This window comes from Lytechinus variegatus, chromosome 2 (assembly GCF_018143015.1).
Source record: "Lytechinus variegatus isolate NC3 chromosome 2, Lvar_3.0, whole genome shotgun sequence".
In the NCBI taxonomy this organism is placed as follows: domain Eukaryota; kingdom Metazoa; phylum Echinodermata; class Echinoidea; order Temnopleuroida; family Toxopneustidae; genus Lytechinus; species Lytechinus variegatus.
The window spans coordinates 10,915,824-10,987,912 of record NC_054741.1 but is presented as its reverse complement, the minus strand read 5'-3'; the positions used below and the strand labels follow the sequence as shown (position 1 = coordinate 10,987,912).

The 72,089-nt window shown below is 34.8% G+C and overlaps 4 protein-coding genes across 4 annotated transcripts in view; 2 read left to right on the top strand and 2 right to left on the bottom strand.

Moving 5' to 3' along the window:
* The window catches only part of LOC121407307 (DNA-directed RNA polymerase II subunit RPB3-like), a 22,142-nt gene extending 18,165 nt beyond the window's left edge, over positions 1-3,977 (top strand). Inside the window, exons 4-7 of the mRNA XM_041598295.1 lie at positions 915-1,043; positions 1,529-1,574; positions 2,144-2,350; positions 3,474-3,977. Coding sequence (XP_041454229.1) covers positions 915-1,043; positions 1,529-1,574; positions 2,144-2,350; positions 3,474-3,661 — 570 coding nt within the window. The 3' untranslated portion in view covers positions 3,662-3,977. The remainder of the gene's footprint in view (positions 1-914; positions 1,044-1,528; positions 1,575-2,143; positions 2,351-3,473) is intronic.
* Positions 3,978-9,269: 5,292 nt separating this feature from the next.
* LOC121407305 (deubiquitinase OTUD6B-like) lies at positions 9,270-17,793 on the bottom strand. The gene is made up of 9 exons (XM_041598294.1): positions 17,686-17,793; positions 15,923-16,089; positions 14,853-14,945; positions 14,054-14,191; positions 13,601-13,666; positions 12,638-12,746; positions 11,743-11,804; positions 11,204-11,310; positions 9,270-9,829 (listed from the first exon to the last, which is right to left on the bottom strand). Exons 1-9 carry the CDS (start codon positions 17,762-17,764, stop codon positions 9,745-9,747), a joined length of 906 nt encoding a protein of 301 aa, XP_041454228.1. The 5' UTR covers positions 17,765-17,793; the 3' UTR covers positions 9,270-9,744.
* Positions 17,794-20,921: 3,128 nt separating this feature from the next.
* Positions 20,922-67,008, top strand: LOC121407304. Its single transcript, XM_041598293.1, has 8 exons — positions 20,922-21,011; positions 38,590-39,326; positions 44,606-44,692; positions 45,157-45,305; positions 52,390-52,459; positions 58,195-58,340; positions 59,258-59,410; positions 62,491-67,008. The coding sequence occupies exons 2-8, from the start codon at positions 38,634-38,636 to the stop codon at positions 62,603-62,605; spliced, it is 1,413 nt and encodes a 470-aa protein (XP_041454227.1). The 5' UTR covers positions 20,922-21,011; positions 38,590-38,633; the 3' UTR covers positions 62,606-67,008.
* Positions 67,009-69,376: 2,368 nt separating this feature from the next.
* The window catches only part of LOC121407303 (centrosomal protein of 89 kDa-like), a 21,842-nt gene continuing 19,129 nt past the window's right edge, over positions 69,377-72,089 (bottom strand). The window contains exon 18 of the mRNA XM_041598292.1: positions 69,377-72,089. This exon is cut by the window's right edge and continues 830 nt beyond it. The gene's annotated coding sequence lies outside the window, so the exon portion shown is untranslated.

Below are 72,089 nucleotides of genomic sequence, written 5' to 3'. Positions count from 1 at the left end.
TTAACAAAATGATGTATGGTTATTTGGCAAATGTAGAGGACATGTTTAAAAGTGCATACGTGTTATAGATGATGGTATTGCTTTTCCATATTAACCCTAACTAGGCCGGGCTTGTTAGGCTGTTCTGTGGCTGGGGGGGGTGGGGGGTTGAATCAACCCCCCAGCCACAGAACAGATCTCGGCCGCCGATCGCGCAAGCGCCGCAAAAATTTCCACGCTGGTAGTGTACGATGTAATCTACAAGGCTGTATGGTAAAATTTTCCCCAAAAAATGAGTCTATTTTATATGAATTAATTATGCTAATTTATGCATAAATCATACTCTTTGCTCTTATTCACTAAATAAGGCTCCTAGAATGCTAATTTTTGGTAAAAATATTCTTTGTAGCATTCTTAACAATCGCAATTGAAAAAAAACTTCGGTTTGGAAATCAATTTCTTATGTGTTTTATTGTTTTATGAATTTCTTTGTTTTTCAACCTTTTGATTTTTCTTTGTTTTTTCACCAGATTTATTGCACAACCTTTTTGAAGCATAATTATGCTAAAATCAATTGATTTCAGCTGTTTAAAGTAAAAATCATATCTTTATGAATAAGATGAGAAAACTCAATTTGCATTGACTTTGTACACAAAATCACGTTTTGGAACAATTTTTGGTCTGATATGCACTTACGAAATGTTGCGTAATTTCTGAACTGCGTACTTGGGCGTCGTAAATTTGGTCTCAAAAGATGCGCGAGACTTGAAAGTATTTACGCGGCAAGTGGCGCGGTCAAAAAATTTCGCGCGGCAGAATGATCGCAGAAAATGTTGAGGGGGGTTGATTCAACCCCCCCCCTGGCCATTTTAGGGTTAAATCATTCCCTCTACTTTGTAAACAAAGGCACTAAACTTATCTCTATCTATAAACAGGACTGTGGATGTGAGGAGTTTTGTTCAGAATGCTCAGTGGAGCTGTCATTGGACGTGAAGTGTACAGATGATCAGACACGTCATGTAACCTCCAGGGATCTACTCTCAAGTAATCAGAAAGTCGTCCCGGTAAGCCCATGCCGCTTTCTAATTTGTGCATAAAGTTGGGCCCTTATCATGACATCACTCGTTCAAATTAATCCTGAGGGATTGATTGACAACAGTGAACCGACACTGCATTTTCTTCCTATTCTATGTAATTAGAAACACCTCTTAGAATTTAGTTTTACTGAGACCTCACTCTAACATGTAGTTTTATTGATTATTCTATATTCATTCCTGCACTTGTATTCATCCTTCTGTTAAGTACTTCATGTAAATTTTCACCTGTGGCACGTTTTATGGAGGAAAAGTTGTTGACCCACAGGGAAAGTAGGCTTGTCATTGTAATAAGTGTTTATGGCACATGAATCGTGTAACCTTTGTATTTTCTGAATCTGATACATACATTCAGCATACCACATTAACAATTCATTCCTTAGCTTTATTTGTTTGAGAAAATGTCCATGATGTTGATCATGCGATCATTTTTTTTATTAAAAATTTCAATACAGGTTCCATCAAGAAATCAAGAGTCAAGTGACTATGGTGAAGTAGACGGTGAGTTGTGAAAAAAGGCTTTAATTTGTTTTACTCATTTGGTATTTCTTACACAGATATTATGGCCATTGCTGCAGTTAAAAACATCACCAATATCTTGGGCCTTTCATAATAAAATACCTCTTTGAGTTTGGATTTAAATCGTAGCCATGGCATTGATTTTGTCATCCAAGAGATATTCATCAACGTTGTGCTGCGCTCCGGTAAGGTTGATGCTGCGCTCCAACGTTGTGCTGCGCTCCAGTAAGGGTACTCTCTAACAAGTTTTTGTTGCGTATATGTATTGCTGGGAATGACAGTTTCAGTTACAACAAGGGGAATAAGAAATGTGTGCCTTGAGTTCTTGAAATATACACCTGATTATGCAACACATGAATTATATACTTTGATCAAATTCAAATGTCTCCGAAGTCTAACAGACTTCTCTGGACCCTGCAAATCTGAATTGGGTAAATTTACCTGTATTTTATTAAAAATACTCAACCACCAAAGGTATTGAAATTAAACTTGGAAGTGTTTTTGAGCATTTTTATTTAAGCTGACTTTCTATTTCTGCTCATTTTCATCAGACATCCTTATTGTAAAACTGAGGAAAGGCCAAGAGCTGAGGTTACGAGCGTATGCCAAGAAAGGTTTTGGTAAAGACCATGCCAAATGGATCCCCACTGCAGCCATCGCATTTGAATATGACCCAGACAACGTGATGAGGCATACAGTGTACCCAAAACCAGATGAGTGGCCTAAGAGTGAATTCACAGAAGTAGATGAAGACACACGTAAGTCTTAAAGGAAACCAAAACCCAAGAAGAGAAACAATCTTATTGGAAAGAGTAAAATGAGAGGAACAATTTAAAAAAAGTTTCATAAAAATCAGTTATGAAATAAGCAAGTTATGGACAATTAAAAAGTCTTGTTGTACTCACTATGTAGATCATCAAATTGGCTAACATGCTTCAAAATGGCTGATTTTGTGGACAACTCTCCATTTGTTTTGTACACATATTTTCAGATTTTCCCCTTTATTTAACATATTTCACATTATCTCCTCTTGACCTTGACATATATGGTGTGGATTATATTTTCCCATGACATATGTTGCGCTCAGAAGGAGGCAAGATGCAATTTGAAAGATAATGAGGAAAATCTGAAAATTTGTGTATAAAACAAATGGAAAGTTGTCCACAAAATCAGCCATTTTGAAGCATATTTGCCAATTTGAGGATGTCCATTAAAGTACAACAAGAGTTCAAACACCCATAACTTGCTTATTTCATAACCAATTTTGATGAAACTTTTTTAAATTGTTCCTCTCATTTTATTCTTTCCAATAAGATTACTTCTCTTCTTGGGTTTTGGTTTCCTTTAAAGAGGTGTAGCACAAAGAGTTCAGTTCAACTTTGAAAAAGACTTGCATGACTTCCCTTACATATAGGGTATTTTTCTTATTTGGGGCAATGCATTATTCGATCAGCATTTACTCTGCAAATTGGTAAAATTTTATTTCATTTATTGTTATCATTTTAAAGAGAATATATGTTGAAATTTAAGTTGCATGGAGAGCACAGGTAGAGAAATGGTATATTTAAACGATTATCAATGTTACAAACCTAGTACCTGTATTGATAAAGTCCAGAGCCTGTGGTCTAGTCTTTATTTTATTTTTGTATTAACAGTTCTTAATGGTGTCCCATGTGTTTAAACATTGAAAAGACATTCTAAAAGTTGATTCATTTTGAATGCATGAGTACAAGTTGAAGTTAAATAATTTGCTAAATCAGTATCATGGGTGGTTTTTTTTGGGGGGGGTATGGATTTATCCTTAAAAAACTACATGATATCATAGTTGTCCATGCATTGATGTATCTTTTCTTTTTGTTACCACTCCTTTTTTCCGAGCAGCGCAGGGCAAGTTTGATGGTGATGCAGTTCCTAACAAGTTCTTCTTCAACGTGGAGTCTATTGGTGCTTTAACACCTGAAAACATTGTTTTCTCTGGGTTATCTGTTCTGAAAAAGAAATTGAGTGATCTGCAGACCCAGCATAGCCACGAAGCCCAGGCACAGGCCGAGGGACTAGCCATTAATTGAGCTACATGTATGGTATTCACAGGACTTTAGAAATCTTCAAGAGACTCTATGTTTTGAGATTAACATCAGTGGAGTGGAATGGAAGGAGAGAGAGCAAGCAAGAAGGGAAAATCCACATTTTACTGCTAAAATGAATGGACATTGGCCGTATTCTGAAATCAGGTTTTATTTAAGCGCTGGTAAAATGTGGTGGTTTAACTATGGTTAATTCTGGAAGGTATCTCTATTAACAGTTCAAGCTCAATTTGTCAGCTCATATTGAATTCAAATTATTCATAACTGACTGGGAATGATTAATGAAGTAGTTCTCATCAAATCATGTAGAAAATGGCCAAGTAAAGATAACAAACATAAGGTGAATGCAATGTGGGAATTTTTGGATTCTCGTATTTTTAGCAGTTAGCAGATTTTGACCATGGGCCAAGGTTAGCTCAAGTTAACAAGACTTAACCCTAAATAGACTGGGCTATTTCGACGCCTAAAAAGACTGGGGGGCTGATTCAGCCCCCCCCCCTTATGATCTCGGCCGTTGATAGCGCGATCGCGACGAAAATTGGCACACGCGTTACCCATGGCATTATCTACAAAACTATAACATCAAATTCGGCAAAAAAATCTCATGTCTCATTAATTATGCTAATTTATGCGTAAAATCATAAGTTTGCTCTAATTAATAAAATATGCCCCTGAAATGCTAATTTTTTGTTTCACATACTCTAGATAGGCATCTGATCAAATTGATTTTTAAAAAATTTCAAAATCAAATTTATTTTCTTATGTATTCTATTGTTTTCTAAATTTCTTATGTATTTCTTTGTTTTTCGACTTTGTTTTTTATTGTTTTTTCAATGGAAATTGTCAGGGAATTTATTTTGACCATAAACAAGATAAAATTAATTGATTTTAAGCAGTAAAAGGAAAAATAATGAAACATTTATGAATTTTGGCTGAGAACACTATTTGCATTGGATTTGTACTCAAATTCACGTTTTTGAGTAATTTTGGGTCTGCATGCACTTACGAAATGTTGCGTAATTATGGAACCGCGTACCCGGGGGTCACAATTTTGGTCTCAAAAGTTGCGTGAGACTTGAAAGTAAAAAGTCAGCGAGCGACGCAGTCAAAAAATTTCGCGCAGCGGATTTATCGCGAAAAATGTCAAGGGGGGGGCTGAATCAGCCCCCCCCCAGTCTTTTTAGGGTTAAGAATACGGGCCATTATGTAGACGTATTATTAGCATATACTTGAATGATGCCTTTTGAAAGGGGAAATGAAATCCAGCTGTAGCACATAGTGAATATCATGCCATATGCCAAAATGCATTGGGCTAGTCTCGGTACTATACCTTTTCTTAAACAAATTCAGTTTTCAAAGGCACTGTTACTTTGTTCTATGCAAGCCTTGCATTTGAACTGTGGGTGACTATTTTTTGCTACCTGCTGGTCACCCACATAAAACAGTATCTCACATGCGTTTGCATGTATGAGTGCATGCAAATTATTCTGATAAGCCCAAAAAAATGTTTTGAACATACTGAAAACTTGTTTACAGGCAAGTTCAGGGTGATTGCCAGCAGCTCACCCGCAATGCTTGCATGGAATTATGTGACAGGGCCTTAAGACATGATGCTCTGTTTTCCCCCAAATAAATAGGAATTTTGAAGCATACTACTGAATTTGAATTTTATATATTGTATGAATTATGCAAAGAATAGTGGCAAAATTTCCCAACTTCCTATTTGGTATTTATTACAATATTACAGTACATGTCCAAAGTGTTGCTTCCTCGGTAAGTAATCCGGAACTGAGTGGTACAGTCTTCAGCTGGTGCTCTTATGTGGCAGACTGACTGTAATGTTTCACACCATTTGTTTTCAGTGATCTTATCTTGACTCACTAGGCCTATATTCATGATGGTCTGGTTACTCTGGTAATAATTTATCATGAATATGAAGCATCTCAATCAATTTGATCACCTGCTGTTCTTAGGTTTGGCTTCAGAGCCAAAGTGATACAGCCTCTTTGAAGAGCATCAGCTCAAGGCAGAAACCAAATAAAACAGAAATTCTTTAAAATGCAAAATCATCAGCCTTAGGGAAGTATCAAAATAATTGCCAAAAATAGAAATGCTTTCTAAAGTGAATTTCATGCTCGTGGATTTGTTTTTGCTTAGTGCACATTAAGCAGTGAGAGGAGATTCATTCATATACAGCGACTGCTTCTACATACAGAGTTTAAAGTCTAGTCTTAACTCTCGACATGGTATAATTTGAGTCTGTATTTGCAGACTACTTGGGTATAGTCACATAAGCATATTCTGTTGAAGAAACTTATGTCCATCGGCTTTGTGACTTTGAATGCCTGATTCTTTCCTTGTGGTATGCATACAAGGTCTGTACCTGGGTTGCAAAATATTGCGACCCAGCAATAGACTCAAAGCAAATGGTATACATTGCATCAAATTATAATAGCAAGTTTTCATAAAGCTCTTTTCCCAGAACAGCTCAAAGTGCTTTACAGCATATTAATACCCCGGTCATTGGATTCATTTCAATCCTGCACGAAAAGTGCACAATTTCCACTCCCTGGAAAGCATTCCTTACATTCATCGCAGACTCATGTAAACGGCACTGGCAAATTCACACATACAATAACTTTCACATCCTACCAGGTACCCATTTAGCACCTGTGTCGAGAGTGGCAAAGTGTAGATTATTGCCTTGCCAAAGGACACTAGACTGCGGTGGGATTTGAACACAATCTAAACTTGAATTTTGCGGGTCACCATAGCAGTGTTGATAAATGATGGTTGTAAATATATATTTCAAGCAAGTGCTTTGATATTTCTTTTGAATTCCATATTTTTGTCATTTTTCAGCAAGCACTGGTCGATGAAGGCCAGTGGTGAATATCTATGTTTCTGTCATGTAAATTTTTATCATGTGTATGATTTGTAAATAAATTGTTAGAAAATGATACAAAACTCTTCTGTATTGATTTAATGTTTTGATTTCAGAATCACATTGTTCTTTTGAAAGAAGCATGCAGATTCTCAGAATTGTGACCATTTGCCTCAACCCTCAAGACTAGCAAGGTCCTCTGTAATTAGCCAAAATAAACTCAAAAAAAGTTTGGAAATCTGACTTTGATTGATAATCCCTCCTCAATTTTAATAAATGTCAAAGTGCAATTGATATTAATGAATAAAGCATTTAATTTTCTTTAAAATGATACCCTACATGATATGATTATCATTCACATGGATGTGCAGTGCCTTGAAATGTGGGGTGAGGTCAAAATTCAAAAGTTTCAAAACGACACAATATTGAAAGTCACTGTTCTTATTTCCGTGGTGACAAGTGAGTTTCTCAGCGGTTTCTTTTGACTTTGATCGATAATTTCACATTGGTCTTTAGAAAATATCAATGTTTAATATCAATGAACAGATCATTTAATTTTTGTTAAAATGATACCCTACATGATGCGATTATGGTTCAGATGGAGGTATGTGGGGAAAGTCAACATTCAAAAGTTGCAAAAATGACACAATATTGAATGTCACTGTTCTTTTTTCAGTGGTGATGAATGAGTTTCTCAGCGGTTTCTCTTAATTATTCTCATGCACCTTATTAACATGAAATCAAACACACCTCTGCACAAGCAAACACATAACAAATACATGTATGCATGGGTATTTCAAACAATGACACAAACAATGTTATCTCACAGTATCATCACTACAGAAGCAGGGGCTTGATTTGAATGGATTTTCATCTGTATTGACACAGACAAAAGAATCATGTTCTGTATTGACCATTCATGACTATTTCTGCTCGTTTTGCAGTTTTTCAGTGCAGACCTTATCCCACACTATTGAATCCTGCTCTTTTTATGATGGCATGATCTTAACAAGCATGTTATCATTTTAAAGGAAATTAAATGATCTTTTAAATGATATAAAATATGCATTGCGTAAAATTGGGAGTTGGGAGAAATTAATGGCCAAACTCAAATTTCCAAACTTTTTTTGCTCGTTTGCAGCTTTTCAATTCAGACCTCATCCAACACTTTTGAATCATACTCTTTTTTGTGATGGCATGATCATAACAAGCGTATCATTTTAAAGAAAATTAAATTATCTTTTGAATGATGTCAAATAAGCATTGTGTAATTTGGGATTAGGGAGAAATTAATGGCCAAAATCGGATTTCCAAACTTTTTGAGGGGTTTAGTATTTTGATCTTTAAAATTTACAGAGTAGCTTCTCTTCTCCATAGTGGCCAAATTAAAAGAGAATATTTCTGGACTGCTGGAAGTTTCACTCAAAGTGCAATCATGCTGGAGTAACCCTGTAAATTCAAATCTTGTTTTCTTATTCTTTGTAGCTCTCAATTTTAATTTTCTTCATCGAATAAAATACTTGTGTAGGTTATTGATCAATTTTTACAAGCTATATGTTTAAATATTAAGATCTGCTTTTACAAACTTAATATCTTGTTATTCATTTTGGATGATTATTGTGGGTTATAAGGTGGAGAGTCGATAAAAATCCGAGAGTGATGCATGCTTAGGTGACTCAAACGTGAATATGCTAGCAATGAGAATATCTAGAATGAACGATTTTCCAGGACTTTCAAGAAGGATTTGACAAATTATGTGATTTAGTTGATCCTTGGGGATTGATTTCCTTGTGTTGCATTACAATATGCTATGCACATTGTCTGTGTTGCAAGTCTTCACATTTGACTGCTAAGCCGAACAACCTTTTAAAATTTCCTTACGTCCAAAATTGTTTATCAACACTGAAATCTAAAATTAATTCCCAAGATAAGCAGCACACAATGGATGCCTACCCTTTATTAATTTTTTACAAGAATTATCCAAAGGATGTAAAATAATAAAAGAAACAATACAAATATCAAATTACATGTACTACATTTATTGTACACTGATCACTGTGAATAGTAAATATACAATGTAAAATTGAATCAACATTTGAGCATAATAGCACAAATACATTATGCAATTATCACTTTTTATGTCCAATAAAATGCTTAGCGAATGATATAAAAGCATAAATCATAATTATCATGATTTACAAGACAAGTCCATGAATGCTAATCAAAACTTCTTTGTAAGTAACAAGATAGAGATGGGAAAGATGGATATGCATAAAAACTCCTTTCTTACCTAATTTACATGATATTATAGTCTTGTTCAATTGATGTGTGAATCTGGTATTTTAATATTTAAATTACAATTTCTTTAGACTGGCATGATCTCAATTTGATGAATATATATACCTATTGCTCAAACTCACTTTTTCAATATGCCTATTGGGAGAGAATACAAGAATTGAGAGTAAAATATCAAAATATGACCATTTAAAGGACAAGTCCACCCCAACAAAAAGTTGATTTGAATAAAAAGAGACTGACACTGAAAATTTCATTGAAATTAGATGTAAAATAAGAAAGTTTGATAGTTTGAAGTTTTGCATTATTTCACAAAATAGTTATGCACATCCTGGTCATCATTCATGTTCTGTAATAAGTCAGAGTTCCAATACATATGCAACATCAAACTGCCTCAGTTAACAACAAATTTCATGAACGGGGGTTTGGGAGCCATATAACGCAAACATCATCCCCACTTCCTGAATCGAACTCCTTGAAATGATTCATGAGGGCCAATATATCCCTTTGTGCCACAGCCAGTGGTGATGAAATACCCTTTATATGTAATGGTGTGTAGCTCTAAACCATTCATCCACCGACTAAATATGCAACAATCAACTATAGACTCAAGCTTTAATCTCCACAGGACTATCTTGCTCCAGGGTTTGAATCCTGACCTTGTAGAACCATAGTCTGAGAGTAGCTTACCACAAGACCTCTATAAGTATGGTTGGTTGTGTGTAATGTTTCATCTTCAGTTTATAGCTTCTTCTCCATCACGATCACTGCGTTGTAATGCTTTCCCAGACTATGCATGGCAAGAGAGCAGATCAGGTTGAATCCTGACCTTGCAGCCTTCTGGTCTGAGAGTAGTATACCACTAGACCTCTAGGTGTGTGGTTGTGTGTTATGTTTCATCTTCGGTTAGCTTCTTCTCTCTCACCATCACTGAGTTGTAATGCTCTCCCAGGCCATATGCATGATGGTGATACCTAATTAAAAGATAGAAGTTTGAAAACAATTTAGTTTACACAATAAAGCCATCTTCGTTTGTGCTAATCCCTTTTTGTCCATGTTTTAATTTGTCTATGTCACAGTTTGTCAAATTGCCAGAAGGTGTAACAAGTAATAACCACTTTGGTTATTCATAATTTAGTCAAATATATAACCATTTGTTGGATAAAGCTGAAGTGATAATGCCACATAGGTCATCTATATTAATTTGTAATCGGCCCTCAGCCATGTAATATGATAGGACCAATTGCACAATAAAGCGTACATGTAATACTATGTAAACAAAAGTAACAACACTAAATATTAAGCAAATCTCTTTATGTTACACGGTGCCAATCCGATGGGTTTTAGTTTTATTTATACCTTAAATATGGGAACCGGCTTGTCCAAATGTTCATTCCAAGATATTGAAATCTAAATTCCACACATACATGTACAAGCAGGATTATTCAACCTTGTGATATAATTAGTATAGATACTTTTCCCAAATTTCAAGTTTTGGCTCTTTATGAAATGAAATGCAATTGAAACATCATCCAAATAATAATATACCTAAAAATGTATCAGATTCAAGACAACAGACTTTGGGTTTATCAACATTTTTAATCTTGTTCATTCATCAATGAACAGATTCGGTCGGTGGGTCAGTGGGTTAACAACACTATAAACACAATGTGTCATTTAAGTGTCTGAATATTAATCTGTAAAGTTATGTTAAATGGTAGGATTTGTTTTTTATTGTCATTTATATGATCTTGGATTGAATTACAAAGTTAATGGAGTAAATAAATAATTGTTGATTGATCAACAATTTCTGGTAATGTCATTTTCATACCTTTCTATGATCACTGAAACATAATTTGTAATGCTTTGAAAATCCTGGCTTGTATATTCAGATTTTTTATCAAGGACATAATGTGATTTACCTTGATATATGATTTTATTTCAGTTGTCATTACTAATTTTTAAACGTGTTTCCAGAAATAAAATTCAAGATAAAATTTCCTCCACTGAATTCACACTAAGGTTGTCAAGATTCAATATTCAATTTCAATTCCTGACTTAGTCATCTATCTAAAGAAAAGATATCATTTTATCTATCAAAAATTTCAATTATCGAGTCATTATCATCAAACAAGAACAGATTATGCTTCGGTGATTACAGAAAGGTATCAACATGACATAATTTGCTAAAACAAACCATGAAAAAACATCTGTCCATGCATGGATTTTGTAAACATATACATAATCATTGTGCCACGGTGGGTGAATAATTCTGTATGCAACTGTATATTTAAATGGATATCAATCATATTTATGCTGGATATAAAAAGAAACCAAAATGTACTTACGATAACATGATAGGCTGGGTATCGAAATGTTCTCCTATTTTCAGAAGTGGACCTTCAGCTTGCAGCACTTCAATTGGTTTCTTGTATACTTCTGTAATTGCTTTCATCTGACAAAAAACATAAATAAATTCATTATACTGTAACAACATTACTGTCTTACAGCCGGAATATGCAGGATTTCTAAAATTATCTAACAAATCACACTGAAATTATGGTATCAGCAATCATCGACCAAAGCAAATTCTTGCATGTAAACAAATGGGATCTCAGTAAAATTAAAGTACAGTATGCCTGTCGCCCTTGGTAACAACAAACAGTGACATCAAATACTTGACTTTTGACAAATCAGATGAATGGAATATTCAATATTCTTAAACTAAAAACTTTTAATTTCTAACAGTAATCAAAGACAAAAATTCCCCCATCTTGGTACTGGCTAGATGAAACACACCGAAATAAATCATTTTCAGGTATACAAATATGGACTTGACATTTCAATTCTGAAAAATACACTACTGAAATGTATTTCCTGTACATACCTCATGATGACCACCCCAAGCAGCAGTATTAGCAACATCATCACAATATTTCTCATATTCATCTAATAACAAAGAAAAATAATAACATTAAGATGATGGTAATCTTAGACACCTCGGTCCTGTTTCATAAAGACTTGTTATGATAATTTCTATCACAAATTTACTATCAGCCAATCAGATTGAGAGATTTCATTAGCTTTATTATTGCACATGTATTATTATAAAAAGTTTCAAGAATCGACAATGTAATAGCAAAATGCTTCTCACTAAGAAATTTGCCTCAGTAAGGAAAAGTTATAAGTAATGAATTGAATATGAAATAGTTAAATTTCTTAGCTGAGTAAAATACAGTTGTGCTTAATCCAAAAACTGAATTGAATATCGGCCTTGTGACAGTAACATAATATAATAATATGGTCCACTTATACAGTGTAGATACTATTTAGCATGTAATCTCTTGCACTTGATACTTGGTATCATATTATTACCCCTGGCTGTAGCTGAGCCGCCATATAGGTGCGAAAGCATTCAAGGAATAAATCTAAACAGGTACCCATTTACCTCACCTGGGTCGAGTGCAGCACAATATGGGTAAATTTCTTGCTGAAGGAAAACATGCCATGGCATGGATTCGAACTCGCATCCATCTGATTGAAAGATGAGAGTCCTAACCAATCGACGGCGACGCCCCTTGAAAACGCCATTAGAAATTTTTTATTATGTTCTTTAAAAACTCACACACAATAAAGATGCCGCTCTTTCTCTCAATCATCTTGTGAAAAACATATGAATACCAACATAAATACTAGTCATAGTTACATATGATGGGTGGTCCTAAACGATGTCTTAGCATAGCAATTTTTACCAAGTGTGAAAGTGGATTAAGAAAGCTTACCTGCTGTTAACATGTCTCCTGTATCAGGCTTGGTCAAGAAGCACAAGAATTCATCAATATTGGTTTTCATGTAATCTGACACCTTTTGTCGAACCACCTCCATTTTCTCCTGAAATTAAATGAAAATTTAAACATATTTATTACACAAAAAATAAAGAAGTAATCAAACTTATTTACTGTACTTTGAACTTTTTTAACATCAACTTCAGTCATCTTAAGTCTTGAAGCAGGCATTCTGTTATTTGTCTTTCACCATAGCTATTCAGTGTTCTCCATTGTTTTATTTATGCTGCAATGGTAGGATATGATGCTGAGTGAGGATCCTGCCCAGTATCTTTCAGAGTGGATTTCATGCATTCTCAATTGTCTTGTCTACGTTAAAAATGGAGGATCAGCAACAAAAAGATTCTGGAATCACCTCAAGATGCCAGGGACCCATTTTATAAAGAGTTACGATTGATCCGTTCAACGTCAACTATATGGAAATCTATCTCTGTCGTAAATTTTTCTCACAGAAAATTTGCACAATGACCTGTGTAAACAACAAGGTTCACACTGAGTTTTCAAGAAAACTATTAATGTATATTACAACATATCTGGAAAACATGTGGAACATGCTTATAGGATGATGTTGCTGGCTTTCCACAGTTGATTGGATCAATCATAAATCTTTGTAAGATAGGGCCCTGGTCAGTATAGGAGATGAAATATATAGAAATTATCTGGCAGGAATAGAATTGGTTTAAGTCAAGTGCATACATGATCAGGATATCCGAATAGATAGGTCTTCAAATTCTGTTTCAATTGATCCAATGTACTTAGGTTAATGTGCCATAGGCCATTCAATGATTCCGTTGAGAAGTAGAATGATAACTTGTGCAGTGCTTAAGCAGTGGTAAGGTAATCTAGTTACATAGGTTCTATTTGGTGATTATTTTTAGGCTGGTTTACTAGAATACTCACCTCAATACCCTGTAATGATAGTTGATGAACAACTGCATTATACAGACAATGTCCATCAGATGGTATCTGCAAATCACAAACAAAACAAGAAATAATCGTTACTACACTCTTGGGTGGGTCATGAAAATATGGGCTCTATAGATTGCAGCTTTGTGACCATATCAAACATTGATTTGAATAAAAATTGATTAAAATGCCATCAGTTGTGATAATCAATGCTATAAACAATCGTTTACCTCTGTTGAATGGCCAAGAGAATTATACAATGAAGTGACTGGCATGAGGTGATTTTCAAAACTATTACAAGCAGCTAAAATCAATTTGCCATTAAGCATTCACAGAGCTCTGGAAAACAATGTATTTGTAAACACAACCTTGCCTCGGTTTGTTGGGTCAGTCAACCTCAAATGTTTTTTAACAAACCCTTTGAATGAAATATCATGATATACGCACCTGCTTTATTTGTAAATTCCTTTTTGACGTGATATCAGCAAACTGCCTGTTTTCAATATTTCTTGCACTATTTACATTGTCCTTCTCTGCTATGGCTATTCTTTCTGCTTTCTCCTTTTCTTCTTGAGCCTTCTTATTCTGGGATGGAATTAAAAATTACACAGATTGGGTAATATCCTTTAATACAGTACATACATATACCAAGGAGTTTTCATTCCTTTTTTTTACCAGTTTGAGGCAAGTATTGATCAGGATATTACCTCTTAGTTTTAACAAAATATTATATAATGAATTAACTCACTGTGAAATGATAGACCATAAAACATAATAAATTTTTTAGAAATGATATTAAACAAAATGACTCTGGCATAATTATATTTCACATTTCCTTGACACAAATGGATAGGTGTACGATTACAAACTCAATAATTCCAACATAAACAATACTGTTGACCTGCCCATTGGCAAGAATTTAGTTTAATGTAATAACTGATGGAGTTGCTCTAAAGATGCACTATCAACTCCTTTTATCATGCCTGTGTTGATTTTCTTGTTTTTGTTTCAGTAGCTCTTCATATAACTTGGCAACAAATTGGTCTTGATCCTCTTTCAAACAAATCAGATAATTTTGCTATGGGTAATTGCATGACAAAAAAAAATCATTAGTGATTCTTTTGCTTTGGATGGTATGGTAAGGGTCATCAGCAGGATCATAACTCTAACAGGTAGACATATTTACCTACCCAGCAAACATGAACATAATCTTTTCACTAAAAGTCATGGAAAATACTATACTCACTCTTCTTTTCTGTGCTTTCGAGAGCTTCTGTGGTTTATCATCAGGTTCTTCAGAGATGTCTAGTTTTTCAAGCATTTCTTCTGTTGATGCTTCCTTTACAAGTGAAGAAATTGGAAAATAAACAAATTTAATATTGAATAAAAAAAAAAATTACAGATTCATTTATCACTTTGACTTAAACCACCTCCCCCCTACTCTTACATTGCCATGTGCCTCTCTTGCTTCTCAGACATGCTGTCACATTCAGGGGTGTGAGTGGTCACAAATAAAAAGATCTGAGAAAAGCTGAAGAGCATTGAAAAGTCTGAAATAAAAAGAGCTCCCAATCTTTTTGTCCACAGGAAAGCAAAAAAAAAAAGCTGAAATTAAGCTGAAAATCAAAACAAAAAATCTGAAATTAGATAAATATCTGAACTCTCACACCCCTGCACATTTTCATCATTATAGCTGAACCCAATCTCACAAAGAGATTGATACAGAAAGTCAAACAAAAGCCAGTACCAGTAACACCATCATCTAGAACGCATATGCCCATTCAATGTTTCCCTGTGAAGGGAATGCTCACAATTGATTGTGCAATCATTGCAACAATTTGGTTACAACATACTTTGTACATGATTGCAATGGTTGCAAATAATCACAAGACCTCGCTGTGATAGACACAATGCATGCATACTTTATTGTTAATGTTATGGCTCATATAACAAAGGGGCGCCAATCACAAAAAAGAAATATGAGATAGCTGCTCAATTTCTTTTTGGAGTAAATTGATTGGATCAATTAAAATGCTTTGACAGACAGATCCTGCAATTATCTTTTCATCATGTTGCTAAAAAACATCAGTAGCAGGACATACATGCAATCTTATGTAAAACCTAGACAGCACAAGTGGTTGTTTCATAAAGCTCTTCGCAAGTTAACTTCACAAATGACTGGTGAACCTATCTTGAGAGCTAAAACCAACACCAATGAAAAGGGTCACCAGTTGCTTATTAAGTTGTGCATAACTTACGAACTGCTTTATGAAACTGCCCCCATCCAACATGATAAGAAAAAGACTATTTTCTTACATTCTGACATACTTCATGGGGAACAGCTGACTTGTTTTTGTTTGCCTCAAGCTCTGCCTGATGCCTCTGGTCAAGATCTGCTTCTAATCGAGCAATTTCCTCGGCTGCTTCTTTCTTCCTCTTCTTATCTCCTTTGGGCACAGCCTTCTTTATCCCTTGAATCTTTGCTGTGATACATTGAAAATCATTCCTTTTATTGTTAATATGTCTAAGTTTTTCTCCTCCTTTCTTCATATTTTATGTTAATGCCTTCAATAGTCTCCTCCCCACCTCCTCATTCTCCTTCTCCACTTTCATCTTATTCTCTCCTTCCTCCTCCTTTTTCCTTCTCTCTCCTCTTTTTTATTCCTCTCCTTAATACCTCATTCATTTTCCTCAGCCTTATCCTTTGTTATTCTCCTTTTCATTTTCCTTCTTTGACATGTCTTTTTTTTTTACTTTACTAGTTTGAGCACAATCCTTTTCCTTCTTTACTCTTTTTTCCTCCTGTCACTCCTCCATATTTCTCTTCTCTTTGCTCCCTCACCCTCACTTTGAGTCAGAGTCACTGCATATAGTATGATTACGAATTAGTCTACAAGTGATAATGAAATCAATCACTGCAACCATTCTACCTGTGGGGAATCTACAGGTAGGATGGTATGCCAATGCAGTTTTTAAAATCATTAAAATATCACTTTCTGACCAAAAGGCAAAAATACCAATTTCCAATTCCATACAGGTAATTTATTTTTCATTAGTATTTTGGCAATTATTTTTTTTTATTCGCCAGAGCGCTCAAAAACTTGAATTTTAGGCATACGTTTGCATACACCCTCTATTGGTGGAAAGTAATATAGCAAGAAAATTGTCATTTTTCAATCTCTGTTTTTAATCTAGAAAAAATAATTAAATTAATAAAAACTTAAACAGTAAGTTCACCCTGAAGAAAACTTTGTTGTAAAAATAGCAGAAAAAATAGTAAAAATATTGGTGAAGGTTTGAGGAAAATCCGTTAAATAGTAAGAAAGTTATTAGAGTTCAAAATTTTGGATTTGTGACGTCATAAACGAGCAGCTGCCCCATGTGTTATGTAATATAAAATTATGAATTTCTAATTTTGTATGGTTCCTGATGACTTAATTTTGTTTTCTTTTCATGATCGGGTGTGAAATGATTTGTCTATTGATATGCAAAAGTTGCAGTGAAAACCATTTTCAATTTTCTGAGAAAATGACATTTCATTGATTTTTTATCCATTCGCTATGTAGGAATGCTGCTCGCATATGACGTCACAAATCAAATAATTGAAATTCTAATAACTTTTTAATTATTTGATGAATTTTTCTCAAACCTTCGGCAATATTTTTTATTATTTTTTCTGCTATTTTTACAATAAACTTTTTGTCAGGGTGAACTTCCCCTTTAATCTAAAAATAAAATTTACTTACAAAGTTACAAGACAAGTGTGAAAACAAGAGAAAATAAACCAAACATTGCCAACCTTTTTTTGCCACATGGAGTAATTACAGAGAACACTCATTCAATGAACAAGGTTATAATATAATATGACAGAGAACAGCATTGTTCAGAAATGATGAAAATCATAAAGCTAGCAGCTGACAAGAAAATAGTGCTGTGGGACCAAAGTAGATCTACGTCCACCTAGAAATGTTAGGCTAGGGCTGTAAAGTCATTTTAAATCATGATATGTATTAGCGGCTGTATCAAGTTACAGTTGTTGTTCCTTGCCTGGGATAACAAGAAAAATGTGCCAAAATTACCTTGCAAATCCTTCCGTTCCTTTCGATGTTTTTGCTCCAATTCATCTTGATCCATGGTTTTCCCCCGAGAGTATTTCATAGGAAATTGGTTGCAAAGATTGGTCACAAGTACAACTCCGACATACGACAGTACCGTAGCTAGTATACGCAGCGGAGTTGAAACGAGCTCGCGCGCTGACTGCAGTGAATATAAATTTTATGTAAATCGGGGGGGGGGGGTGGAACTGCATGGGGGCTGCTACAATCTTCTCTGAAAATTGCTTACTTTTATAATAATGTTATGCTGCTGCTACTTCTCCCCACTTTCAGAATCCTTCCTCCCGCCGGCTGAAATGTAAGGAAATTTAATTGACACCTTCACTACATGGACTTCGGACGGAGCATGCATGCAGACTGAGTGATGACTATCATGACTATGATTTGAACAGATAATATAGAAAAATCTGACAAACAAAACACTGGGAATTCGATCATTATCGAGCAACTAATAACGATCGAAGTTATGACATTTTAAACTTTAAAGATTAACATTATTTTGATGAAACAGAGTCTATTTTCATCTAGCCAATAATGATGATGTTATTATTACCACTTAAAGGGGAAGTTGATATACTGCAAGGTACAGTAAAATTCATTTTTAATTGACATTCATTGATGTTTTTTAATGACGATGTTCATATAAATGTTTTCTTTGAATATTGCTTAACTTTTTCGATAAAATTTCAGGATTTTGCTCAAGGTGAATTACTTGATTTATTTAGATATAATTATTTTCAGGTATATCATGTATATACTGTACATGAACTCTGTACAAACTGGGGCAAGCTTCATTAGCCTCATGATTAATAAGTGCTGGAACCCCGATCGAACTTAAAGAAATCAAGAAGCCGCGTGTTCTTGCAAAGTGCATGGGATCATCATGAAATGGGCAAGAGAGACGTACGCAGCCCTATATATGACCTGCCGGTTGAAAATGGGAAAGCCTTGACAGCAATGTTAGGGTCAATTTTGTTTTCCTCACTTAAGGGTACTTTGGCGTCAACCCCCTGGGAGAAAGTCTTGATCAAAGAAATCTTTTCTGGTAAAAGGGGAATTTTATGTTTCTAGAAGTATAGACGTTGGTCTCTCCTATGACGAGGAAGGAGAAGAAAGGAGAAAGGAGAATTAACTATGCCTTTAAATTCTCCGTCGGAGTTATCATACTTCTTGCAAGAAGTATGATGGTTTTAGCACACACAAACGAAACAAAATTATCAGTAATTCAAAATTAAATTGTTTTATTCTCTCAGTAAAACCTTACATAAAAAACAAAATTAGTAGAGGGGGAAGTTGAAAACATGTATCACAAATCGGTGTACAAGACAATCTAAAATTTCCATTATGGTTCAGAATTGAACTGCAGATAATGTAACGATTATAGAAATGATATCAACAAAATAAATAAATAAATCTAAATTTTCTTCCTCTCGCGCTTCGCGCTCACATCAAGTGTTTAGTTTACATACCTATCCTATTTTTTAATACAAAAAGTGCTTAGAATGAACATTTTTTAGGTCGGAATGTCAAAAGAATTTGCTCGCGCTCTGTGCTCGCATTATTTATACGTATATACCGTCTTCGTGGGTAACTGTAGGCAGTTCTTAACAGGTCCCTTTTTCGATAATGCTAGAACAGTTAATACAAATTTCTGCTCGTGCTTGGCGTTCGCAGTAACCATCTAGTTACATACGAATCTTGTTCAGGATCACACATAACATTGCCCAGAATATTAAATTTTTAAAAATACATGAAAGTAAAAAATAAAAAAAATCGCTCGCAGTTCGCGCTCGCACTTTTTATAAGGCTTATGAGATTACTTCATGTTTATGTTGTTTCATAAGAATGAAACTATAAGTGACTGATCTGGGAAAATATAGGTGAAGATAATTTCTGGCCCCGTCCCCTATTGGCGAAAGTCGGATCCGCCCTTGTGGCACACACACACCGGAAAAAATGGCCGGTGCCCCCCCCCCCTGAAAAAGCAAGGACCCCAGTGCCCCCCCCCCCACCCCCGCAGAAAAAAATCCTAGCTACGCCACTGGGTAAATGATCCTTCTGGGCTTTTTCTTAATAGGTCTCATGAGAGCAGTAATAGACTTATCGCCAGGCGCGGTTCCAGGGGGAGGTTTGAGGATTGAAGCCAGTACCCCCTTCCCACCCCCCACAAAAAAAAAATCAACTAAAAAGAAAAAATAAATATATTTGTGTATGTATGTATTGAATAATCCATGCAGTATTCCACTTTATGTCTTCAAGTGCTCTAAAATCAAAACTTTACACTCTCCCTCTCAAAATAACATCTGGATACAGAAAACATTATTTTTTCTTGCTTAAAACTGGGCACTTTTCAGTACTTCAAAGTAAAATACTCCGCCCCGCCCCCAGGATTGCTGCCCCTGTTTAAGTTACGGTTGTCGATCCATATTATTTCGGATTGGGTGGGGTGAAAAAAATATATCCAAAACTCCGGCGCGCTTAATCTGAGAGCGGTGAATCGGCATGCAGGGTTTCCAAACAAATAACCACAAAGGTCCAGATCTAGACGAGCTGGCGATCCGTTCCAAGCTAGGACCCCCGTTTTCACAAAATAGTAGTTCCGAAGCCCGTTCCGAGGACCCTCCTTTTTACAATAAGCCCGTTCCAAGGCCCCCCGTTTTTTGTCTCGCCCGCGGCACACCCCTACCACTTCATTTTGGTCGAGTGCCCCCCCCCCGGGTGGTACCAATATGACATCAAAAACCCCACCACTACCATATTCTATTATACCTATTACGTTATAGATCTAGGTCTTATCTCTGTAAATCAAAAATATCTCTTTTGCAAGTAGGAATTTTTGCTCTTTCATTTGGCTCTCTCCCGTATAAATAAATGAAATGCCAGCTGGAAAGGGTAACATTATTGCAAGCCCCCTCTTGAATTGTCCCACTTAACTTATTGTGAAGTGAAAACACATGCTATGCCCTCATCTACATTACATTATACACCAATATGGCCTGATGGGTGTTTAAACAACATTAATGAAATGGTTATGAAAATCTTTCTCGAGCATTTGTAATTGCTTTTGCTCGGTCGCTATGCTCCCTCTACGCTCCCTCGCATACAGAACTAGTCACATCATCAAAATCCTTCTCAGAACCCATTTCCCTGATCCTACGGAAATTGAAACGCACTGGATTGAGACGTCTTCAAATGTAAGTTCCTTTGATGAATTGAACGGTACCAAACTGCAGCGCAAGGAAGCTCCTTCTTGATCTTGGAAATACCATTTTCTCTTGATGCCGATTAAGGTGAGATAATATTAGAATTGTTGAAAAAGAAATTGCCCTTTACAGTTTGCAGTGTGTGATTGGATATTCCATGTGCAATTCGCATTATTATTATGAAGATTTATTATAGCCTCTCTCATTCGTGTGTGTGGTTTGTTCTTTGTATTCACAGCGCTAACAGGCCAGGGCCATGGAGCTCCGCCGCCAGGCTAGGGCCAACTCCTGGCCAAGCTACGGAGCTAGAGTTGAGCTCTAAACTCAGTTGTTGTGTCCTGACAGGTTGTGTGTCCGGATGATAAATTTTAGAAAGGCAGTGTATACAGCCACACGCGTGTGTCTTTACCATCCAGCCACACGCGTGTGGTTATATCCAGAACACAATCTGTGGATACCGCCACACGCCGCCAGTAATAACAGTAAAACACGTATGTCTGACCGTCTATATCACGATCAAAATAACCTCATTTCTTCATTAAATTCTTACATTCTAAACCCCTTTGATATCCTTAGATCGTTTCAATTTCATTCTCACCGTCTTCTCTCCTTGCTTTTCTTGTCTTGTTACAAACGGTCGTCTGTTTAACAGCAAATTCTCTTTTTCTACTTGTGTCGATTCTGGCTTCCTTCGCGGTGGCAGACCCATACAGCGTTAGCGCAGCGCAGTAGTAGACATACACAGTTTGGGTTTCGTACGTACGCGCACATAGCCTAGATTCAGTAGAGAATCGACACAAGTAGAAAAAGTGTGGAAATTTGCTATTTAACAGGCGGCCTTTTGTAACAAGACAAGAAAAGCAAGGAAAGAAGACGGTGAGAATGAAATTGAAACGATTTAAAAAAATTAAAGAAATCAAAGGGGTTTAGAATGTAAGAATTTAATGAAGAAATGAGGTTATTTTGATCGTGATATAGACGGTCAGACCTACATACCGCGGTACGTGTTTTACTGTTATTACTGGCGGCGTGTGGCGGTATCCACAGATAGGTGTTCTGGATATAACCACACGCGTGTGGCTGGATGGTAAAGACACACGCGTGTGGCTGTATACACTGCCTTTTAGAAAATCATTTGGAAAAATTAAAAGTGAAGTTTCATCAATTCATAATTTAAAAAAATGTAAGGAAATATTATAGAGATCAAAATCAGTAGAAGATGATTATTTACAGCTATTGAATCCAAAGACAAAAAAGAAGGCTTCAACTTCAGTTCAAGTGTCAGCTGGGCACCCGTCTCCATCCCTAACCTTGTTTGTTCATAGAATGAGTGTCCCTTGCCCTATTTTCCATTTCATCACTTTCTTATAGGCCCTATTACCAAACACTTTAATGATGATCACAAACACAGCCAATATTGGAGACTGTCTCCAATGTGGGAGATTATCTCCAATATCAGAGACTTTTGTGAAGAATTTGGGTATCCAATTTCAGAGACAGTCTCCAGTTTTGGAGACCAATTTCCTTTGTTTACATTTGCGGCAAAAGGATTACCTTGGCGGCAAATAAAAATGTGATAAGCAGATTCCTCATGAAAAATTACCCCTTTTCACCGTCTACTTTTGTTTTGATAAGGATTTTTGTTGTCAATCACACACAAAACAAATGGGCTTCTGACCTCAGTGAGACAAAATTTTGGGTGGAAAAAATCATGCTTTTGTTGGTGTTGTTTCTTTTGTCCTTTTGCAAAGCAAGTCTCCAATGTGGGAGATTGTCTCCCCTATTGGAGAGAGTCTCCCATATTGGCCGTGCGCCTCTACTGACAATAATAATAATAATAATTGCTTCTTATTAGTGCTTCGTCAATAGTTACAATAATCATGTATTCAGTAATAATATAATACGCAATACTTTCTTATATTAGGCGAACTTCCACTCACAGCTGTTCACCCACTCATTCATTTAATGAACAACTTATTATGATCTATTTCAGTATTTGTTCTCTGTAACTTAACTATGGTACTCTATGACCATGTGTGGCAAAATAAGTTGGCAATGTTTGGCGTTATATTCTTTTTCATTGGAACAAATGCTTGCATTGTCTGATACTGTCAGATTCTATCAGATCTACAGCTAATCATCATTGGCTTTCATTCTTTTGATTATATTTTCTAAGTTAAAAATAGACCTTAACATTAGGTCTAGAGATTAAAAATGAAAATTTTCTTGCCATATTACTTCTACCAATAGCGGGTGTACCTAAAAATATGCTCAAAATTCAAGCTTTGGAGTTCTCTGGTGAATGCAAAAATCATTCCCAACTCCCAAGTTACTAATGAAAAATAAATTGCAGCTGTATGGAAATTAGTATTTTGGGTCACACAAGTGTTATTTTAATGATTTTTAAAGCAGTGTTGGGTACTGCATTGGCATACCATAGTCTTAGATTCCACACAGGCAGGATTTTGGCAGTGAGCAAGTGCTTCCACCTTAAATTTTATGCAAAAGAAAAAAAAATGCAGGCATTGCCACAATTACTAGAGTCTAGATTATACATACAAATCTAGACTAGATCTTGGCTGATTCCTCCAAAATGTAACTAGATGTCATTTTGTTGCAGAGATCATCAGTTTCCCTTTTTTACAATATCACTAATGTTGTATGCCATTTATTGCCTTGGTGTAAAAGCTGTATATCTGTGAGTTGTGACATGGATCATGGTATGGTAACTAGTGGATTGTATTACTAGACACTTTTCATAAATTCATCAAACTTCTCCCTTATGATTGATTGATTGATTGATTTCATTTATTTATTTATTTAATTACTTATTTATCTATTTATTGATTTATTTAATTATTTATTGATTTATTTATTTAAGTCTTTTACCAGATTAGCCTATAATTTGAGATTAAGTTTCATTCATCATGTTTATTGCTTATGGGAAATATTGTGGTCGAATGAGGAACATGTCTGCCTTGTCAAGTGAGGGTCCCTGGTTGGAACCCCCCCCCCCTTTTTTTCTTGTTAAAAAAAAAAATAATAATAATCAACATTTATATCGCTTAATACAACAGTTTCTAAGCGCATTGGAAAGAAAAAAAGAATTTAGCAAAATACAGTGAGAGAGAACAGGATATGGAATTAAGAGGACTGCTTAATGAGGTAAGATTTGAGGAGTGTTTTGAAAGATTCGACAGTGGATGCATTTTTTTTTTTTGTCTTTTGATCTTCCTCCTGGAATTTCCTATAATTAAAGGACAAGTCCACCCCAACAAAAAGTTTATACGAATAAAAAGAGAAAAATCCAACAAGCATAATACTGAAAATTTCACCAAAATGTGATCTAAATCATAAAGTTATGACATTTCAAAGCTTTGCTTATTTTTCACAAAACAGTTATATGCACATATGGTGGGTGTGCAAATGAGGAAACTGATGATGTCATCCACTCCCTATTTCTTTTGTATTTTGTTATATAAATTGAAATATTCAAATTTTCTCCTCATTGTCAAGTAAAACAACAATTAATTTGTCCCTGAATATGTGGAATAACCATTGTTTAATACTGTATGGTTCAGTCAAGTTGGTCCTTATATTATACCTCGGTCACATTTGTTCTACGGCGGCCGTACGGCGAGTCGAAAACGGCTGTTTTAACATTTTTTTGTACCAGCTACATGTATACATACATGTAGATCGTTTGAATAGAAATGAATAAAACAACTGTTTTTTACTCGTATGGCCGCCGTAGAGCAAATGTGACCAAGGTATTATTGTCAAATCCGTAAAAAATGAAATATTGTAGAATTGAAAAAATAATATAGTGAGTGAGGGACATCATCGTCTGTCTCATTTGCATGTCGCTGAGTTGTGCATATTACCGTTTGTGAAAAATAAGTGAAATTTTAAAATGTCATAAGGGCAATTCCATGGAAAATGTTCACTTTAGAGAAAAAATGAAGTTTCAGATTTCATTTAAGCAGTCAAATTTTCTTAAAAATTAATCTATAAAGTACCAATTTCCAATAGAATAATCGCAATATTGATTAAATTTTGTAGTTTTTTCCTTCATCAAAAAAATAGAATAGTAAATTGCAAAATGTAAAAAATGGGGCTATTTTTAAACAATTCATCTTTCCTGTCTCTACTAAAAGCAAACAAGGTCCCAGAGGTCTCTTAACTTTTGAATAGTTGATTAATGTTTAAATCACCAGAAAATCATCATTAAATTTAAGGCCATTTATCAATTTTAGAGAAATCTGTCTTCAGATTTGTGTGATTTCTTTACCATTATCAGTGTCATGTCCGTTACGTTTTTCACTTAAAGTTTTCATAGCTTACAGGAAATTTGTCTTAAGGTACTGCAGATTCAGATTCTGTGTTAGAATTAAACGTGCTACCATGTGTAGCAATCATTTTTCCTTTACCACTTCTCATTTTCATAAAAATGGCGTAACGGACATGACAATTTTCGTAACGGACATGACGCCTTATATATGACAAAAGGCAGCATTCACAAAAAACAAAATATTGGGCTCAGTGTCACAGACTGAGGTCAGTCTCAATTGCCTGAGGATAACTGTATGTAATAACTCCTAGAATCTGCATGTCATTCAAGCCATTTTTGTCTCACCTGCATTAGCAGAGTGAGACTATAGGCGCCGCTTTTCCGACGGCGGTGGCGGCGTCAACATCAACATCAAATCTTAACCTGAGGTTAAGTTTTTGAAATGACATCATAACTTAGAAAGTATATGGACCTAGTTCATGAAACTTGGCCATAAGGTTAATCAAGTATTACTGAACATCCTATTAGAGTTTCATGTCACATGACCAAGGCCAAAGGTCATTTAGGGTCAATGAACTTAGACCATGTTGGAGGAATCAACATCAAAATCTTAACCTGAGGTTAAGTTTTTGAAATGTCATCATAACTTAGAAAATATATGGACCTAGTTCATGAAACTTGGACATAAGGTTAATCAAGTATCACTGAACATCCTTCATGAGTTTCACGTCACATGGCCAAGGTCAAAGGTCATTTAGGGTCAATGAACTTTGGCCGAATTGGGGATATCTGTTGAATTCCCATCATAACTTTGAAAGTTTATGGATCTGATTCATGAAACTTGGACATAATAGTAATCAAGCATCACTGAACATTTTGTGCAAGTTTCAGGTCTCATGATTAAGGTCAAAGGTCATGTAAGGTCAATGAACTTTGGCCATGTTGGGGTTTTTTGTTGAATAACCATCATATCTCTGTAAGTTTATTGGTCTAGTTCATAAAAAGTGGACATAATAGTAACCATGTATCACTGAACATCTTGTGCGAGTTAGAGTAGTTTTCAAAGTCAGCACTGCTGCTATATTGAACTGCCAGAGGCATTCCACTGGTAAGAAGTTAGTGAATCATGAAAGTTCAGCTCTTGTTCTGGTATACTTTTCTGAGAATTACCGGTATGCCACATAAATAATATTAGGAAAGATGCAGCTAGATCTGGCAACATACTTAGATCACAATCTGCATCATTTGTGTTTGAACGATACGATTGATTATCTTACATGTAGGTTTTTGCACTGACAGTTTGGAGCATGATAAAACTTCAACTTGTGAATTCATGAGATCATCGATGATATTGCTTCAAACTATCTGACTTTCACCAACCTCTACTTCTTCAGTGATGGCACCTGGTTCACATTAAAAAGACCAAGTTTGTATTCAGAATCAGATATCTGTGTTACATGGTGTAGCTCTATGAATCCATGAACCTACAGTGGCACTTCTTTGCAATATCACAAAGCAAAGGGGCTGTGGAAGGAATGTGGCGCGATCAATAAATTATGTCATAGTATTTTGGTCAGCCATAATCACGATTTGAATGATGTATCTTCAGCAAGTATGATCATGAGATTTAGAACATCCAAGATTTGATGAAAGGATGATACTCAGGATGATATTTAATTCGAATGAAAAATAATTTCAGAAGCAATTTACAAATATTCCGATTGCCTTTCAACTCATACATAATCGATGATGAAAGATTGGTTTCCAGGTACTGCTATTAAATTTTAAAATACTTTTTAATGTCATTTTTTTAATCTTAAAACTGACATTAATACTACTACATATTCTTTATCATAAAATACATTTCATAATATGTTCATCTTGGATTTATACAGGTCTGGTACATGTACATTTGTTTTCTTCTCACAAAAAATGAGATTTGGTCTTCTCAGTGTGCCGTAGTGGTACGATAAACATTGTATTTTATATAAAAATGTCATGTAGGCTATAGCTATTAAATTAATGATACCTGCCAATAATATCTACATATTTTTCTTCAGAATGTTAGTAAAGGTACTTTGCTGTTACATAATTACATTCATGATTCATATTTCATTTTGAAACTAAGAAGTGCTAATGAAGTTCTCTTTGTAAGGGTGTCATGTCCGTTACGCTAGTGCATATTATCAAATAGTAAGCCATGAATAAAAAATAATCTATACTATCAACTTTTTCTCTTTTAATTAGGTGTAGAGGATGGTAGTAACTGGAAAATACTCTCTATCTGTTGTTAACTGGTGTAAAAGAAATTTTTCTAAATATTTTTTTGTTTTATAAATATTGTATGAAAAGCCCCCCCCCCCCCCCCCTTAAATTGCAAAATAATGGGAGATATTACAGATTACCAGTTATGATGTGTGTCTCTAACCTCTAGCCTTAACATGTAAACAATTAGACTTGTACCATATCTTGTAATAAAATAATTATATTCGCTTACAAAAAGTGGACGAAACTATTATGTCCGTTACACCAGGCCTGCGTTACACTTCGTTTGTCATGTCCGTTACGCTACGTTTTGAACTATGAATACAGAATGCATTGCAAAACTGTTGTTAAACACCATTTTATGGATAGAGCATGATCTTAAGGTTAAATTAATACCAATGTCAGGTGCATGCAATCTAAGAATTCACAGGAATTTTGATAAGCAATTGGAGGTAAAAATGCTTCGTCCATTTCGTGTCATGTCCGTTACGCTCACAAAGAGTGCAATATCTCAACAACTGTTCAATGAAACAATTTGAAATTTCATGTGTATGTAACTGATACTTCAATGTGTCTGATAAGCTCAGTAACAATTATCAAAAGACTGCTAATTCTACTGTATAAACCTTTGAATTACAAAAATTTGTCTGAACGTCATGTCCGTTACGCTGGAATTGACCATAACTTTCTTTTTTTACATCCGATTTTGATGAACTTTTCAGTGTTATGCTAATTTGATTTTTCTCAATTTATTCAAATCAAAAGTTTTCTGGGGTGGACTTGACCTTTTATTTCGAATATACATGTATATATTACTCAGCTCTGCTGGAAATAATGAAAGACCACCTAATTCATCCTCATGACAAATTAAAATCTAGTTTGTTTTGTTTTAGTATCCAAAGTAGCCCTTTTAGTAAACTGAACACTATTTTTTTTGGGGGGGGGGGCAGGGAAAAAATACAAAAAAATGCATGTATAGTACAATTGCAAAAAAAATAAACAAAGAAAAAATATTTATCAAGACAGCCAACCTGCAAGATCCACACTCAATATTGTGTGCATAACAAATGTTTACATTGTGCATATTTGAACGCAGCTATTGTTCCTTCACCAACCAACTAAGGAGAGTTATTGAGATGTTATCATTAGGAAGTTTAAGAACCCTAATTTCAAAGACCAGGGCCAATATTCCTTCAAGATTCTTTTATATATTTTCTGTACTTTTCTGCTTTTATTAAAACCAACTTCTTGTCAGGGTGAACTTCCCCTTCAAGATGTTATGATTATGGGCCCTGGGCTTTTGTTATTATATTTGAGTGTACTGATCATACCTTTAAAAAGGGGAATTTGGGGAACTCAAAGTTTGAAAGAACAGTGAACGAGTACTTTACTGATCAGCAGCGTTCTCGCCAGGGTATACGCATGGTTTAAACACCGTGCGTGCGGAATATAAGAAATATATATATATATGATAAGAAATTATTGGTGAGTATAGTTTCAGGTTGCTAGGTCAGGTTCTAAGATAATTTCATATCAGAGAACTTTGATAAGAAAATATTTTTGTTGATTATTTTGAAGAAAAGTATTCAGTCACATTTGGATATCAGCAAATGTTATGATATTCATGAGTGAAAAACAAGTTTCTTTAATAATCAAGGTCAAAAGTCATGAGGTCAATCCTCATGAAAGTACAGAGATACAAGATACAATAACATGTACATGTACTCCCCCTGTAATTGTAAACCTGATGATATAGACCATTGTTTTTTAAATATTTTTGTACCCTGCCAGTGTCATGCATGGGAGATGTGATAGATGAATTGTAAACAAATTAGGTAGACTGTAGGATACACAAGGCTAATGGCCTGGAATGAAAATGGTAAGGGAAACCTTGCATGTTTGAGGAATTACAATACAGTGGGCTGAAAGATCGACAGTAGAATGAGAAGATATTGTAATTTTTGTGCAGATAGAAAAATCAAATAAAAACCAATCAATCACAAACGTCTCAATCAATAGAGAGGGAACTATGTTTGTCAGTTCATTTATTCATCAATGAAGGATGAATTGCTAAAATGCATGTGACTTGTGGGTATTTTATGATGAAATTCTTTATCCTAGATGGCATGTGTACATGTACATATATGTATGATGTATGGTTTCTTTTCTGTTGGCTCGAATATGATTAAGAAATAAAGGCCAAGTCTGCTCTTATCCCATGTATATTGGTGTAAAATGTAAACCGCTTAATACTAGGAGTTAAACATCAAGCATCAAAGTAGAGAACTACAATGTATTAACTTTTTCACAAGCTAAAGTTTGTAGGAAAAAAAGTTTCCTATATACATGTCTTTTACAATAAAATAGCATTGCTCAGAAAAGAATGGATATTGGTAAATCTTGTTTATACTGTAGGCTTGTACATGAAAATTAAGATTTCAATTTACTGTTTTTTAACAAATTGTTTAATGATAAAATCACATGATATTCACTAGTCCAGAGTTGAAAGAAAAACCTGAATACAGAATGCTTTTATAGCATCAGTTTGATGAGCAGCCAAAGAATTTTTTATCACCTTAAAATTATTCATGTTACATTCCTGTGTGACAAAACCCATTTTCCACCTGGATAATAAGCAATATTGACTGGCCTCGGGGCGATATGACTTATATCGCCCAAACTAGATTTACATCGCCCGAGTCGTAGACGAGGGTGATATCAATTTAGTGAGGGCGATATATGTCCTTTCGCCCCCCAGGCCAGTCAATATTGCTATTATTAAACAAATCAGACATCTAGAGCAAAAATCATTAAAATTTAGATACTTTTATTTTAAATTTTTAGAATGAGAATTTAGTTTCTCATGTTGAGCAGACTGGGCATCTGAACTTAACCATTGTGACGTACATGTAATTGAAATGACGCGTCCCTGGCCTAGGGACGCAGTATCCAGCGTTGTCTCAACTTGATTTACCATTATGACGTATAGCACTGCGCGGTTCAAGGACGCGTACAAAACTCGTAGAATACGCGGATGTACATGTAAGCGCTGCCTTTTATTGCCCGCTACATTTCCATGCATTTTCTCATTGACTTTCTTGAGCGGGCAATAAATTGGGCCCATGGATAAACAATTGGAATGTTATTGATCCCAGTCTTAAGCAGGCAACAATGTTTCAAAGTTGCCCTGCTCAGATGTCTGATACGGTTTAAATACTGAATGTGCATCACAGGTGTCAGGTGTAGACTAGTAACATACAGTCATTCTACTTCCTAACTTTTCTTGAACTCTATGAACTTTGTGTTGAAACAGTTTGACACCGTTCTCACTACCTTCCTAAAACTAGTTTACTGGAAACAAGTTTAGTGGAAACTAGTTTCACGTGTAGTGAGAACTGTTGTAGCGATTTTGGAAGCGATCTTCCAAACCGGTTCAGAAAACCACCTCGCGATGTAGTTTTCAAGATCACTTTGCCCTGTTGAACGGGTTAAAAGCGTATAAAGTGAGGACACAACCGTTCTTCGGGAAGCGATCTTCGCACATTTTGAGCGTGCTTCTCCACACGACATATGTAGAATGCCTACGCTGCAGTTTCGAATTTCGCGCGAAACGTGTCACTGTCACCCCACTGAGAGCATTTCCATAGCAAAAAGATCGCTTTACGTGAAGTGATTTTGAAAACCACTTTCGTGTGATCAAGTGGGAATGCTAGCAAAGCGATCTTCCTGACTGGTTTCCTGAATCAGTTTAGAGTATTAGTTTTAGAAAGCGTAATTGAATAGCCTCTTTCACATGTTTTTATATTTTGCTCGTTGTAGGCTATTGAAGATAGTTGAAAATATTCATGTGTTCCAGCAAACATTGTATGAGTACCAGGCTTTTTTTGCATGAATGCATTTGTATGAATCAGGCAAAATTTTTTCTCAATTTTCAAGGTCTACTTTTCACAACTTACTGTGTAAACATGCAACATTGGATAGCTCTATCTAAGTTAACATCGTGAGGGTTTTTTATTTTCAGAACTTCTTTTTAGTTTCCAGGACTCTTATCAGCATTTCGGGGGCTAAATTACCCCCAGCCCCTGTGTAATTTTTTTTCCCTGGTATGAATTTCATCTCAACAATAAATGTATTCATTTACCAGTGTAAACAGTGGGTGGCATATTAAAGGAAATCATCAAAATAAACAACTACTTCATAATTTCCAAAAGCACTGACTGATTTCAATACATGTACAAACATTCAGTCTTGTTATCCAGCATTTAAAAGGTAAACATGAATTGTGTATACATTTTTGGTAAGGTTTTCTTTTCAATTGGTTATTAATTCATAATGAATAATTGACATAGGCAGAGCACGTACAGTGTACATGTACATGGAGCATACACAAATTTTCGTACTCATTGTAGGTGCATTGTGCATTATAAAAACCTTTTATTAAGTGTATACATGTACATGTATGTACCATATTACGCAAATTATGCAGTCATTGTGAGCATGGTTCAAGTGGAATAGGATGGGTGAGTGTCAATATTTCTTTAACTATCCCCTCTGGAAATTCTGATATGCCTCTTTTGTAAACACCAAGCAATGTTCGTTATTTTCCATCGGCATTTGTTTTATCATCGTAATGAGTCAGAAAAATGATCTTGTAATTTGGCTCCCAGGCTCAACCACTGGTTTGTTGATTCAATGAAAACTCTATTTAGAATCGTAGGACGTGGAGATTGTGTATTACATGTAAGTCGTTGGCTGCAACGAATATGTCTGTATTGTGGAACTACACTAGAAATGCTGACATCATTGCAGTCATCATTTGCTTGTAACTAATGACTATCTTCTGAATTGAAAATGTACATGTAGACTAGAAATAGAAATATAGAATATGGTATCTTTATAAAGGGGAGGTTCCTCCTGATATCGAGTTGGTTAATAAAAGTCGGAAAATGAGAGAAATAGTAATAAAGTTTGAATGAGAATCCATATGAACAGAGTTAGGAATTTTGACATTTTGATTGTGACATCGCATGTTTATCAGTAGTTATGAGGACTGAAAATATGTCTGAGAATCTATATGTAAATATACACATGAAAAGTAATTTTTTATTCTCAGAAAAACTGCCTTTACAGGTATAACACATGACATGATGGAGGAACTGTTTGTGCATGTATGTGATGAAAAAAAAATGAAAACTCTTCTTTCATATTCTTTGAGGGATTTTTTTTCTAAACCGTTTGTTTATTAATGCACAAAATTTTTCACATTTTTTTTTCATAGAATCCAAATTGATTTTAGGATGAAAGGGCAAGATCAATATACTGTTCTTTGAGAGTTGATCTTTCTGCTTTGTGGGAAGTTTAGTTGTGGCGTGCACAATTTATAGTGTGATTTATGTTAGTTATGACATGATAATACCTATAGATATTTGGGACACTAGTTTTGTAATATCAAATCTGGGGTCTGTTTCATAAAACTTGTTATAATAAAAATTTACAATAACAGTTAAAAGCTACTGAAAGCCTTCAATTTTTTTTTGCTGATATTACAAGTACATGTATTTATGAAACGGGGACCCACCATTGTCTCTCTGGCCACAACATATGAGCCAACTTGTTTTAGCACTTTCTCAAGGACTTTTTATTACAATTTTTATTTCTTACCTCGACTGTTAAGTTGTACAGTAGCTCAGCAACTTATATGCTTCAAGGAATTAAATTACCATGTCAGGGAAAAATTGGGTAGTATCTTCAGGTTCATCAGACCAGGGCCTTGTATCTTTGAGACTGATAATACTTATGATATCAAGTACTTGTAAACTTCATAACAAATTTACTTTTGGCATGGACCTCCGTGCTTTCAGCCCCCAAAATTGAATAATTTCAGCACTATTGCAAATTTGTTATTATATTCTATGAAACAGACCCAGAACATGCAAAACATGTTGTTTCCACCTTAAGTCAAATTTTGCCAGTTAGACTCAATCAGATAAATGATCCCAAAAGATTCAACTGCATATATAATTTTTTTCCATTGATGATATTAATATCATAATCCATATTTTCACTTTAATATGTTTGTGTGCCATTGTAAATGTGAAACGTGAAGCTAGGAGATGTCCACATTTTGTGCAAAAAAATAGCATGTAAAATAACCTATCTTGGTTCCTAAAGTACTTTATTCACCATTATGAATTTTTTATGTCAGTAATAGTATTTGTACTTTGAATGAACTACATGTACATGTAGAGATTAATTTTTTCAGTAAAGTCAGCAATAGGAAACGATTGAGGAAGGAAAATGGGATAAAACAAGGCTATACATGTAATTTGATGACATCAGGTAGAGTCATTATTTTGAGCTATACATAGTCTTTCATACCAACCATGTTTGAATAACATTATTGGATACGAATGAAGTTTAAAAGACATTTCAAAAGAATTAAAATGACAAAATATAAAGAATTGATAGGTTCAGAGGTTCCTGTTAATAACTCAATTGCTTTAAGGACAAGTCCACCCCAACAAAAAGTTGATTTGAATAAAAAGAGAAAAATCCAACAAGCAACACTAAAAATTTCATCAAAATCGGATGTAAAATAAGGAATGACATTTTAAAGTTTCGCTTAATTTCACAAAACAGTTATATGCACATCCTGGCTGGTATGCAAATGAGGAGACTGATGTCATCCACTCATTATTTCTTTTGTATTCTATTATATGAAATATGAAATATTCTAATTTTCTCCTCATTGTCAAGTGATACAACAATTAATTCCTCCCTGAACATGTGGAATTAGCATTGTTTAATACTATATGGTTCAGTCAAGTTGGTCCTTATCGTCAAATCTATAAAAAATGATATTTTGTATAATTCAAACAATAAAAAACAAAAGAAATTAGTGAATGATGGACATCATCGACTGACTCACCTAGTTGTGCATATCACTGTTTTGTGAAAAATAAGCGAAACTTTAAAATGACATATCTTTCTTATTTTACATCAGATTTTGATGAAATTTTCAGCACTATGCTAGAACTTTTTTTTTCTTATTCAAGTCAGCATTTTCCTGGGGTGGACATGTCAAGTCTTGACCTTTAATGATTTCTCTTTATTAGAAAATTTATTACAGTATCAGAACAGAAAAAAGGTGAGGGTGCAGTTGAGGGCAATTTTACTATTAAAAGAATACAAATTAACCCCAGTATTAGTTGCCTAATAGCCTCTGTAAATTCTCATTGGGTCCAATGTAAATAAATTGTGAAGTAGAATTAAAAGGAGCAGGAAAACAATAACCCTCATATATATTGTCCCTGTGGAATCACACTATGATGAATGTAATTATGGTCTCCTTGTAAATTTCTATGGACCGTGCATTTGCATTTACATGTTTCTTCTTTGCATTTGTAATATAAAACTGGTCCAAACCCCAATGTTATTCCCTTCCCAATTAAATAGACATTGCAAGGACAAGACAACTTGAATGTCTGTCGTCTTGATTGTTTGGCTTTTGTTCCTGGGGTTTTTTTTTTTCATTGCCATCACATGCCCTTGTGGGAGTCTGAAGAAATATTGATATAAATGAATAGAAAATCAACTAGAAAAACCAAATACATTTGCTCTATGTATATGTACATGTAGTCACGTTCATAATTTAGAAGGGTAGTAGCACTCCATGATATTTAGCTGCAATTTTTTTCCACTTGTGTTTCTTCTGCGATTTTGTGTTTCCACTTGTGTTCTTTACTGCAATTTTGTGTATTTTCACAAGTGTTTTTTTACTACAATTTATTGTTTTCACAATTTTATGTTGTTGTTGCTGCAACGTGTATTTTGTGTTTTCACAAGCGTTTTTTGCCACGATTTCGTGTTTCCACAAGTTTTTTTTGTTGTTTGTTTTGGGGGGAGCCATCAGCTTTTAAAGGTACATGTACATCATACATAAAGAACCCCATTGGAAATACATGAATCCATCTGACATGTAGCTTTTATAGGCTCCCCTGCCACACAGGATACTCAAACTATAATATTAAAGCCATACACTATGTACATGTAAGTGCCATGTTATTCACACATTTTCATTGGATGTAAGTATCGCTTATTTTACGTGCACAACACTGGCTGTGCTATGTTAATAAGAGAGTCGATGTCACTCATTATTTCTTTTGTACTTAATTGTACAAACTATACAATATTTGAAGAAAAAAAATTGCGCAAATTTGACAATATGGTGATTCTTCATCAAATCATCACAACAATTCAATCCCACTTTAGATTAATTATTTTTGTTTGATAACATCATAATGAAATATGATAAAAAAAGAAAACAAAAAATAGTGAGTGGGTGACATCAATCGGTTCCCTCTTTGCATCAAACAGATGTGAAAATAAGCAAAATATCATTACTTTCAACATTGTTTCAACACAGCAGCAAGTGTAAATTTACATCTCTGAATAGAAGACAGTGATGAATTCTTCTGTCCATCTGTCTGCCTCATCATAATTCCATACATCTAATACAGTGGCATAGTGGCCATACCTTGTAACAGTCTTCCCATTGCTGGTTCAGTCCCCTTCTCCTTCCATGTACAGTACCATAGTTGTAGGATATGTAGTAGGCCTATACAATTTTTTATGTATCCACTCAGAAGCGGATCTAGAGGGGGGGGTTGGGGGGTTGCAACCCCCCAAAAAAAAATCCGGGGACCATTTTTTAAAATCTTATATTTTTTAAACTTGTAATTTTATTTTATTCTATTTCTATGTATTTATTTCATTTATTATTATTATTATTCATAATATAAGTATTAGGCTAACAGTGCTTATTCCAAGGTCCCCAATTCTTTGTATCTGTGTTGTTAACTTGCCTTACATTGCAGGAAAATGCAACTTAATTTTACAAATTTTCATTGGGGTTAATTTGGCAACGGCCTCTATACCAAAAATAGTGGTGATTTAGATGCAAGAAAACGCCATTTTCACACAGAGATTTTCAAAAATTTTCCCTACAGTGGAGGGGGGACACCCCACACCCTCCCCCTCGCTTGCCCGCTCCGCTCCCTTGGACTCGGTCGCTACGCTCCCTCGCATACCACCCAAACCCCCCCTTTATAAAAAGCTGGATCCGCCTCTGCCACTTCATGTAGGTCTAATACCAGTTGGTCTGATTTTCAGATAATGTAACATTGATCACGGAAGCTTTAATACCCACTTGATCACATAAAATACCAGGTAGTTTCTGATTGGTAATTATACCCAGATCAGAATATACCCAGTATTTTCTGATTGGGAATCATACCCAGATCAAAGTATACCCAGTATTTTCTGATTAGAAATTACATGTATACCCAGATCAGAATATACCCAGTATTTTCTGATTAGAAATTATACCCAGATCAGAAATACCTGGTGTTAAGCTTCTCTCAAAACTTACCTCTACAATTCTTCCTTTAAGTTTTAAGTTTGAAGTTAATCTTGTCAATATCAAACGATTGTTCCTTGATTTCTTGTTTGTTTATGTTTAGCTATTGCCTGTTTTATTGTTTGAACATAATGCATATGTCATGGTATTCCTGATAATTCATTTTGTTTAAACTGATTGTATTTGAACTATTTAATTAATAAACGTCATAGTTTTTATTATTTTCATTATTTGTTCACATTGTGTACATGTACTTCCCAACTTGAGTAGGCAGTTTTCTTAGCTAATTTGTAATTTGTTATATGAAAATACTTTACACTGTACATTTCCTTTCTTGTATGTTAACTGTCCAATGTTATTGATGTATGCTACATGTACCTAATTGTTTTGTAAATTTTTGTAAAGCGCTTAGATACATCACGTATTAAGCGCTATTTATAAATACAATGTATTATTAGTATTATTATTATTGTCAGCTTGGAACTAAATTCATTGTTATATATCTGAAATACCTGCATGTTACATGTAAATGAGTAGAAATTTTTCAAAATTGTAAGTTGTAATGTAACAACTTTCCATAACACTGTAGGAAGAAGGATGTGGACAAAATTACATTTAGCAGACTACACAAGGGTGAAAATATTTAACTTAAAGATACAAATCTGTTTTAACTTGTAAAGTATTTTGGAAGGGTTAAATCTACATGTCTCCACAATCAACAATATCTTGACAAAAATGATTTATGAACAATATCTTCTGAGTGGCAATTAGAAGCTCAAATAGGGAACCATCAAAGCGTAAAGGTCTTTGTTCTAAGATAGGCACATCCCCCCCCCATCTCTATTTGCCCGACTGCAACCCTGAGCACCAATATTGAATTAGCTGTATTAGTCATTAGTTCTGCCTTAGTTCAACCACCTATACCGGTGTAAATATATTACAGGCTGTGATCATAGATCATGTGGCAGAGGGGTGTACAGTACTTGCTTGGGAATCAAATAACTTAGATAAATTTGGTGTAGCAGATGCTTTTCTCTTCAGATTGGCATATTAATGGTGTACTAGTGGATTTTTGGAAGGGGCTGCAGCCAGCCAGCCACCCTTAAAAATTTCACCAAAGTATATATATCTTTTAATACTACATCATAATTTTCATTGAATTTTCTTTAGTATTACAAGATGACTGTCATAGCATTCTTAATTTATACTTTATCTTTGACAAAAATTCCATAATTTTAAATAGCTGCTCACTTTGCTGGCTTTCCAATTTTCAGAAAAAAGTTTTTTTCATCCAAATTCAACCACATCCAGATTTTAGCCACATAGTGACCCTGCATCAAACAAAGTCCATGAATTATAAATTAGACTGACTCTTTTGATATGAATAACACTCTTTGTGTGTTATTGAAATGACCCACTTCTTTATCTCCTGAATAGTGGCCTTTTTCAATAATGAACTTTTCTAAAATCATGAATAATAGCCCTTTCGAGCATTGTTTCTTTTGAATAGTGGTCTGTTTTATATTTTAGCAGACCCCATTTCCCCAATTGGATTCTTAGACAAAACTCCATGTAGAGGAAAAGATTTTACACTTGTTTCTCTTTTCTCCATTAGCACTTTAATATCTAGGAATGGAATTCCAGATCTTTCTTTCATCATGCCCTCTTTGTTTCATTCTTATATACCACAGAGCTATGTGAAGTGTCAAAGGTCCCTGAGTCACCAGACATCAAGATGTCAGACAGTGACGGAGACGTTGTGGTTGCCGAGGAGGCAACCCCTGAGAGCCTTGTAGATCAACCAAATTCTCATCACTCAAACAATCCCAATACCAGTACTACCCAATCCTGCCAGTCCATCCAAGAAAATGGCGCCCTCTCAGTTGAGAGGACAGACAATCAGGGTTCCTCTTCAGCTGCTGCTGATGTCACATCAATCAGTCACAGTGCTGAAGTCAATAAACAAAGTACTACTCACGTGTCTACAGGGACAGTTAGGAATATCCATGACTCAAATGGTGATGGTACTCTAGGGCAGGGAGCTGGATCTTCTCCTTGTCAAAGCGGTGCCATCAGTTCTACACTTTGTGCAACCAACTGTGCCGAAAACAGTACTTCACCTTCTGCAGGGTTAGTCGCTTCTGGAGCAGGGAGACCTTGTAGTACTTCTACACCTCTGGCAGCTGGAGGCCAGAGGTATCCGAGCCAGCTCACAAGGAATTATAATCAGGATAGGGAACATTTTGAACGAGAAGAAGAAGAGAATTGGGAAGAGGTTGCTGAAGGGATGGGTAACGTGGCAGGATCCATCCTGGGCTACTCGCCTCTGGTCTTTGAAAACAATGAGGAAGGAGGGGATGAACAATTAGATGAACTCTATGTGCCTATCAGTGGATACGAGGTCATGGAACAAAGGGCGAAGTTCACTGTGAGTATAAAATACAATTTATGCAGGGATATCAGTAGGAATTTTGGCCATTAAAAACACTACCCGGTATGTACAGACATATAAATCCCACTTTCATGGCAGTCTGCAGTGATGTCTCAGAATTTCAATTTCTTGCTGTGTTATAAAATGTATGACTAGATTCATTTACATGCACCGCCCCCCCCCCCCCCCCCATCTTCCCATACACAGTATCTCCCCTCCCATTCTTTCTATTCCCGCTCTCTGTCCCTCTCTCCCTGATCTTGTATCCCTGTTGTGAAGTGAAGCATTGTATTTCCATCTGCCTCATATTAGCATGGTGATTGAAGGGAAATGGACTATCCATTCCTCTTCCCCCCCCCCGTCACTTAATTCTCAATTTCTATACCAGGCAGGGGGGATATGTCAGGATGTCAGGGGGGGGGAGGCCCCTCTGGATCCGCCTATGGGTCCAATATAACTTGACTTTTGATATACAGAATTCATAGTCCCTGGATATTTTCCGTTCCAAAATAGACTTTAGATAAATTCATCTACTACTTGGTTTACAATAATGCTTGATTGAAATTAATCAGCTTGTACCTTTTGCGGGCAAATTTTTCAGGAAATAAATGCAGGTACCGTTGGTATGTACATTTCTTGTCTCAAATCATATGCATAACGTGCAAGACCTGACACATGTACAAAAAAAATGAACATAATCTTTACTTGCAATGCAATTTACAAAGTCCTGCACACATTGCAAGGTAAATTTTAATTGAGAAATAGCCTACACAGGACTGAGCCTACATGTTTATAAATACAGAGCATTGTTCAAAACAGTAACCTGTTTTCTGCATTACGGCTGTAATCATGGTGTCACCATGTGTGTTTTTATTATTAGGAGACTGTACAAGGCCTGCTCTGAACTTGAAGTTCTTGAACTGAGGTTTTTTCAAAGAACAAAGAAATCTCTCATTATCAATTCTACATGTATATATTTGCACAGAACAGTCACCATCAAAACACATCATCAGACATTAACAAACAAAAGCAGATTTGAGCTGTCCTAATCAAATACAGTAAACTGCAATCTTTGTTTTTATGAACCATCAGATTGCCCGTCAAGAGGTCGTTTAATTTTAATTCTTATCTCCTGAAGTACCTTTGTACCATTGACCAAATTTACATGGATTTACACTGTAGGGCACCTCATGTACTCACGTCCCTGCTCAGACTGTTGTATATATTTCCGACGGCGGCGGCAGCGGAGTCAACAATTAAAGGGGAAATTCACCCTGAAGAATAGTTTGTTGTAAAAATAGCAGAAAAATGATGAAAATATTGGTGAAGGTTTGAGGAAAATCCATCAGAGATTAAGAAAGTTTAATATTAGAATTGTAAATTTTGGATTTGTGGCGTCATAAACGAGCAGCTGCCCCATATGTTATTTTATTTAAAATGACGTCACAAATCAAATAATTGAAATTCTAATACCAGGTAACTTTTTTAATTCTTTGATGGATTTTTGTCAAACCTTCAGCATTTTTTTTTCCTGCTATTTTGTGAATGAATTATGTGTTATATGTTTATGAATAGTACCATATCATTTGTTAATTTGTGATTAAATTTACAATAAAACTTGATGTTTCACAAATTTTTTTTCGTGAATGGGCTATATAATCAAGGGGAAGAAATTTGTATTATCTTGCACACAGTGAATATCCTGTCATACTTGTAGGCTCATGCACAATTACTCTTTATACACAGTAGTATACACCCTTTATAACAATCAGACTTTTTTAATGAGAGAAAAAGTTGAAACATTTTTTAAATAGTGTGATTGACACCATCAGCAATCTCACTTGCATTGCCCATAGTGAGCTATTTTCATTTTTGTTTTGTGAAAATAAAAGAAACTTTATATATTTTTTTTTCAAATATTGATGACTTGTTAATATTGCAAAATGCTTTTATTGTTGTTTCTCTATAAAATCTTTGTTTTGTGGTTGGACTTGACATTTTAAAGGTCAGCATCTTTGAACCATGTGTAGTAAATGTAGGTCCAATTTCTGTAGGCCTAATTTCTACATAGTACATGAACCCTCCACCAATGTAAAAGCAAAAGTGGCATTTCATGTACTCTGCGCAGGGTAACATGTAGACATCCTTCTGCTTCTGAGCATACTGTAGGATATCATGTTTCCTTCAAAGGGAAATGATTATGGATGTGTAAATACTATAACAAGGAAGGGGGAAGTGTTTAAGGATAAGTAGATAATCTGCTGTCTGGGTGATCATAATTAGGTTTAAGCTCAAGGTTGCTTTCTACTCACTCTGGTGAAAGACTTGATAATGATGCTCCATTTCTCCTGAGAATGAAAACATGCACATACTTCCCTATGATGCCCCTTTTGTAATGTTCATATTTTTGTTTGTTTTGGATACATTCACTTTCAAAACCACTATTGGGAGAGTTGTTGTACCTTCTTTACAAGTAAAAAAATCAATACATCCATAATCCACCAGCAGACGGAGGAAGTTCATTGAAAAACAAGAGAAGAAATCAATAAAACCATCTTCTTCACAAACATTACCAAGGTCAGGTTAATTGTTAGGAGTTACATGTACATGATTCAATCATTGCACCTACTTGTATGAAGAAGAGGTGCTTTTGTCAGAAAGACTTTGACCATGCTAGGATTTACTCCATTTTCTTTTTCACTGTGGTATAGATAATTTTTTTGTCAGATTATCACGAGTATCTTCAATAAAAGAAATCATGTCACAAAAAAAAAAATTAATAAAGCAGGCTAATTTTTTGTTTAAAATGTAATACGACAGATGTTAGGGAAAAAAATCCTAGATGCTTTATTATATAAGTTTATACAGTATGTCAAGAAAGCCAGTAAAACACGAGTTTGCTACACAACACCTCAAATGTTTAGATAAAAGATATGGCCCTCTGATTAACAGAGTTTCATACCATGTAGAAGGAGGGTTCACTGCGAACTGCTAAAATAATGCAGAACATGGGAGTTTACAGTCAGCGCACGAAGAGTCAAATTTGTCCTCTCATTTCTTGCATTTCAAATGGTGCGGTGCACACATTATTGTTTGTTTTGAAATGTACTTTCTAACATACAGGGTAGATGATTATTTGTAGGCCTACATGTCTGCACAGGTATAGATATACAAAAACTTCTCACTTCCTCATCTTATTTTAGAAAGTTCCAAACATGTTGCAACTAGATACTTTATCTTAATACTCAATTGCTTGCTGAGTGCTTTGACGATGATTATAAAGTATTGAGCAACATTAAAGAGGAACATTGATCATACTGCTTTTATATTTTCATAGGTTTCCTATTAACATGTAGATATTGGATCCTTTCCTGTTTGCTCAGTTTTCACTTCCTTACATTGTATTGATCTGAAGACTGAAATGAGAATGAAACCCTTTAGACTGGTTGAATTCATATGAAAGAAAAAATTAAAGAAATAGATCAATGGAAGTTTTTAGAAGATCAAATGAATAATAAGAAAGTTTTATTGTTATTGAAATTTTAAAAAGAAATTTTCGGAGGATATTTTCCTATTTTGTGGTCAAATAGTGTAATTCACTTGAACATGTATCACTATCAGGATTTATGAATGCATGTAATTTGAAAACTTGTACAAAAGGATCAGAACGTAATGTAATTAGAGCTGTACTTTTTGTATTTAGTTAATTTGGCAAAAAAGTAGGCTTCATAGCTGCATGCATAACAGTTCCATAGCTCTGCAACATCTGGCATAAAATCATTTTAAGTACGGCAGGCTCACTATATGAAAGCATAATTTTACCTATAAATCAATGAGATTTATGACATCAGTCACATTTACATGATCCGTGGTAAAGAGATAAAATTGATTTATGCTTCCTCGACTCTTGATGGTGTACCTGGGTCCAGGAAAGATCCAGTTTTATTGGTCCTGAATATTTAAGGGTAGGTTCATCCTGACTTAGTTGGTATGACATGTACATGTAAGCAGAAAAAGGTGGTGAAAACTGAATTTTTACGATAATCCACCAAAGAAGTGGTGATGGATTTTTACAGTTCTGAAGTTATGATGCCATAACGAAACAGCTTCCAAGTGATATTTTGGTTTATAAATTCTACTCGTCATTTTCTCAGAGAATATGAAGTGTTGTTATTTATGTTTCATTCTTTCATCTGACACATTATTTCATACTCCCTTCCATTCAGAAATGGAAATTTTTATTCATCATGAACAATATAAAAAATGGGTATTATGGAATTGATATCAACATAAAATTATGAGGTAACTGTTCCCATATAATGTCACAAATTCAAACCTTTAAAAAAATGTCTTGGTCTTTGATGGATCATGGGGTTTTTTAAAGCCTTCTCGTTTCCTCTTATTTCTCCTTTAATTACCAATGAAAATTGTTCTGTATGTATATGTACTTTCGCTTTCTTATTAATATCTGGTTATAATATGAGAGTTTTTTAAACCAAGTTCATATCATAACATTGAAGGTGTCAAATCCATGTGCAGCTCTTGCCCAAGACTGCTTTTAACCTTGATTATGTATGTCTACACATTCTTATTCGAGACTTTAATGAAAGTACTGTACGATGGGATGCCTAATTAAACCAATTAATCAATCCTTTGTTCTTCTGTTATTAGTATGATACTGTAGTTTCACTTTTCATTTCTTTTTAGTTCTATTATTTTCAATTACCAACCAGCAAATTATGCCTTAGGAGACTATAAAATTTAAAGAAAAATTATTTCTGTATGAAATGAATTCCTTGTTTTAACAGAAAGTCAGAGTTATCTCTCGGTATTTTCCTCTTCAGTGATTTTTCAGATCACTCTTTTCTGGGGGGGGGGTCAGAGATTGACTTTGAATCTGGAATTGTGGCCAGCAAGATGTTGTAAGAAAATGAAAGGAGTCCTATCAAGCAAGTAATTAAGTTTTAGAATGGCCTTAGAAATCACATTGATTGACACCAAGTGAAGCCTTTCCCGGGACCAGTCTTTTTTATTTTCATGCTGTGCGAATGTAAAAATTGGCCCAACACGAGACACTAAAAGTTTAAAAACTGAGATTGGAATTAACTTTAAGATCTTTCAATCTTTCAGACCAGCCAAAATATTCTGGCCATTGTCTTCCCAAGGTAAATCTTTGAAATCATATATGTATAATTGTATACACCAAGTTTACCAACCAAAATATTTTTGACAAAATCTGTTTTTTTACATATTTCTTTTTTTGAATACCAATATAGGTCTTCAAATTAAATGTGCAGAAAACAGCAACTGAAGGATATTTTATCTTCAGGAGATACACAGATTTCACAAGACTAAATATGAAGGTGAGTGAGATAAATAATTCTTCATTTGGTAATCAGTAAGAATGAAATTACTTAATAATTAATCATACAATTTAATACTGATATTGCTGTTAAGTGGAGGAGTATAAATTATTGTCAAGTTTTTATTTGCATAAAAATTTGCTCAAAACAATGTGAATTTGAACCACTGTATTAAAATTGAAGGAAAAAGCTACTGGTATCAATGGAGAATTTATTGAATATCAGATTTTGTTCTTCGCTTATATTTATTCAAGGTTGAATGAATGGATTGAAAAATAGAATATCATTTAAATTTAAAAATCATTGTTTTTCTGCATCATTGCAGACACACAAACATGGACAATATTTTACCACTTATGAAAATTTTCTACTCAACATTAGTAAACAACATGCTGAACTTGAAGAGTGTATCTTTTCATTTCAATCGTGTTTTGATTTTTCTTTCCGTCCCATATGCATAACAGCTGAAGATTCTCTACCCATGTTTCCGCCTGGCCTTGCCTCCTAAGCGATGGTTTGGTAATAACTTTGACCCCATCTTTCTGGAAGATCGCATGCTGGGTCTCCAAGCCTTTCTTAACAATATCACCGGTCACAAAGAGATTAGGAAGAGGTAAGTTTATCCAATGAAGATTGTGTGTAAGCCATACCAAATCATAATGAGTATCATACGATGAGTGTTTCCAAATCTTTCTCAAACTGAGGATGAAATAGTTTTGTTTTAATTTGAGCAAATGATGTGAATATAAAGCTATACTGAACTGGGCTATTTTGACCATCTTCCCGACAGGATCTTGGCCATTTAAAACCTGATGAACACAAAAAGTGGCTTTTTTTAAAAAGATATTTATGCAAGTAACAAGATGATTAAAGTCATTAATTATGCAAATCTTTACAACTCACAAACATTCATTGTCTCTCGATTGCTGAAAAGCCTTGAAATTTTATTGAATACTACTGTATCGTTAACCAGTTTAATGGCTGAAATTTTTAATATGGGCAGATTTTCAACATAAATTGAAATGACTTCATGCTTATGCTGGCTTTCTTGCTTATTATTCACCATATGTTCGTGGTATTTCCTATGAACCAGTTTTGAACCAGGAATATCACCGCTATGTGACTCACATTCATCATCCAGACAATCAAGGCATTTCTTCCTCTCTCCTCTCCTTTGGGGTTTGTCCTGGAATTTAGGGGGTTTGTCCGGGGTGTGATCATGAGGGCAACCCTCTTGTCAGAGCCACACTTTTCTCACTCGTGGGAGTAGGTTTCCTAATTTGGCTGTGTGGCTTGCCAATGGAGGGGAAATATGAACCAAATTTAGACTGAATGAAGAGTTTCTATGTTACGTCTAATGTGTGGAAATTATTTCACTCCAGATGGATGCATTGTGATTTATAGAGCTATGCAGCAAGTCATTTGAAAGTCATTTTGAGGTGATGTGAATATCAAAACCTGAAGGTTGAAATATTCATAAACAATGGTTGAAGTTACAGTATGCATCACAAGGGGGCATACCCCTCACTAAACATTACAGATTTTATTTCAAATTCATTGGAGGAAAAAAAATTATCAGAGCATAATGCTAAATATTTCATAAAAATCAGTTGTAAAATGAAAGTGTTGTGACATTTTAAAATTTTGCTCACAAATTGTATGTCATTTGGACACTCACTCACTATTAAGTTTTGACAGTCACAGATTTGACAATGAGAAGACTTTTCATCTAATCATGATAGAACTTTTTTTAAAATAGTACCACATAATATTGTGAGGAATCAAACCTTGTTTCACATTACAATAAGAAAAAACAAACAAATTTCAATATAATAAAGCAAAAAAAGAAAAAGTAAGTGGAAAAATATTTCAGTTCCCTCATTTGCATACCAACAAAATGTGAAAATGGGTGAAATTTTCAAATGTCATCATTTGTCATCATGGAGCTTTGTGGCCCAGTGGATTATTCTCTGGACTTTGAAACAGAGGGTTTGGGTTCAAATCCCAGCCATGGCGTAATTTCCTTCAGCAAGAAATTCATCCACTGTGTGCTGCACTCGACCCAGGTGATGTAAATGGGTACTGGCAGGAAGTAATTCCGAAAAAAGCTGTGTGCGCCTTAATCGGTTGCCTAGCTTAGCCTGGGTAATGATAATAGCAGTGCCTTTTTAAAGTGCCATGAGCACCGAAGGGTCGACCTGTGCGCTATATAGGTAGCCACCATTTATTATTATTATAACACTCATACATTGTACATTGCATTTTCATGAAATTGTCACTGATAAGATTCTTTGAATTCTCGCTTTTCTCTCATTTAAACCAACTTTTGTTGAGTAAGACTTGCCCCTTAATATTCATTATCATTGTTTATCAGGGTGTACATGTACTCACTTCTGATATAATGTACAGTATATGATGTAGGCCTGACTGTTATGCATAATTCACAGCATGGTGAGGCTATGACCAATCAGTGGTTTACTAATGAAAACGGGAAATATACAACTGAGAATAAAATTAGAAATTTGGCAGTCGCTCTAAGATTATCCAGTCATCTTTTATGCAGCCATACTGGGAATAAATTCTTTTCATTTTGACTGACTTCAATTGGTGGAGGATAAAAGGCTACTTCTTTCTTTAGCTTGTTTTTAACAGAAAATCCAATGTACTGTGAATTTGTGAAATAAAAATAGTGGTTGGGAGATTTCTGACTGTAGTTACATTGAAATGTTCTTTGAAATGAACATTTTTTTTACCTGTGTTAAAGAAAATTGGTGTTGAGCTAGCATCTTTCAAAACTAGATTTTTAGTTTTTAAAAAGCATTTTGTGAATGTAGCCATACTTATTAGAATGAAAGAAACATCTTGGCTGATGTTCAGTTAAGATCATATTCTTTGTAATGGATATCTATTTGACATCCTGTGGAATTGTCTCAGACATTGCATGCATAATGAATACTCTGTTGGATGTTGGTGAGTTTATACATGTACACTGTACATATATACTAGAGTGAACCTACAGTTGTACATGTAATGTAATGTTTAGTTTACTCCAACGATGTTGTAGGACGAAGCCTGTTCATCGATCAAAGTAGAAATGTCTATTGCTGCTCTCCTTCAGACAAAATTAGATGCGCTACTTATGTTGGCATGGAGGGGTGGCAGGGTTATCGTAGACAGTGAAAAATTCCATGGAAACACACAAGAAACGAAAATTACTCAAAGTCATAGGCAATCTTCTCCCAATGCTTATCCAGTCTATTCTTAAAAGCAATCACTGAACAAGCAGTAACTACATCTTCTGGGAGACTGTTCCACACATCTATCACTCGGTTAGCAAAGAAAAACTTACGCACATCAAGACGCGAATATCTTTTCTCTAGCTTTAAGGAATGACCTCGCGTTTTACCACCATGTCTCAGATAGAAAAGTTCAGAACTTGAATCATAGTAACCATGCAGATATTTGTACACATCAATCATGTCACCTCTTTTACGTCGGTGACTGAGTGATGGCAATTTCAGGAAGCGAAGACGTTCAGAGTATGATAGGTGCTTAATACCTGGGATCAATTTAGTAGCTCTACGTTGGACACTTTCTAACCGCCTCTGCTCACCCAGCTTATACGGTGACCACGCAGCCTGGCCATACTCTAAGATAGGGCGAATAATACCCTTAAACAAAAGCTTAATAGAGGTCTTATCCAAATGTACAAAAGTTCTTCTTATAATACCAAGCAGTCTATTAGACTTTGACACCACTTTAGAAATGTGCTCCTTGAAAGAAAGACTCGAGTCTACCTGAACTCCTAAATCTCTCTCACTCTCACATTCACGTAGAACAACCGATTGTGAACCTTTGGTCATATGATAACTACTTCAGAACTACTTCTTCCAATCTTCAACACAGTACATTTATCTGGGTGAAAACGTAGTTGCCACTTCTCAGCCCAGGCCTCAAGCTCAGTCAAATCATCCTGCAATTTACCGGTGGCCCCTGGAACATCAGAACGAACATACAACTTAGTATCGTCAGCAAACAGTTTGGCTGAAGTCTGCACTGAATCTGGGAGATCATTAACATACATTAAAAACAAAATGGGGCCGAGAACACTGCCCTGGGGTATTCCACTGCAAACTTCTGACCAGTGGGAATGTTGACCACTGACAACGACCCTTTGACGTCTACCAAGCAGGAAGTCACTAATCCATGCATGCATTTTCCCTTTGACTCCAAGAGCTTGTAGTTTACTAAGAAGTCGGTGATGGGGGACAGTGTCAAAGGCTTTCATAAAATCCATGAACACTACATCTATACTACCGCCATCATCCAAAATGTGGGTCCACTCATCCAAAACTTCTAAAAACTGTGTAGTACAAGAACGTCCAGCAATAAAACCATGCTGATGAACAGAGAGCAGCTCATTCTCCTGGAGATGACGAATAAGTTGTGTCCTTATCAAGCTTTCAAGTAACTTACAAATAACACATGTCAGACTTACAGGCCTGTAGTTCCTACCTTCTGATTTGCTACCCTTTTTTAATACAGGGGTCACATTAGCACTCTTCCAATCTTCAGGCAAAACTCCTTGTCCTACACTTTTCTGAAACAGAATGGAAATAGGAAAGCAAAGTACATCAGCTAATTCCTTGAGTACACGTTGATGGATTTGGTCAGGCCCAGGAGCTTTACTTGGTTGCAGTTTACACAGAAGATTGAATACATCATTGGAAGATATCTCTATGTCATCAAACAAAGCAATAAAAACACCCACAGGGGGAGCTGGCATGTCATTCATATTCTCCTGAGTAAAAACTGATGTGAAAACATCCTGCAAAACTTCAGCCTTTTCCTTGTTTGAAGTAGTGGTACTCCCATCAGGTTTGACAATGTTGGCAACTGACTCCCGGACAGTGGTCTTGGATTTTACATAGGACCAAAAAACTTTAGGGCATTGTTTAGATCCAGATGCAATACGTCCCTCAAAATTATGAACAGCTTTTCTACATGCCCATCTGGCCTGATTACTTGAACGGGCGTAACATTGGCGTTGTTCATCAATATCCCTTCCACTGTATCTTGTACGATTAACATCCTTTAGCATATCACGCAGTTTCCTATACTGTCTGTGCTTCTCCTGCACAAGGCCAAGGGTCTTTGCATCCATCCAAGGTTTCTTTTGTTGATGCCTCTTTGAGTCAATCTTTGGGGTATATCTATCGACAGCATCATGTAACTTCTGCTTGAAAAAGAGCCAAGATTCCTAAACAGACTTATCTGCAAACTCAGCTTCCCAATGTACATCATGTAGCTTATCACTCATAGTTGCAAAGTCTGCCTTGTTAAACAGGTACTTGCTGTCTCTAATGGAAGAGATAAATCCCTTAATCTTCATATCAAAAATGAGAGTGCAATGATCACTTCCCTATGCCTGCAGTCGTATTAATTTCAGAAATGTCATCCTCACTGCAAGTAAAAACCAAGTCTAAGATGTTAGAGCACTGGCCTTGTCTGTGTCTAGTTGGTTCTTGTTGATGCTGTACAAGGAAAGCATCCCTCATGCTTTCAAGAAATTTAAAGGCTGGGTGTTCTACACCAGGAATACATGTTTCAGACTTCCAATCAATCTCGGGATAATTAAAATCACCAAAAATCAAAACATCTTTAAAACCACCTGAACCAATCCCACGTAAAGTAGAACAGAGTTGTTCATTCTCAAGATCATTACTATTTGGGCTGCGATAAACTAAAACCGACTAGAAGTTTGGTGCTTCCAGAGAAAGGAATCTGAGCAAACACAGCCTGCTGAAATCCATACACAGACAAACCTGTAAATAACTCGGGTTTCAAAGAACAAGATATATACAAACATACTCCACGACCGTCTTCTTGTAGGTTGTGGAAAACTTCATAACCATCTAGCTGAATTTCAGCTAAAGATAGATTGTAACGAGAATTCTTTGGTTTAACTTCTGTCAAACCAATAACATGGGGATGATAACTAGAAATAAGAACTTGTAACTCATGCCTTTTATTTAGGAAGGTATCTACATTAGAATATATACACTTGAGGCTACTAGGATATGCATTTACTTGCTGATCTCCGGGAATTCTTTTTGACTTGCCAGATCCAGTTCTGGAGCTACCTGCTGCCCTATCACCTGGGGTTGGCGAGGATCCTGCGCTGATCTCATGGGAGAAGCTTGGTACATGTTAATGCATGTTATTTTCAAACAGTATTTAAAATTGGTTAAATAGGATTTTTTTTTGATAATCTGGACATCTGAAATAGATTATCTGGGTTATTAAAAGCGTTTATTTTTAACTAAATTATGTTTATTGAAAATGTGCCCATGAATTCACAATCTGATTTTCTATGGCCATAAACATCAAGTGAAATCAAAAGGTTTTTTAATATCTGTAGTCAACAGAGCTGCTTGACTACATTGGTAGGCCTTTACCTGATCATACGAATTGTGATCTTGACTCGTCTGCTTAGCGTTCTTGAATTGCGTTCTCCAACTCAGTTGCCCTTTTATTTACGATGCATTTTTGTAATATTTCTACCCAGAAAATGTAGGACACTATTTAAAAAATAATTTTCCTGATGGCCAAAGCTGTTAATCAATTTTGAAAGTTTCAAAACTCCTTAAACATTCCATAGTTGATGAGGTACTCTTATTCTAATCTGTGGTGAGCATTTCAAATAATGATATGAATATTTGTTTTAGTAATATTCCCAGGTCAATATTCCATTTGTACTGTCGCCCTAAAAATATTCCTCACACTATGCAACATACTGGTACATGTAATTCTAAACTTATCCAATATTCGAAGGAGTAACATATTCAAATAATATGTTTTTTGCATATTCTATACAACATGCTGGTAGTCCTTTACACCTTTATGCTAAGAAAAGAAAAAGTGAATAAATATTCTACAACAAATGTATTATGACACTTTAGGTATTACAATGTACCTACATGTATTGCAGTTCACAAGCCTAATAAATCATGCCAGAATAATTACAGAATTATCATCAAAGTCAGCCCTTGGGGAAATTCTTTTGAAAATTGAACTTTTCTTTCTTATTCACCCAGTCTTTGAAGCATAGCTGCATTGGCTTCAGTCACTGCACTTGAAATCACAATTTCAAGTGCATGGGCAAATGGTATTTCAATTATTTGAATGCATTTCTATAGTATAACTATAGAAAACCGATGACATTATTACTTCTTGACAGGCCTGTTAGAATGTTTGAGTCACAGGGTTGATGAATGCTTGAGCCTTGAATTATCAGGAAGACCAATCTCGTATTCAATTTATAGTTCCCTAAAATGCACTGGTAGATCCAGAGAGGGTGGCACATCATCAGCCATTGAGCCAAGGCTTCTCATTGATAGTAGCCTATAGAGCTCTTCAAAGCTGTGATATATTTTTGATATGTATAGGTCTAATTCCTTTGGCCACTGCCCCCCTTGCTTTTCTTATTGATGACAAAGAACGCACGGTTTCTTTTATTTCCATTCCATTTTCCTTTTTCGGGGGGGGGGGGGGCGAGTTGCTTACACTGATTGATGACCATGATTTAAGGGTTTTGCTTTTTTCTCCTGTCCCACTGTACACTAACCCACACTTTCCAAGGATGTCATGTTCACTTTGTTACATCTGACATTTATTCTATGTATCTTGTATTACAGTGCACCAGTCAAAGAGTTCCTGTGTCTGAATGATCCACCCGGACCTCATGACAGTCTGGAAGAGAGCAGGGTAAGTTGCTTCCTATACCCCCCCCCCCCCCTTTCTTAAAGGTTGAATCCACCCAAACAAGAAGTTATACCGCTCTTTATTCACATAAACGTTTTATTGAGGGACACTTGACTTTAAAGTTAAATCACATATCAACCTTACATGTACCTCGTCTATCATCTACCTTTGCTTAATTTTTATTTGTTAGGGCTTCCCCAAAGCCAATGGTGAGTCATTGACATTCCTATTTTTTTCTTTCAAGGTACATGTATGTTTTTTCATGGACCTACTAGGTCCATGGTTTCATCTACCCTCTCATTCCCCTCTCTTTATATTTAGCTGTGTTCAGACAATGCCATAGAACTTGACCTAGGAACATGGTTTTCAAAGACCACATTTACATTGTACACTAACGAGTGAAGGCGGCATGAGGCCGGCCTCACGCTGCCTTGAACGTATGTGTTAATACACAAGAGGACTGACGCAGCCTTGAAGCCACCCCAATTTGGTCCACCTCTGGAGGTGGTTTGAGGTGACCTTTGAGGCGGCGTGTAGCCACTTTTTGTATATGCAAACACAAAGTAGACTGAGGTCGGCTTTCGGGAGCCACATGATCATTGGCTTGCGCAATAATTAGGATACGTCATGATCTAGCTCTGTTGTATTGATCTTGGTATTGCGCGCTTTCAAGTGGCCCTGCAGCCGGTCGTACGTTTGTGTAAGAGGGGGGTTGTGAAGCCGCCTTAGAGGCCGCCTCAAACCGACTTTTCTGCTATGTGTAAACACACTTTCGTGATTTGTTTGAGGTGGCTTGATGCCGGTGTGAAGCCGACTCGAAACTGGACCATGTGTAAAATGTAAATGGGGTCAAAGACTTTTATAATTCAAGCATCAGGGGAAGTGATTTTTCATCAGTTTTAAATGCAAACATTTAATATTGAAGGAAGTTGTATTTTGAAAGATTATTCTTTGGGACCATGGTTTAATAGTAAAACTTTTGAACAAAACAGAGGTCTCAATTACGTTTCTATGGTGTCATATCCATGGCCCCAGCCAGGTGAGGGATTATTGAAGTTTTCTGGTTGCAAATAAATCTTAAATTTACTGAAAAACAAATGGAGGAAAGAAAAGTAGAATGAAAATATTAATGGTATGATAACATGATGATTTAAAATTCTTAAAGAGCATCTACGAATGCATTTCATTCTTTTGTCATATTTACGAAACTCATATACATGTACATGTTTTATTACATTCAGTCAGATGACAGATAAAACTGATTAATGGTAGACTTTATCATGAGGTACTCTCAAAGATATTAAACATATAGATCTATCATGATCTCGTCTGGGCTAAGTCCTTCTTTTATTACATCTCATGAAATTCATCTATTTTTAGTCATCCTAGCTTTATTCCACCTAGTCTGTATTCTAGCTTTGGATCTATAGAGCATTTCATCACAGTTTTGACAGTAATATTTTACCAACAGTTGTTATAAGCTATTGAAATCCTTGAATCTGATTGGCTGATAGCAGGATTTGTCAGTGAAAGTCACTGACAAGATGCCTCGTGAAACCTGACTCCCCGTTATCTGGATTTAGATCTGGGCGTAACACTTCCATCTAGTTTGTAGATGTGTTAAGGCTTTCAGCATCCTCTAAAACCCTGCTAGGATCCCGCTTCCTATCATATGCCTGTGGTATCCTGATGACTTCCACAGATTCTACAGTATATTGCATGGGAAATCTTTGATGGCAATTGGAGTAGCATGAGGGATGTGAGAGAGGTGAAGAGATGAATGGGTAGCCTGATCGAGTAATAAGGTATAGGCTGGGTGTGAAGTGTAATCTTATGGAGATTTATCGTTGTTTTTGCTTTTTCCTTCTCTTTCTGTCTCTCTGTCACTCTCTGATACCCTTTTGCTTTATGACACTTCTCTTTTAAGTGTTAATGATATGTATGTACTAGCAAATAATTGAGGGGGTTGGGTACACTGGGACTAAGGAAGATTTACCATGTAGCAGTTTGTATCCACTTGGTGTGCTAGAAGATGGTCTAAATCTGAGATTGTCTTCACTGTCATGACTTAACTTCTGCGGGCTACTAAATATTTAGTCTAATTACTGTTTGGTCCAGCATCACTTGGTCTCGTACTTACATGTACTTGGTTTAACTGCCATTTATTCTTATTTCCATCATGATGATAAAGGGCAAAATGTTCAATTTTAGACTGTCATGTCCAAATAGAAATTCTCACTTTTGCTTAACCTAGATCATTAACACATGATTAATTGAAACTACATTATCATCTGATCTGACAATTGATCCATCTGCAAAATTTAATTACAGAAAGCACTCATTTGTATTAACGGGGATACACTTTGTTGGAGAGCAACAATACGAACATTCTCCACCAAAATCTCTGGTATTTTAAATACATTTCTTTGAAAGCCATGAACTGTTAATATATTAGCAAATGACTTTGACCTTCGTGTGACATTATCTTATTGAAGTAAACACCCATTTCATAGTTCAGGCTGAAAATGAATGCTTTTAAACAAAAGGGCCCTTTTCTTCCATTGATTTCATAATCAGTTTCCTCTTTCTCTCAGTATTTAAAAATTTAGGGACTTATTACTTGCACATATTACTGTATTCTATTAGAACTAAGTCTGAGGAAATCATTTTAGTTTTTCTTCTCTCTCTCTCTCTCCCTACCACTACGAACCCCTTCCTCTCTCTGCACTTTAAACTCTTCTCCCCCCTTCCCCTCACTCTCTATCTCTTTCTATCTTTCCTCCTCTCTTTCAGCAGATCAGTCTCTCAAGTTTTAATAAGTTCTGCCCTTTGGTAATATGGGTCTCTTCATTACTGAAGCATTAAACTATGTGATCAAAACTGATCAACATGTCCCAGGTCACCGTACACATACTACGTGTAATTAGCTTTTGCCAATTGATAGTATAATCACGTTAGGAGGAATCTATACTCTAGTTCCCTCTCAAACAGTTCTGACAGTTTATTGCTCAATGGCCGCAGAAGAAATTATGTGTGCAAGTCTGCTGTGTTTTCATGCATTGTGAGCAAGATGTCGTCAGAGATGTCATTAAAGTTGTAATGCACTCGTCGGCTTGTGACGTGATCCTCCCTCTGTCCTGCTGAGATAAGCCCAAGAAGCCAAAATCATTGATTTTTTTATGTGTTAATTTTTCAAAATATTGTTTTTGATTGGAATTGGCTGTCTAATACAGGTACATAATTTTTACATTCATAGTCTTTGAAATTCTCATTTGATTTTTTTAGATATTATCATAGTATAATTTTTTTTTTTAATTGTGTACTTTAGCCCTCCAAATTAACTACAAAACACTGGCTAATCTTCCAATGTTTCTGTATCAACACTTTGGAGGATGGTTTGTGAATGGATTGAGAATTGTTTTTTCATTGTTGAATACCTGGAGTATCTGGCATGATTGATTCCTTGAATAAAAAATAATAATAATGTGGTCCATATATAGCACAGCTACATATACAGTATGTACTATCCATTTATATGACACCTAGATAGATCCTTGTCATTTGATTGGTTGTTTGATATCAATTGACGTCATCAACCGTGTAATTTTGGATCTATTCATCGTGCAATTTTGGATCCATTCATCGTGCAATTTTGGATCCATATGATTTTGTCCATGGCACGCACGCACCGAGACAGCAGTCACCACAAAATCACTGTACTCAGGTTTGAAGCGTGCATGTTGTATATCACCAGACCAAGCACGTACTGCATGACCATATTATGCATCGAAAGTCATAAATTTCATATGAAAAAGAATAAATTTTTAGGTGTCATATAAACCAAATAATGAATGTTGTTTTTATTCATGCAATGGACAGAATACTTCATTCGGTGAAAGGTGAAATGAATGATCCATTCAATGAAGCGTAGCCTCGTTGAATGGATCATTTCATCTTTTACCTCATGAAGTATTCTGTCCATTGCACTCATGAACATTCATTATTTGTACATGTAATTATAATACTCTACTGTGCTTGATACTTTGTATCATATTATTACCCCGGCTGTAGCTAAAGCATTCAAGGAAATAAATCCTAACGGGTACCCATTCACCTCACTTGGGTTGAGTGCAGCACAATGTGGGTAAATTTCTTGCTGAAGGAAAACACCATGGCTGGGATTCGATCCCACATCCCTCTGATCGAAAGACGAGAGTCATAAACCACTAGACCATGATGCCACTATACATAATCATTTTCATCACCACTTTCAATATTATCATTCCTATACATTCAAATCTTTACAAACTTTCACATACTGCCACTCAGTTTTTATGTTACAGAGAATATTGTCTAAATAAAAATCATGTACAATAATCTTCTTGACAGGTTATGAGCTTTAATATCCAGGGTAAGCTCATTGGAAAGTGACGATATCCCTATAAAATAATCCATTTTGATCTTCCCTTGAAAAAAGCCTCTGATCTCCTACAGAGTTCTTTATAAATGTCAAGGGAGTGATGATATTCATGAATGATATGCTTGATCTCATCAAGGGGTCCTTAGTCATGTAAGGAAATAGGTAATCAGATGTTTAATGCAATATTACATTAAAAATATAGTGCCATTTTTTCTACATTTTAATATTTAGTACGAGTAACCAAAATTATATTCAACCCTTCAGTTCAATCCAATTCATTGTCATTTTTATAATATTGATAATACTGATGATTTTTATAACAAAAACAGATTATTACTATTTATTTTTGACAACACTATACCTGTGAAAATGATATACAAAGCTATTGAGGTATTAGCCCTTGTACAAACTCTTACAGTATTCTGAATGAAAATTTTGTTCCATTTACATTTTTTCTTACACGACGACAGATTCATTCATTCTATTATTATGTATATACAATAAATTTCTTTTAGGGTGGGGGGGGAGGTGCTATACATTAATGTGGGGGGAAAATTCACAGTATCTTAGTTTTTCCCTTCTGCTACTCACTAGAAAGACACCTGGGGCCTGTTTCATAAAGATTTCATTCAAACTGTTGTAACTTTGCCATTTCTGGAAGCCTTTATTTTTATAGGATTTGCTTTTAATTTTAATATGGCAACTCATCATGAAATAGACTCCAGAAACTGTTTATGTATCTGTTGTTGAAGCCTACAGATGTACTTAAATGGTAATTGGACTCTAAATCGTCAATTATCATCTCTAGATTGTCATGATTTGTAAATTAATGTAAGAGCATGAAATTTAATGACAAATCCAAAATAGACGGTACAAACATCGCTTGAATCCAGCCTTTAATTCATCAGTTCTTTAGAATCTCCAAGCTAGGACATTATCATGAGTTGCCTGCCATAATCGGCAGGAAGCAATGTGAATAATCAGTTGTAGTTACAACCTTCTTGCATGTACACTTAATGTGGTGAAGTTACCGTGGAAGGCGATAAGGTCTAACCACTGGAGCGAGATCATACCTGTAAAACATGTGACAAATATGATTGATATTATAAAACAGTTGGAGATGATTGGGAAGAAACTTATCATATTGCAGATGCTTTTCAATTTAAAAGTGATAATTTATTGTGTTGCAATGGGGAAGTAGTATTTCTCTGGTATGAGATGTCCAGCGCTTTTAAACAGTTCTATGATCTTGCTTTTAGAGAGAATTGGTGCTCATAATCATGTGTTTTTTCTTTTTCTCATTGCTGTTTTTTATTAGGTCATGGTAGAATCTTTGGAAGAAGTTGCATATAATCTGAGGAGAGACCTAGCAGAGAGGGATCGATTATTAAGGAAGAAGGATGAAGAGATAGCAAGACTGAAAGCTAGATTACAAGAACTAGAAAATGCAGGGCTTCCACTGGAGTAAGTCATCATCATCCTAACACCAATACACCACATTCCATTTGAACAGCACCAGTTCAAGTCCTTGTCCCCGTTGCATGAAAGTTTTTTTTTTTTTTTTTTTTGTAACTTTGCCATCCAATGGTAACTACCATGTAATGATGCTGAAGAGCCAATCAGAATCAAGGATTCCATGCAAGTTATTCATTGGATGGCATAGTTACTGTAAACTTTTATGCAACGGGGTCCTTGACTGTTTTGTTCCTTGATTCGTTCCCAGGATGCAGCATTTTAATGTAGTCTTTCTGTAATCCACAAGAAAATTATTTGTTTCACTACTCTTCATAACTTTCATACCACTATATTTGCAAAGAAATTAAAGGTTTATTGAATGCTTCCAAGCGTTCTTTTGTTTCCTATAATTATTTATTCTGTTGATTTGCAATTTGTACTATTAAACTCTTCTGTACCACTTGGTTTATATTATAGCCCCTTCTCAAGGTGAGAAGAGAAGAATTGCAGGAGATGTGAATAAATATTAAAGGAAGAACAATTACAAATGCAATAATATAAACTATTTGGCCCATAAATTAAAGCCAGACATTTGAAAATCCTGTCTGGTTTTCCTATTTCTATTTAGTTCCAATTGGATCATAATGTTATATGTAATTTTTATTGAATTTAATCCCTAAATAGTTTAATTATCAAAGTCTTTGACTCTGAGAATCTCTCGTGTATTTTTTTTCATCGGTCGACTGGTCTGCAGGAAATTGTACTGATGAACCAGCAGAATTGGTCGAGTACTGATGAACCAGTTGGTTCAACTCGGCCCTAGTCAAAATAAGGTTACATTTCAAGTTTAAGAGACTGAACTAATTAAATAAAGTATTTTTTATTCATTCATGAATCATCGCTGCTTTTATTTTTGTCATGGTCAGAAGTGAGCGTGTTGGTACGGACCAGGAGAGTGAGAGCAGTACTGTTGAAGGTGATCAGAGGTCATGTGTCGAGGCTGACCTGATGGATCATGGGATACCAGATGCTAACGTCGAGTCAGTCTCAGATTCCATGGACAATTCACTCAAGGTCAAGTAAGTTCATCGGCAACAAAGAGATTATCATTTGGAAAAAAAAATCCATAAAGACGAGAGAGGGAAAGAGCTCACAGTTTATGTACTTGTTATTGATTTTTGATGAACTAACTAAATTTTGTTGAAATAATTTTTTCTCTTTTTCAGTTTCTTTGAAAAACCAATGTACTTCCCCATACTTTTAACTTGCCATTTTAGCATCACTCAAGTGATGTAAGCAAGGCTCTCAGACATGCTGCTGCTATAAGGCTTCAAAATAACTTCAGGGTGTTTTTGTTATTTTTATGTAAAGTCTGATGTGGTCATGATGACTTATGCCTGTGGTTTGGCATCCCTTGATAATCAGCAAACATTTTACTGGTTCAGACCACATTGTTTTGAATCTCTTTGATATCTCCTAAGAGTAGACACTATTGATATGGCTACTGTCCTGTCACATGGATCAACATGTGATTTGATAAACATTCATCAGCTACAGGATGATCTATCAAAGCAAAAAAGCATACATTATTCAAAGGAATTTTAATACTCACAAGTGCAGTCTCCAATTCGTTTAATTTTTGGATTTATATATCAGGCATATTTACTCATGACATCAATATATCGCTGTACTTTAATGATCTTCAAGGGAAGTTGCTTGGCAACTAGATATGAATTTATACACAGGTCATGAGAACCTACAAAATACCTTTATTGTAAATTACAAAAAATATTCTGATAATTGATATGTTCAAAATTTTTATTCTTATGTTAGAAATACCTGTGATATAAACTAGTACTTTTGAGGAAAGTTGCCAGATATATTGATACAAACTTATACAAAGAACCGTGATTAGTGTGTAAATATTTGTCCATGTTATCTGAAGGATTTCCCAGATTGTGTTGACCCTTCTGCTAAGGTAACAAAACACAGTCTATAAACACCCTTCATATCCTCATGCTGTATTTATAAAGCAAACATATTTTTCATTCTGGGATCATTTGAAAGATGCTTAGTTTAAAACACGGACATGCTTAACAAGTTTTTGCTTGTCATCTGAGTGAAGTGTCTTTCATCAAAATGACACTTGCTGTAACATGATTCTTCAGAAGTATGGATGTTAAAAAGCGATCGCATTCAACATATATGTAGATCTCAACCCTACATGTACTTCTATGATAACATTGTATATCTTGGCCTGCTGTGTCAGAGAGAGGTGCAATCAAACACAATAAATATAATTAAATGCAATTCCAATTTCATCATAAGATGATATTCATTGTTCAATCTCACTTTTATTGAATAAAATGCTGTCAATTTCAACTAAAAAAAAATCAAATGCAAGTCATCATTGGATGAAATTCATTGGTTTGCATCTAATAAAGCAACAGTGTAAAATACAAGAAAAATATATTTCATATATTTGAATTCAATTCTATCTACAATGTGCACTTGGATTTCCTGGGTCAAGCTGCATATTATGTTGCTTGGAATAGATGGTCAGGGAGAGTCAGCATTGATCATGTAAACTTGCTGATCTTATATCGGACAGTGCCCACAATTGTTGCCTTGATTTCTTAATCATGTTTTTAATTCTAGCTTATTAAGATAAGTATGAAAGGACCTTATGTTCACAAGGCAAACAAATTATCCATGGTTTACCGATAACTGAGATTGGTAATCAAGAAATGTTATCAGTAGATTAGTTTAGCAAGTTTCCCAAAGATATAATATAAGGTAAAATACATGTAAATCTACCTGGTGAAATTCATGAATTGAAGATTTAAATTGTCATTTTGTCAAGATTTTAAGTAAAATATTAATTTTCTGGCTTAGGTATTACCAGCTTCATACTGATGTGTTGTCTCTTTCTTGAAAATCTAATGCAAACTGTAAAGTGCATGCAATTGTGCATACATGAATATGGGTTTTTTTTTCCAATGGGATACTCTATTGTTTACTCTGAGTTTGCATCTACAGTATCAGCGCTGTTCTGAACCTGTAAATAATGCCAGTTCTATTTCAAGATGTAGGAAAAGATAACTTTCTCATTCCCGAGAAAATTTATTTGTGTTATAAATTGATAAAACAAGAAACAGTAACAAAATTTTGCAATTAATGAATAGGTTATTGCAGATCCTTTTACAGCTTACATGTACTCTAGGTCAAATCAGAGGGTTGCATGTACTGTATATAAAACAGAAACAAAAATCAATAATTTCTCCATAATAACTTGTATAAGGAAGGATGAATGGCTGTCATCAATCATTCTTTTATCCTTTTTATCCCTATTTTCCTGTCGAGACACATATCAGTCTTAAATTTCAATAATGGAAGTGTGATTCGGTTGCTGCATACAGATCATATATCTAGGACATGGTATTAATGAGTGGCTATTTTCTTTCAAAGGCATGACCTAGAATTGCAGTAAGAAAGCTTTAGTAGTAATTCTGCATTGTAAGATTGTTGGATCATGACTCAGGCATTTGTGTTGATTTGAGAAGGACAGTCCATATCCTCCAATGTTTAATGTCAAATCCTCTTTGGGATCATCCATGATTTCAGGGGATGGTGTGTTATGTTAAATGCTATTTATTATTTCCGTTTTTTTTTAATAGCATACAATATCTTATCTGGGGCAGGTAAGGCTTGGACATCTTTACGCTATTCTTTTTCATGGTAATGATAGGAATAAAGTAATACCCTTTTGACATAATTTTTGTCATAAATGCCCTTAACTATCGAGCTCTGCAGTATCTGTCAAAATATATTTCATTGTTTGAAAATGTTGTTACGATTTCAAATGATTGGTCTTTGCTGAAAATGTTGGGCTCGTTTCATAAAGAGTTAGAACTATTATAACTCTGGTAACAGGGCTTAGCAGCCAATCAAATTCAATTTCCATGGTAGTTGTCGTTGATGGCAAAGTTACAACAGTTGTACATGTAACTCTTCATGAAGTAAGCCCTAGAAGAAGAAAAAATTATCTCTTAACATTACTGTATGCTATGACTTTATCAATATTTTTTTCAGTGAATTTTGTATTAGATAAGTCATTCATTATATCTCGTTCTTTAAATGTCTTTTCATTCCATTATAGGATTGAAACCCTTGGAAAAGAACCAGGAAAGATCAGGAATATGGTTGGTGAGGGAGATCGGGTTGCCATAGCAATCAGTCAGTCAACGGCACCTGTAGTAGGTGACTCGAGATGACATCATGCAACTGTCGAGGAGTGACGACAATGGGAGCTTTCCATTGATGAAAAGACATTGGCAGGATATATTGCCCTTTGGTTGCAAACCTTTTGCATTGAAGCTAAGAAGAAATAGATCTTTCATTGCGAGATTGCCTTCTAATTCTAAGCAAACCAATGTATGATGATAATGTTTCGTGGAGATCTATGCTGTAGAACACAAAATCATGCTAGATATCTGTTCAACGATTAAAGCCAAATGTAGTATATGCATATTGCTGTGTAAGCCAAGCACCAAAGGAATTTTTAGTCATTTATAAATTAGCATCATGTGCATAAAGCTTCTCAGTTTATAGGATATTTACTTCTTGAAACTCTAAGAAAAAAGAAAAATCATTTATCATTTAATGGCATGAGCTTTATAATGCATAATGACTAAGATTTTAATGTGTTCTGCATGCTAATCTATTGGCAAGTTAATTGTGTGATATTTTGGTATTTATGGAGTCTTTTATCTGATGCCAATTCTAGCCTGTTTACAATCATCAAAGCTATCATTCACAATTAAAGAATTTTATGGAATGCTTTACATTTTTTACTTTCATTGTCAGTCAGTGGCATGCCAACCAACCATGGCATAAACATTTTGCATCAATCATGTTTTATTTTTACAAATCAATTGAGAATTTGATTTTAATCTTAAATTCATTTTCTCAATCAAGAGTTGATAGACTGGGATTTTTTTCAACCTTCACGGCTGTGACGATTGCTCTTGTTGAAAACCTGTATGTAAAACCAAACGTAAAAGCAAACTTCAAAAGTAGCACCCGCCCTTACCCCCACAGATGGGGCATGCTTAGAATAAACCTAGGTTTAACTCTCTCCTATGTCTCCCTTATATTTTTACCTTCTCAATGTTTTTCAGTAAATAAAGTAAAAACAATGCAATGATTGACAAGATAGATTACATCCTAAGTGTTTAAGACTGAAAGTAAAAGTAGTATTGCCTTCCAGATTCAGTCAACAAAACCAAATTAATCCTTTTGCTTTAGGCATTGGCAAAGTTCATGATTCACAAACAATGTTTATCGTTGTGTAGTTCCTACAGGAATATAAAAATGCACTATGTTGAGAGACGACTGCTGAAATTGCCAAGGAAGGTCTATGAATTGATGGGATAAATATTGAATGAAATGAATTATTGTGATGTGGAAATCGAATGTAATGGAATGTGCAATTGACAAATCTTTCGATTTGATTTTGGGTGGGGGGTTTTTTTAGTGAATTATAATATTTGTGGACTCTGATTTATTCAAATAATATATTGTTCTACTGGAACTAGTGCATTTTTTAATTTTCAATTTTACCAACTTGAGGTTCTTATGTTGTTTTTCTTTCTTTTGAATAATATGTAGTCATGTGTGCAAGACTACTGATGTGTTAACTGTACATTTTACATCTCTGTCATCTAAGTTTTATATTTCCTATTGAGTACTTCAATCAGCGATCCTATTTCTTAAGCCATTGACTACTGGATTTTGTAACTACTTGATATTAAAGCTTTGTAATGGAACCACATAGTTTAACATGCCACTGTGGTTATAGGCCTACATACAGTACATGTATGTGCAAGATAGCCACTATTAAATGAAATTCTTAAAATTAGTATGTGATGATATGAATGCACTTATGATGAATGTACATTTTATAGTTTAACAAGAGTGTATTCTTTAATAAAAAAAAATTGTTTTCATCTTTAAAAAATTTAGGCATTTATTTAACTTTCAAGCATTTTTAATTGCATATAATCATTTCAGATTTATTATGTTTGAAAAATAGTTTATTCTTTTTTCTTTCTTTTTTTTCATTTTTAGAAATTTAGGACTGTAAAGCACTTCGTAGTGCAAATGACCATTTCAGTTTTTCTGAATTAATACATTGTATATTGAATTTGCACAATGGAATAATGACAGAGTGTTCATCTTTGTAATGGGTACCAAAATAAAGTCTTTATTTTTTCCAAACTATTTTGATCACAAGTAATTCAAAAATATTGAAATATACCTTGAAAAATATTACACGTATGTACTTTATATTACATATGAACAAGATCGAATTTGCCCATATCTACTAAAACTCAGGTGTTGAGGTTGTTATCTTGCCTATTAAATACCATAATAAAGATCATTACACCTGTAAAGACAGGTGATATTTAATAGTAGTACGATCCATATGGTACTGGCATTAATCTTGTTCAATCATCTTCATTAGCACAATCGATTAAAACTTATTTTTGTTGTGGGTCATACTTATTTATGAAGTTTTCTTATTCTCTTTCCAGTACATTATGCAGATTTTTTTTCCCCTGTTAGGTGACTCGGATTGATATAAGTCCACTATTAGAAAAGCTGCTGATTAGAATGAGCACAATTTAAGATTTTGTTCTTTACTCCCTTGCTAATATACATTTTGATGTTGTCTTACTAATCATCAATTTAGTTTTTGAAATGTCTTCCTTAAAAATGAAAATCTTGAATGTACTTAACTGCATTTTTGTAATATATTATGCACTGTTTGAGTTTCACAAATAATTTCTCATTTCATTCTCAAAATGTTAAATGACATTCATGCTTGGTTGAGAAATAATGTAACAAAGTGAATTAGACTGTTTGTATGTAAAATTGTACAAAGCTATTTGCACAGTATAGCAATGTATTAAGATATGCATCTGTATTAATATGCAGAAATTGCCTTCTTTTTTGGATCAATTTATCAAATGGCTTTTAATGTATTTGTATGTATTTTCATTCAATTGTGATTATTTACTTCAATACATAGTTGAAGAACATGCAAGAATGAAATGAAGGAAGAAGAAAAAAAACAGGCTCTGCACCAACAATGGCTATTTTTTTTTCTTTTTTTTTCTCTTTCTCATTTTAAGTCACTTCAAGAACATCAAATCATTATTCTAGGGATAAGGGGACCAATGGTATGTTTTATGCTCTACAAAGTAACAGAACCGTAGGAGTCTGAACAATGTTAGCCAAAATTATCAGTTTCTAGACAATATTTGTGTCAAATTTGTACTATATCTCTCAAATGGAATGTCTTGGTCCTCTAAATGGATTCCATATTTTGTGTGTCGTTGGTGAGAAGATGTGATATATTTACTGTCTTGTCACAGAATGGCATGGAAGGGGGAGGCTCGCCATGCAAAAAAAAATAAGAGTTGGGGGGCTGAAGTGCGTCCATCACATGTATTTGTGGTATTGTAAACAAATCAATTACAATTGAATGCTGTTTTAAGATTAACTTCTTATTTATTATAATGCTTTTTTTGAATTTCTTTTGTATGTATTTGTGGTTGTTTTTTTCAATTCTATCATTCATGAGGGAACTTTATGCCCCGGCTTAGGAATTCAGACTTTTTCATATGAAAGCCATGTTAATTACGAGTACAGATGAGCATGATGGAATTTTATTATTTATTTTTTTAGTTGCATAAACAAATTTCATAAAAATCTTTATACAATGGGGCCCATTGGGCAAGAAATCCAGGTGGTGTTTCATGAGCCAATCAGATGAGAGGATTTCAGTAGCCTACAACAGTTTTCAGTGAAAAATCAATGTTCGTTTCATGAAAAGCTCCCTTTAGAGTCTCTTCCTTTGTTTCCTCAAATGCACTTGTTCTGTACAAACTTGTTATTTTCTTTTATGTATAGTTGTGATGGTTGTATTTGTTATTTTTATTGTTGGATTTGAGGTAGATCTGTTCATAATTGCAATTATGTTCTTCCTATTATTAGTTCCATTGTTCTTCTGAAATATTTTGTAAATAGAATGAAGTTTTGTTGATTTTTGCAATGAATTTCATTAGATTACCCCTTATTGGTGTAATTTTATGTACCGGTACTTTTTTTGTTTGTGTTTGCATTAGTTAAAAATCAGTTACTGTTATTTTCTATGTAGGTTTATTGAGCTTGCCAATATTAATTGATGTTTAATTTGGTGCTGGAATATTTAAATTTAATACATGAAAAATTGATTTTTATAATGTCTGTATATTTATATTTTTTTCTTGCAGCACTTAATTGATACTAAAGTGAAAAAAAAAGAGTATGTCACAGGATACTAACAAAGGATCTGGTGTGGAAATCACTCTTTAAGCCCAGCTCACACTATGCGATTCTTTGCGATCCGTTTTTCAAAGAAATCATAATAGCATTTGACATGGAAATTCCAACCAATAAAATCCTTTCAATCTGAGGTCAGAATATTTGTAGGACTACTACTGAAATCAAAATTCAATGTAGTTCGAGCCTCATTGTAGGAATGAAAGCAAGTTCAATTCCAAATTGTAATGACGTAATCATCGACTGTGACTTTAATCCGATTTGGGCTTTACTCCGACAACAGGGCTGGCCGCAAAGCAAAGTTATGATTTCATTATTCCTAACATTATGCCGAACTGCAAATAAAGTAATTTTTCTTTTTGGAACTTTCATATATAATGCAAAACGTGATTTATTAAAAAATAATGTTGTATAGGATCGCAAAATGTGAGACAAGCGTAAAGCACATTTATGTAAGAAATATCAGTGAAAATGATGATTTACTTTTTATACAATATATGTTTTAAGCAATTATCAGTTAGTATGCACAAAGTAAAATGTATGAGTTTCTAGTTTGTTTAAGTTTGACATTAGTAATGTAGTTGCAGATGTTTTAGCTGTAAAGTAGAATTTTTGACATTTTATAATGAAATGTACGTTTACCATTCCAATTCAAGCCCTTCATTTTTTTCAATGTCTTGATATGTTGATTTTTTTCATGCAATTTAAAATCTTTCTCTACATTTACCTTTTTAGAAACAGCAATCTCAAAGAGGACTTCATGATTATTGGTACAAACAATGCAAGTACAAAGGTGTATTAGTAGATGCTAGGAGTTTCAGGGTTTTGAGGGGTTTTTTGCTATAAATAGGGTACAATTATGTACAGAGCTGTACTCCAATCATGAGATGAATATCATCTGTCTTATAGCTATCTAGTTATGGGTATCCTAAACATCATTCCTCAATTTCTCTCTAGAACTTGTAATGTGTTTTTCATTTAACCCTAAAAAGACTGGGGGGGCTAATTCAGCCCCCCTCGACATTTTTCTCGATAAATCCGCCGCTCGAAATTTTTTGACTGCGACGCTCGATGACTTTTTACTTTTAAGTCTCGCGCAACTTTTGAGACCAAAATTGTGACCCCCGGGTACGCGGTTCCAAAATTATGCAACATTTCATAAGTGCATGCAGACCAAAAATTACTCAAAAACATGAATTTGTGTACAAATCCAATGCACATAGTGTTTTCAGCCAAAATTCATAAAATGTACCATTATTTTGCCCTTTTTTAATGCTAAAATCAACTTATTTTATCTTGTTTATGGCCAAAATAAAGTCCCCGACAATTTCCATTGAAAAAACAAAAAGTCGAAAAACAAAGAAATATATAAGAAATTTAGAAAACAATTGAATACAGAAGAAAATATGTGATGTTGAATTTTTTTAAAAATAAATTTGATCAGATGCCTATCTAGAGTATGTGAAACAAAAATTAGCATTTCAGGGGCATTATTTTATTAATTACAACAAACTTATGATTTCACGCATAAATTAGCATAATTAATGAGCAATGAGATTTTTCGCAGAATTTGATATTATTGTTTTGTAGATAATGCCATGGGTAATGCACGTGCCAATTTTCATCGCGATCGCGAGATCTACGGCCGAAATCATAAGGGGGGGGCTGATTCAGCCCCCCCCCTTGTCTTATTTGGTGTCGAAATAGCCCAGTCTATTTAGGGTTAAGTGCTCAATCAATATTTTTTAGTCAATAACGTTGTAATCATACACTGCACATGATGCCTTCATTAATGTTATTAGTATGAGGAAAAATAAGAATTTACCATGAAGAATTTAGGGCAGTTTTTCATTCATGAAGTGATTATTTCCTAGAGGATAAGAATTATTTATGATCAAGGGATCCTAACAGGGTTTTAGGAGGGCCTTTAGACGAAGAGATAATCTATTTTTGCAATTCAGAAATCAAATGTAAGATTTAACTTTTGTGCTGTAATAAAGATTTTTGGTAAGAACAAATTTTGATGTGTATTTTACTGACATTCTGTTTTGGTCTCTTGTGGATTTGGATGTGTGCCAGCCTGATGTAGTGTGTGAATGTTTATGTTGTTAGTCTCTATTAGTTATCTGGTAGCTCTGTCGTTTTCAATATTAAATTCTATGACCCTTGAAAGAACAAAATGTCAATGTTTTTAGATTTTCAGGAAAAATAGAAACCCATGAAAAATACAAGGGTTGTAATTAGGCTCATTTTGTCTAATTAGTTTTAACTTTAAACAAAGTGATTTTCATATTCAATCTGGGGAGATGGTGATTTTAATCGTTTCTGCATAAAACCATATTTGTGCAGATGTTGAACATGAATTACTAAATTCAGGTCATAAATTCAAAGTTCAATTAAAAACCCACCTCTTTCAGAATGTTTTATTTAGTCACTCGCGCATAGAGACCTGTAGGTGTTATGCGTATTTAAGGAATGTACTATTATTAATTGAGAAAAGCCCAATAAAAAGTTGACTTATGTAATATCCATATGTCTTTTAAACATAAAAATTGGTTTAAAAAATGGTGATTGTTGCCAATCTGATGTACAAACTAAAATTAATTTTGACCTTGTGAGTAAACAGTACTTCATAACCAACAAGAAAGTACTAGTAGTCTGTCTATAAATGTACATCAGGTACAAGTTTTATTTCAGCACCAGGCTTCTGATATGACAATAAACAGAGTAGAAAATGACCTTAAAATAACCATACATATATAAGTATTTATAATAATCGAAAATTTTCCATAACCAAATAAAGAAATTAGCACACTAATATTTACTATCGGATCATCAGAAGTCCCCACTTGATGTGTATGTGCATAAAATGCAACTGTCTTAAGGAAAAATACAGCGGAACACCAATTTCAAAATGAAGAATTTCAGAAATACCAAATTGTTGTTTACCAAATTGACTGATGAATATATGCCCACTGGTTTTGCGTAGAAGAAAGAAGAAATCTCTTGGAATTACAAAATTAGACCTGCATACTTGATTACTGTTGAGTAATAATAATTATAAAAGTGTTCACTTTAATACGAATAATGCTTGATATAAAATGGCACTAACAAACCCCACCAACAGCCCATATAGAAAAAAACGGCTAGCATAATTTTTCAAACAGCAAAATTGGGGCCTTTACCATGTTGTCATGAAATTAGACCAGCACTCATTTTACAGTCGAGTAATAAAAGAAATGTTCATCTTAATAACAAATGGAAGGGGGGACCTTTGAATGACTTGAATATTTGAGCAGAAAATTTTCACAATCCTTCAATGGTGTAAATCTTCATTTAACCAATAAGAAACCAAACCCTTTGGCCTAAATTCATAGAAGAGGGGTCTAACAGGTCTAAAACCAGCCAGTCTAATCCAAACAAGTTTTTCAAGTACACTATTAGCATAAGCCCAAATAAATGCACCTACAAGTTTCACAATAATGCAATCAGATCAAACATTGTGTCTAAAAAAAACTCCCTCCCAGGAGAGGGCTTAAGTTAAACATCATTTGTGAAATTAGGCCTTAAGTAAAATTATTATATGCCTCGATCTGGCTTTCCATCAAAGGTTTAAAAAACTGATATAAAACAAGGTACACTTTAAAGTAAATGTGAATCAATCAAGGTGCTCATATATAGATCAAGGTTAGAAGGAATGTGTCATTGAACAAACGGATAATTTATATATTACAGAGAAACATACAATGACATTAATTGCAAATGCTGAGAAATATTTCTAAGATGTACAGGGTGATCCAATAAAATCTAAGGCATTGCAGTATTCAAAGATAGATCAAGGTTAGGAGAAATGAGTCATTGAACAGATTATTACACATACAAACATCATGTAATATAATCTAATGACAAGAATATATTTTTCCATGATTTACAGGGTGATGCAAAAAAATCTAAGGTAATGTAGTATTCAAAGTTAAAAGGAATGTGTCTTTGAACAAATGGATAATTAGCACATTACACTATATTCAACATTAACACTTCAGGTGAATGTTTCATAAAGCTGTAAGTTATGAGCGACTTTAAGAATGACTGGTGAGCCTTTCTTAGAAACTAAATCAACAGCAATGTAAGTATGGTGTGTATCACTTCGGGATCACCAGTCGTTCTTAAAGTCGCTCGTAACTTACGAACAGCTTTAAGAAACACCCACCAGAATACAATACATAGATAGAAGTAAATTTAACATAAGATAATGTATATTATGATGAAAAGAAGACACAAAGCCAAGAAATTTTCTCAAGATATACAGGGTGATCCAACTTAAACTAAGGCAGTTCTTCAAGAAAACGAGATGCATACATAGATTGATTCAAGGTGATTGTGCGCACTACTATGATTTTCTTTGGTATGTGTCTCCTACCTTATAAATAAAAGGACTGGTAGTTTTTTTTTTCTCTCTCCCTTCAATCATGCAACCTTAATGTGTTTATTTTATTTTTTTATACCTTCAGTCATCGTTCTTCTTTAACATGACAAGATTTCAGAATTAAGTACAAAATACTTTAGAACTAGCACTGAAAGAAGTTGAGCGAATGAGGAATCAGAATCCTCTAAACCATATTCAACATTAACACTTCAGAATACAATACATAGATAGAAGTGTAATTTTTAAAATAAGATAGTCACTAATTTCACTAATTTGACATTCTCTTTTAGAATACAAATGAAAATTCAAAATGTGGCAAGCTAAGCAAACAAAAGCATATAAATTCAGATATACATGTACTTACATATATATTTTTTGAAATGAATCAGCAAAATCACCCTGATTTTGATATTGCAATGATAATTGAAAAGTAAAAGATTATTCTTACACATAAGAATTTTTCACAAATACCAATGTATTTCAAAATTCCTGCTTACTTTGCAAAACCATTGTAACGAATCAAAGTTTGAATTGTGACTTCCTAAAGTCACTTCATTTCACATTATCAGTACTGTAATTAGGTACCTTCCTAAAAGTCAGAGCCGGGTCTTTACAGCTCCTTTTCAATGCCAATCCCCACTTTTCATCATAGACAGTACTGACTTCAATACCACCCCTGGCATTTCATTCATTTTCTGCATGGCCAGGAAACTTGACTCTTTCATAATTCAATATGGAAAATTAATTTATTGTACTCTAGGGAAGAACATCTGCAATTGGTTCTTTACTTATTCATTTAAAGTAAACCTGAGTTTGATACTAGTTTGAAAGCCAATAGAGAATCAAAATGATGAGCCTATACATTCTTTGGTTGTCATGGCAATGGTTCCAAACAAAATAATCCTTACACCAGGCACTGTGTATCAGTGGCTAAGAGCCAGGGA

What these genes read in the sequence shown, in the direction of transcription:
- LOC121407305 (XM_041598294.1), bottom strand. Translation starts at nt 17,764, where the DNA reads ATGAAATACTCTCGGGGGAAAACCATGGATCAAGATGAATTGGAGCAA. An exon ending in GGAACGGAAGGATTTGCAAG is followed by an intron (nt 16,090 to 17,685) that starts GTAATTTTGGCA and finishes AATGTATCACAG; the next exon opens with CAAAGATTCAAGGGATAAAG. An exon ending in ACCCAGCCTATCATGTTATC is followed by an intron (nt 9,830 to 11,203) that starts GTAAGTACATTT and finishes TCTTTTAATTAG; the next exon opens with GTATCACCATCATGCATATG.
- LOC121407304 (XM_041598293.1), top strand. Translation starts at nt 38,634, where the DNA reads ATGTCAGACAGTGACGGAGACGTTGTGGTTGCCGAGGAGGCAACCCCT. An exon ending in AACAAAGGGCGAAGTTCACT is followed by an intron (nt 39,327 to 44,605) that starts GTGAGTATAAAA and finishes ATACCAATATAG; the next exon opens with GTCTTCAAATTAAATGTGCA. An exon ending in GACAATTCACTCAAGGTCAA is followed by an intron (nt 59,411 to 62,490) that starts GTAAGTTCATCG and finishes ATTCCATTATAG; the next exon opens with GATTGAAACCCTTGGAAAAG.